Source organism: Loxodonta africana, chromosome X (genome assembly GCF_030014295.1).
Source record: "Loxodonta africana isolate mLoxAfr1 chromosome X, mLoxAfr1.hap2, whole genome shotgun sequence".
NCBI lineage: Eukaryota > Metazoa > Chordata > Mammalia > Proboscidea > Elephantidae > Loxodonta > Loxodonta africana.
Genome location: NC_087369.1, coordinates 97,287,223 through 97,359,311, shown reverse-complemented (window position 1 = coordinate 97,359,311; position 72,089 = coordinate 97,287,223).

Below are 72,089 nucleotides of genomic sequence, written 5' to 3'. Positions count from 1 at the left end.
CAGAGTATCAGGATACAAGATAAACACACAAATCAGTTGGATTCCTCTACACCAACAAAGAGAACGTCTAAGAGGAAATCACCAAATCAATACCATTTACAATAGCCCCTAAGAAGATAAAATACTTAGGAATAAATCTGACCGGAGATGTAAAAGACCTATACAAAGAAAACTACAAGACTCTACTGCAAGAAACCAAAAGAGACCTACATAAGTGGAAAAACATACCTTGCTCATGGATAGGAAAATGCGACATTGTAAAAATGTCTATCCTACCAAAGCCATCTATAGATACAATGCAATTCAGATCCTAATTCCAATGACATTTTTTAAGGAGATGGAAATTTACAGTAAGTTGTCCCTTTTGAAGTTTCTATTATACTAATCAAAACAAGTGATCTATCTTTTTTACTGCACTTTTCAAATAAACTGATTTATATCAAATTTTCTCAGAGTAGCTATTAAAAGCCTAGGCACAAGAAACAGTTTTTCTTGGAAAAGAACTGAGATTTTAGAAAAACAACAACAACAAAAAAGTCATTGATGTTTAGTTGGCTCTGAGTCACAGTGACCCTATATTTTCGTTACGATCTTCCTAGAATATTTTTATCATAAACTTAAGCAAACATAACCACATAGTTGTTCACCCAAAAAGGAAGAGTGTCATGTATTCTGAAAGTAGAAACACGGATCTAGGACTAAGGGGAATTTGATTCAGACCTGTGTCAGCCAACTAAGCCATGCCAAGTGCCTGAGTTTTAAAGTGCTCTTACACAGAAGCCGTCAATTGGTTTTAAGACTGAATTGACTGGATTTGAAATTTGAAATTATGGCTCTGGCTGCTGTATGGAGAGCAAATGTTTTGGAAAACAAGGAGATAGGTTGGGAGGCTATCTTAACTATTCCAATCAAGATACGGTGGCAGTTTTGGATAGTTTGTTGGTAATAGAACTCGTTAAACATGGATATATTTAAGATAGACTTAAGAGCTAAAACTTACAGAATTTGGTAACGGATTGAATATAGAATGTGGGTGGTGGGGAAGACCTGGAGTTAGAAAACCAAAAGGGAAGAATATGCTCCACATTTATCAAGCAGAAAGAACTGAAGAAAAAACTCAAGCCTAAAGTTGCAATTTTGAAGGATTCTCCTTGGAAACTCTATGGGGCGGTTCTACTCTGGCCTATAGGGTCGCTATGAGTCGGAATTGACTCTACGGCATTGGGTTTTTTTTATGGGGAAAATATCGAATGACACAGGAAACATCAAAAGAAGATGGAAGGAATACAAAGAGTCATTGTACCAAAAATAATTGGTCGACATTCCAAAATTTCAGGAGGTAGCATATGATCAAGAATCAGTGTTATTAAAGGAAGAAGTCCAAGCTGCATTGAAGGCATTGGTGAAAAACAAAGCTCCAGGAATACCAGTTGAGATGTTTCAAAAAATGGATGCAGCATTGTAAGGGCTCACCTGTCTATGCCAAGAAATTTGGAAGACAGCTACCTGGCCAACCGACCAGAAGAGATTATTAGTGCTCATTCCAAAGAAGGGTGCTCCAACAGAATGCAGAAAATTATTGAGCAACATCAATAATATACCAAAACCAAACCCACTGCCGTTAAGTTGATTCCGACTAATAGCGACCCTATATCTTACACAAGTGAAATTTTGCTGAACATAAAAAATGGCTGCAGCAGTACTTTGACAGGTAACTTCCAGAAATTCAAGCCAGATTCAGATGAAGACATGGAATAAGGGATATCATTGCTGAGGTCAAATGGATCTTGGCTGAAAGCAGAGAATACCAGGAAGATGTTTACCTGTGTTTTATTGACTATGCATATGCATTCAATTGTGTGGGTCATAACAAAATATGGATAACATTGCAAAGCATGAGGAATGCAGAACTCTTCATTGTGGTCATAAGGAACCTGTACCTAAACCAAGACACAGTCATTCAAACAAAACAAGGGGATACTGTGTGGTTTAAAGTCAGGAAAGATGTGTGTCAAGGCTATATCCTTTAACCATACTTATTCAATCTGTACTCTAAGCAAGTAATCTGAGAAGCTGGGTTATATGAGGAATAACATGGCATCAGAATTGGTGGAAGACTCATTAACTACCTGCAATATACAGAAGACACAATCTTGCTTCCTAGAAGTGAAGAAGACTTGAAGCATTTACTGATAAAGATCAAAGACTACAGCTTTCAGTATGGATTACTCCTCAAAGTAAAGAAAACAAAAATCCTCACAACTGGACCAATAAGCAACATCATGCTAAATGGAAAAAAGAATGAAGTTGTCAAGGATTTTATTTTACTTGGATCCACAATCAACGTCCATGGAAGCAGCAGTCAAGAAATCAAACAACGCATTGCATTAGGCAACTAAGCTGCAAAAGACCCCTTTAAAGTACTGAAAAGCAAAGATGTCACTTTGAGGGCTAAGGTGTGCCTCACCCAAGCCATGACATTTTCAATCACCTCATATGCATGTGAAAACTGGACTACGAATAAGGAAGTCCAAAAAAAATTGATGCCTTTGAATTATGGTGTTGGTGAAGAGTATTGAATATACCATGGAGTGCCAGAAGAGAGAACAGATCTGTCTTGGAAGAAGCACAGCTAGAGTGCTCCTTGGAAGCAAGGATGGTAAGACTTCTTACGGACTCTGAACATGTTATCAAGAGGGACCAGTCCCTGGAACAGGACATCATGCTTGGTAAGGAACAGTGTCAGTGAAAAAGAGGAAGACGCTTGATGTGGGGGATTGACCATAGTGGCTGCAATAATGGGCTCATACATAACAATGGCTGTGAGGATGGCTCAGGACTGGATAGTATTTTGTTCTGTTGTGCATAGCGTTGCTTGACTTGACGGCATCTAACAACAACAACAAGGATGACACATTACTGGCTTGTAGAACTGAATAAAAAAGGCTTAAAATACTGGACACTCTCCCAAGTGTTCTTGTTTGTTTGTTTAGTGGGCGAAGATAAAGAAGACCATGATTTTAGTCTTCAATGTGCTGAGTTGTTGAGTGTCAGGTATATTTGAGATCTTGAGTAAGCACATGGAATATGGATCTGGAACTCAGAAAAGGTCTGGTCTTTATACTAAAATATCAAGTGTCATCTATGTGAGAGTAAAACGGATTTTTCTGCCTCTCAAAATCTGTACATACATTAACAGTAAACAAAAAATTCACTCCTCACTTACTGACATGGTTAGGCTCCAAAGGTCAGGTCGTTATGCAAAAATCGGAGGTATGCAAAAATGGAGGATGACCACATCAGATCACAAAATGGAGGATGACTACATCATTACATAACTGCCAAATTATATCATTACATAACAGCCAAATTAAATCATTACGTAACTGCCAAACCACTAAGAATCATGGCCCCACCAAGTTGACACATAACCTTAGCCATCACAGCCAGCATTACTCTCGCCTCGAACGTTGGCATCTGTAACTGCCAGACTCATGTTGTTAATGTACAAAATACTCAGACAGTATATATTTTTACTATTGTCATAAATTTGAAATTCCTGTTAACGAGATAGTCATAAGTGAGAAGTAGGTGTAATGGTTTTGTGGAAAGGATCAGGGTCAGACAGATTTGGCTTTGAATCCCTACTCTACCATTTACTAGCTGCAAGTCTTAGTCAAAACCCCCTAAACATTCTAAGGCTAAATTTTCTCATACTTAAAATAGGAATGATAATATCTGCTCTGCCTACTTCTGGGTTTTTAGGACCAGGAATTGATATTAGGTAAGGTTGCTATGCGTCAGAATCGTTTCGAAAGCAACGTTTTTTTTTTTTTTTTTTAATATGAAATTGTTAAAAATTATACTGTGATTTCAAAAGTAACGAAAGTTCCAATGCCTGTTGGCTAACTTCTTTAAATTAAAACCATAGATTGTGGAAAATTGAAGGGACTTATATGGACTACTAGTGGCATAGTAGTTGAGAGTTTGGCTGCTAAGCCAAGGTCGGCAGTTTCAATCCACTAGCTAGCTTTTCCATAGAAACCCTATGGGGCAGCTCTACTTTGTTCTGTAGGGTAGCTAAGAGTTGGAATTAACTCAACTGCAATGAGTTCTAAGACATTATCTGGGACCACTGGTGGTTCAGTGGTAGAATTCTCACGTTCCATGCAGGAGACCTGGATTTGATTCCTAGCCAATATACCTCATGCACAAACACTACTCATCTCTCAGGGGAGGCTTATGTGTTATGATGTTGAACAGATTTTAGCAGAGATTCCAGAATCATATGGACAAGGAAGAAAGGCCTGGTGATTTACTTCTCAAAATCAGCCAGTGAAAATCCTATGGATCACAACAGTTGATCTGCAACCAATCATGGGTGTGGCACAGGACCTGGCAGGATTTTGTTGTGTTGTGCATGGGGTCGTCATGAGTCGAGGGCCAACTTGAAGGTAGCCAACAACAACAAAGATATTATTATTTGGTCCAACACCCATATTTAATCTACAGGTGACTGACGCACAGAACAATTTTATGATTATCCTAGATCACACAGCTGGTCTGTGGAAAAGTTGGTTTCTAATACTTCTGACTCACAGTCATAACCCTATTCAGTTTGCTGCATAAATGTGCTTATCTCTTTGGCTAGCTGAATCTTGCTGCAGAGAGTGTCTGGAATGATATTGCTGTTATTGGCATTTCATGGAAGAATATTACATGTCTGAAGGAGAGAGGGCGAGAAACAGGGAGGGAGAGAGGAAGGGAGGGAGGGGGAAGGAAAGAAGGAAGGAAGGAAGAAAGGGAGAGAGAGAAAACTAAACACCGTTATAGAAGCAATGGGGTTATCAAGTATTTTAAGGTCATGGAGAATAATAAAACTTCCAATCTTGTCAAAAACATAATCTCACACAATTTTTTGTCTTAAGAAGCTACATAACACATTTACAACCCAACATTCTAGACCAAAATTTTGTTTCTTCCCGAGTGAATTATAGGACTTGAATACAGACATGAGGCTTTTCTGCTGTATTGCATCTATCATTTCCCTTTCAAAATAATTTTGCTTTTTGTTTCTTGTATCCTTTGTGGATACTTATCAAAAACACCAAAGAATTTCAGAATCATTTTTTTAAAAATAACTGCCCATCAGGATCCTTTTTGTCTTTACATGTATCTGATAATTGCAATATTGAGATGAGTCTTTAGTATCAAAAAGGGGATCAGAATTTCCTGAGAATATTTGAAGGTATTGGTTGATGAAGCTCAGAGAAAGCTATTATACTATGAGCCTTGTCTATTTTGACCTGAAATGAAGGAGCTAAATAGTTGTAATTGATATTATCATCTGTTGGCTCTAAAGTAGAGCTAAGGTGACATTTTCTTACTAATTGCTATCCTTGTCCTTCATAAATATAAAAAAGAAGTATTTTAAATTCTAGGAAGCTGTTATGTGTTTTTCTCTCTCAACATAATGGAAATACTTTGAGGTTAGTGGGAACTTGCTCCTTTCATTCTTGAACAACCAGCCCCCGCGTTCACTCTGTCCACACACACAAGCATACAGTATCAGTACATTGAAGACATTTGATGCAAAATAGTTGACTTGAATTCCGCAAGGTAGCTAACATAGAATTCACTGTTCTGGAAATAATGATTTCTGGATGGGTAAATCAACAAGGGCAGACTCAGTTTGTCCAAAACAATTTGATGGGTTGGGCTGAAGCTGCTATTTGAACAGTCAGATTAGTACTGCTTAGAAGAGCTGTTCTGAACTGGTAGAGAGTGGGACAGCAGCAACTTCATAATTCAAGGTCAGTCTTGGAGGGGAAATGATTGCAAAATGAAAGTATATAGTAAAAAAAAATAAAAATTTTTATTTTTATTTTTTTTTTGGGGGGGAGTGTAAAAGTGGGATTAAGAAGGGCCTCTATCTTAATGAAAGTATATTTATGAACTGGGTTCATAGGTTTGATTTCAAGCTTTTTTTTTTAAACATTAGATACATTTTTTTCCTAGATTAGATTCATTTCCACCTCTGAATCACTTTCTGACACTAGTAAAGAAAGTTCTTCAGGTTTAAGGTAAAGGAAAGTGTGTGTGATAATAGCTCCAATTTACTAAGCACAAGATATAGGTCTCCTTTGGAAGTCTGGCTGTGTGTGTGTGTATATGTGTGTGTGTGTGTGACAGAGAGAGAGAGAGAACTACCCATTTTTCCCCAAACAAATCTAGCTACTGCGTGTGCAAATACACTCACCCTTACTCTGTAGTGGGGTGATCAATCATCAAGTGGACCTGTATGTGAAATTAGTCAAGAAAGGGAATCAGGCGGGTGACCTGGGCCTTGAAGTGAGATGTCGTCTGCTAAAAGGTGAACACTCTAATAAGTTAAATTTGGCAAGCAATAAATCTATAAAGGGTCTTTAACTGACTTTGATAAACCTGGAGTTTTTCTTCTTTCAGGTGCTACAGCAACCTTCTCTCTGCCAGACATAATAATTTGATCCCATCAGAGGAAAGGAATGTTCTGGGGGACTCCCTCTGCATTGTTTCTTTCTTTTTTTTTTTTTTTTGGCACAGGATAGGCACTGTTTCTGGCAATACATGAACTGTACTACAGCAACTGTTTCCATTTTTGTTCTCTGGACACTTCCATTTCTTTTCTTTTTTAAAAAATATTTTATCGTGTTTTAGCTGAAAGTTTACACAGCAGATTAGGTACCCATTTAATAATTTTTATACAAATTGTTCTGTAACATTGGTTACAATTTCCACAATGTGTCAGAGTTCTCATTATTTCTGTTCTGTTTGTTGGAAGCTAGATCCATTGATCTAGCTTCCCTTCCCCTTCTTGCCTTCTCATCTTTGTTTTGGGGTAAATGTTGACCATTTTGGGGGCTCATATATTGGTTGTTTAAGGAATGGACGACATTGTTTATTTTATAAGCCAATCTATTATTTGATTGAAAGGTGACCTCCAGGAGTAGCTTCAGTGCCAAGTTTAAAGTGTATTTTAGGGTGATAATCTCAGGGGTCCCTCTAGTCTCTCCCTCTAGTCTCTATCAGTTCAGTAGATCCGGCCTATTTTAGTAATTTGAATTTTGTTCTACATTTTTCTTCCATTCTATCCCGGACCTTCTATTATGTCTCTGGTCAGAACGGTTGTTAGCAGGAACCAGGCACCATCTAGTTCTTTTGGTCTCAGGTTAGAAAAGGCCATGGTTTGTGTGGGCTATTAGTCCTGTGGCCAGTTTCTTCTTTGAGTCTTAGGTTTCCTTCATTTACTTTTGCTCCAAATGAGTAGGGGCCAATAGTTGTATCTTAGATGGCCACTCATAGGCTTTTAAAACCCCAGATGCTACTCACCAAACTAGAGTGTAGAACATTCTTTATGAACTATGCTAATGTCAATTGATTAAGTTGTCCCACAAGATTATAGTCCTAAGCCTTTAACCCAGTGAACCAATCCTGTGAATTATTTGGCTATGTCTAGGAAGTCTCTGTAACTCTGCCTCCATGTACTTTATTATATTTATGGATATATGTGCAGCACACACAAACACATATACACATATACCTACAGATACACCTATACATGCACACATGAGTGCTTACATATGCCTTCCTATGCACATATATGCAGACATATCTATCTATGTAACCACACACATATTTTTTAGTTATTACTATTGTTGCAAAATTGTATATGTTATAGCATTTACCAAAATTGTCCCTATTTCTTGTGTACTTCTTAGTGTCTTCATTTGCCTTGGTCAGGTTGTGCAGACTTCACCCATATTTGGTATTGTCTTTCTCATCACCAAAAATAACAAGCGTCTACTGTCTAGAAAGGATTCCACCTCCCCCCTCATCAAAGAAACTTGCTTTCTATATGTATATCTCTTCTTGACTTTTTATAATAGTGGGCCCATACAATATTTGTCCTTTTGTGATAGACTAATTTCACTCAGCATAATGCCCTCTACATCAATCCATATTGTAAGATGTTGCGTGGAATCCTCATTATTCTCTATAGTTATGTAGTATTTCATTGTACATAAGTACCACAATTTGCTTATCCATTCATCTATCGATGGGCACTTAGGTTGTTTTCATCTTTTTCCTGTTGTTAATAATGCTGCGATGAACATAGGCGTGCATATGTCCATTCGTGTCACTGCTCTTACATCTCATGGAGTGAGATTGCTGGATCATAAGGTATTTATATTTCTAGCTTTTTGAGGAAGCATCAAACCATTTTCCATAGTGATTGTACCATTTTACAATCCCACCAGCAGTGTATAAGAGTTCCAATCTCCCCACAAACTCACCAGCATTTGTTGTTTTCTGTATTTTTTTTATCATTGCCATTTTTGCAGGGGTGATAAGGTATCTCAATCTCATTGCAGTTTTGATTTGCATCTCTGTAATGGCCAATGATCACAAGCATCTTTTCATATATTTATTGGCCGCCTGAATGTCCTCTTTGGTGAAGTGTCTGTTCATGTTCTTTGCCCATTTTTTTTAATGTGCCTTAGGTGAAGGTTTACAGAACAAATTAGTTTCCCATTCAATAGTTTATATACAAATTGTTCCATGACATTAGTTGCAATCCCCACACCGTGTCAGCACTCTCCCCATTACTACCTTCAGTTCCCCATATCCATTTGTCTGGTTTTCCTGTCCCTTCCTGCCTTCTCATCTTGCTTCCGGGAAGATGTTGCCCTTTTGGCTTCATATAGATGATTCTTCCAAGGAGAAATTTCCTCATGGGTGTTATTGTTTATTTTATAAGCCTGGAATGGCTTCAGTTCAAAGTTAGAAGGGTGTCTAAGGGCCATAGTTTCAGGGGTTCCATCAGTCTCTCTCAGATTAGTAAATCTGGTTTTTTTAATGAATTTGATTTTTGTTCTATATTTTTTTTCCCACTCTAACCAGGACCTCGTATTGTGATACTGGTCAAAGCCATCAGTAGTGGTAGCTGAGCACCACCTAGTTCTTGTCTCAGGCTAGTGGAGGGTTGGTTCCTGTGGGTTATTAGTCCTTTGGACTAATTGCTTCTTTGAATCTTTGGTTTTCTTCACTCTCCTTTGCTCTGGATGGGAAAAGACCAATAGATATATCTTAGATGGCCACACACAAGCTTTTAAGACCCCAGATGCTACTCACCAAAGTAGGATGTCGAACACTGATTTTATGATGTCCCCTGTGACTATGGTCCCCAGGCCTCAAGGCCAGTAACTCAGTCCTGTAAAGTGGTTGGCTATGTCTAAGAAGTTTCCCTGAATGTGCTCCCTGTGTGCTCTATTATATATATGAGTATATATGCAGCACATGCAAATATGTATGTGGAAATGTCCACAGCCAAACCTATATATGCATGTGGGTGTACTCGCATACGCCCTCCCACACCTATTCAACATACATATCTGCCTATGCATCCACTCATAAATTGTTGTTTGTTATTGCTGTTGTGCAGGATTGTATATGTTATAGTATTTACCATCATTACCTTTTATTCTTGCATACTTCTCAGTATCTTCCCTTGACTTGATCATGTTTTGATGACTTCCCTCATATTGTGTACTGCCTTTCCCTTCAGCAAAGTTAACACATGTCTGCTGTCTAGTTGGTGATTTTCCCTCCTTTCCCCTTCTGTTCCTGATAACCATCTTTCTGTGTGGAAACCTTTTCTTAACCATATATAATAGTGGTCTCATACAATATTTTTCCTTTCGCTATTGACTTATTTCACTCAGCATAATATCCTTCAGATTCATCCATGTTGGGTGATGTTTTATGGATTCATAATTAGTCTTTATCATTGTGTAGTATTCCTTTGTGTGTATGCACCACAGCTTGTTTATTCATTCGTCCACTGATGGGCACTTAGGTTGTTTCCATTTTTTTGCTGTAGTGGAAAATGTTGCAATAAACATGGTTGTATCTTTGCCCATTTTTTTTTATTGGATTGTTAGTCTTTTTGTTGTTGCGTTGTTGAACTTTTCAAAATATTTTAGAGATTAGATCCTTGTCAGACATGTCATTGCCAATATTTTTTTCCCAGTCAGCAGGTTCTCTTTTCACTATTTTGGTAAAGCCTTTTGATAAACATAAGTGTTTAATTTTTAGGAGGTCCCAGTTATCTAATTTATCTCTGTTGTTCATGCATTTTTAGTTGTGTTTTTTGATAGGCTATTTATGCCAAAAATTAGGTCCTCTAAGTTTTGTTCCTATATTATCTTCCAGGAACTTTATAATTTTAGTTCTAACCTTTAGTTCATTGCATGGATTGAATTGTGTCTCCCAAAAATATATGTCATAAATCCTAACCCATGTATTTGTGGTTATAATTCCCATTTGGGAATGTTTTTTTGTTATGTTAATGAGACAGAATTATCATACGGTGTGTTTTAAGTCAATCTCTTTTGAGATATAAAAGAGATTAAACAAAACAAATGAGAGGAGCAAAGATAGGGGAAGGTAGATGCCAAGCCACGTGATGGGTAGAAGCTGAAAGAGTTTTAAGGTACTCAATGGTAAAAGCCTAGATTGCCTTGAAGAGACTGCTGGTAGAATTATGGACATCAAAGGCAATTCAGTTGACGGCTCCGAAAGAAGTGAAGAGAGCTATAGAGAAAGTCTCTGTCATCTTGTTGCTGTTGTTGTTAGGTGTCATCGAGTTGTTTGAACTCATACAGACCCTATGCACAACAGAACAAAACACTGCCCATTCCTGAGCCATCCTTAAATCATTGTTATGCTTGAGTTCATTGGTGCAGCCAGTGTGTCAATCCACCTTGTTGAGAGTCTTCCTCTTTTCTACTGACCCTGTACTCTGCCAAGCATGATGTCCTTCTCCAGGGACTGATACCTCCTGACAACATGTCTAAAGTATGTAAGACGCAGTCTCGCCATCCTTGCCTCTAAGGAGCATTCTGGCTGTACTTCTTCCAAGACAGATTTGTTCGTTCTTTTGGCAGACCACGGTATATTCAATACTCTTCGCCAACACCACAATTCAAAGGCATCAATTCTTCTTTGGTCTTTCTTACTCATTGTCCAGCTTTGACATTCATATGATGTGATTGAAAATACCATGGCTTGGGTCAGGCATATCTCAGTCTTCAAGGTGACATCTTTGCTCTTCAACACTTTAAAGAGGTCCTTTGCAGAAGATTTACCCAATGCAATGCATCTTTTGATTTCTTGACTGCTGCTTCCATGGCTGTTAACTGTGGATACAAGTAAAATGAAATCCTTGACAACTTCAATCTTTTCTCCATTTATCATGATGTTGCTCATTGGTCCAGTTGTGAGGGTTTTTGTTTTCTTTATGTTGAGGTATAATCCGTACTGAAGGCTGTGGTCTTTGATTTTCGTTAGTGTTTCAAGTCCCCTACACTTCCAGCTAGCACGGTTGTGTCATCTGCATAACGCAGGTTGTTAATGAGCCTTCCACCAATCCTGATGCCCCATTCTTTTTCATATAGTCCAGCTTCTCTTATTATTTACTTAGCATACAGACTGAATATGTATGGTGAAAGAATACAACCCTGACACACACCTTTCCTGACTTTAAACCAATCAGTATCCCCTTGTTCTGTCTGAACAACTGCCTCTTGAGCTATGTAAAGGTTCCTCATGAGCACCATTAAGTGTTCTGGAATTCCTATTCTTCGCAAGGTTTTTCATAATTTGTTATGATCCACACAGTCGAATGCCTTTGTATAGTCAATAAAACACAGGTAAACATCCTCTGGTATTCTCTGCTTTCAGCCGGGATCCATTTGACATCAGCAATGATATCCCTGGTTCCACATCCTCTTCTGAAAGAGGCCTGAATTTCTGGCAGTTCCCTGTCATTTTTTAATGATCTTCAGCAAAATGTTGCTTGCATGTGATATTAATGATATTGTTCTATAATTTCCACATTCGGTTGGATCACCTTTCTTGGGAATAGGCATAAATATGGATCTCTTCCAGTCAGTTGGCCAGGAAGCTGTCTTCCATATTTCTCGGCATAGACAAATGAGCACCTCCAGCGCTGCATCTGTTTGTTGAAATACCTCAGTTGATATTCCATCGATTCCTGAAGCCTTGTTTTTCACCAATGCCTTCAGAGCAGCTTGGACTTCTTCCTTCAGTACCATCGGTTCCTGGTCATATGCCACATCTTGAAATGGTTGAATATCGACTAATTCTTTTGGTATAATGGCTCTGTGTACTCCTTCCATCTTCTTTCGATGCTTCCGGCGTTGTTTAATATTTTCTCCACGTAATCCTTCAGTATTGCAACTTGAGGCTGGAATTTTTTCTTCAGTTCTTTCAGCTTGAGAAACGCCGAGTGTGTTCTTTCCTTTTGGTTTTCCATCTCCAGTTCTTTGCACATGTCATTACGATACTTTATTTTGTCTCGTCGAGCCTCCCTTTGAAATCTTCTGTTCAGTTCTTTTACTTCATCAATTCTTCCTTTTGCTTTAGCAGCTCGACATCCGAGAGCAAGTTTCAGAGTCTCCTCTGACATCCATCTTGGTCTTTTCTTTCTTTTCTGTCTTTTCAATGACCTCTTGCTTTCTCCATGGATGATGTCCTTGATGTCATTCCACAACTTGTCTGGTCTTCGGTCACTAGTGTTCAATGCGTCAAATCTATTCTTGAGATGGTTTCTAAATTCAGGTGGGATATACTCAAGGTCATATTTTGGCTTTCGTGGACTTGCTCTTATTTTCTTCAGTTTCAGCTTGAACTTGCATATGAGCAATTGATGGTCTGTTCCACAGTCAGCCCCTGGCCTTGTTTTCACTGGTGATATTGAGCTTTTCTATCGTCTCTTTCCACAGATGTAGTCAATTTGATTTCTGTGTGTTCCATCTGGTGAAGTCCATGTGTATAGTCTCCATTTATGTTGGTGAGTGAATGTATTTGCAATGAAGAAGTCGTTGGTCTTGCAAAATTCTATCATTTGATCTCCGGCATTGTTTCTATCACCAAGGCCATATTTTCCAATGACTGATCCTTCTTCTTTGTTTCCAACTTTTGCATTCCAATCACCAGTAATTATCAATGCATCTTGATTGCATGTTTGATCAATTTCAGACTGCAGCAGCTGGTAAAAATTTTCTATTTCTTCATCTTTGGCCCTAGTGGTTGGTGCATAAATTTGAATAATAGTCATATTAACTGGTCTTCTTTGTAGGCATATGGATATTATCCTATCACTGACAGCATCATACTTCAGGATAGATCTTGAAACGTTCTTTTTGACGATGAATGTAACACCATTCCTCTTCAAGTTGTCATTCCCAGCATAGTAGACTATATGATTGTCTGATTCAAAATGGCCAATATCAGTCCATTTCAGCTCACTAATGCCTAGGATATCGATGTTTATGTGCTCTGTTTCATTTTTGATGATTTCCGATTTTCCTAGAATCATACTTCATACATTCCAGGTTCTAATTATTAATGGATGTTTGCAGCTGTTTCTTCTCATTTTGAGTTGGGCCACATCAGCAAATGAAGGTCCTGAAAGCTTTACTCCAACCACGTTATTAAGGTCGGCTCTTCTTTGAGGAGGCAGCTCTTCCCCAGTCATCTTTTGAGTGCCTTCCAACTTGTGGGGCTCATCTTCCAGCACTGTATCAGACAATGTTCTGCTGCTATTCATAAGGTTTTCACTTGCTAATGCTTTTCAGAAGTAGGCTGCTGGGTCCTTTTTCCTAGCCTGTCTTAGTCTGGAAGCTCAGCTGAAACCTGCCCTCCATGGATGACCCTGCTGGTGTCTGAATACCGGTGGCATAGCTTCCAGCATCACAGGAACACTCAAGCCCCCACAGTATGACAAACTGACAGACATGTGGGGGTCTGTCCTCTTAGATAATACAAATGAGACCATCAAGAGAATGTTGCTAGACATGTGGACATTAAATGTGTTTCTGTTCAGGCACTAAAAAGAAAATAATGAGAATGTGATTGGACAATGGGTGTAGGGTGATGCTTTTTATGCAGTGGCAAAAAACTTGTCTGCATTATGTTCAAATGTTTGTTGGAAGGCAGAACTTGCAAGTGAAGAACTTGGGCATTTGGCTGAGGATATTTCTAAGCAAGATCTTAAAGGGGCTGTGTGATATCTCCTTGCTGCTAATAGTAAAATGTGAGAGGAAATAATTGGACTTAAAAATGAACGGTGGAAAAGGAAAACAAAACTTAAAGATTTGGAATCTGTTGTACAAACTAGGGACATGTGTCCTAGAATTTTTACTGAGAAAATGACTACACAATCTTTTGTTAAAGAGATTAAGCTGTGAGTGATGGATGTTACCAGCTATCACAGCAGAAAGCCCATCAGTTTAGGCTGAAAGGCAAAAAGTAAGAATGAAAGGAGAGAACGCCATTTTCCTATTGGAATTCTATAGGCAGGAAACGTACCAAAGAAGCTACATATATTGTCCTCCAAGAAAAGAAAAGGACAATCCCTGGAGGAGCTCAGAGATCAGCAGAACTGTTGGAAGGAGTATGGGAAGCAGGGCTAAATCGGTTTCAAAGGGTGGAGTCAAGTCCTCCCAGTTTTAAAAGAGTCAAATCTTCACCAACTTAGTTCCAGAGTGTGGGGCTGTGATTCACGAGTACCAAGGGGATGGGACCACTATCCAAAGCTGAGGGGCAGGGCTGCCATGCCAAGGGTCAGGAAAATGGGACCTGCCAGAGTCAAGGAACCTCTACCCAGAATCCAGAGTGTATAGCCAACAGCCAGAGTCTGGACAGCAGGACATTGCTTCAATGGTCCCAAAGAATGGAAGATTATTTTCAAGCCTTGAGAGCTAATGTAAATTGTTCTGCTGGGTCTTGGACTTGTTCGGTGCCTCTTATCCCTTTTTTCCCTTTAATTTCTCCCTTTTGTAATGGAAATATCTACCTTATGCCTGTTCCACCATTGTACTTTAGGAACAGATAACATGTAATCTAGATTTCACAGATTGACAGATGAAGAGAAATTTTGCCCCAGGTTGGAATATGCCTAAGTCTCACCCATATTTGATTTAGATGACTCAGAAGATGAGATATTGGACTTGGAGTGATTTAAGACTTTTGGGTGATATGATGGAGTGAATGTGTTTTGCATGTGGGAGGCAGATGAATTTATGAGGGCCAAGGGTGGAATATTATGGATTGACTTGTGTCCCCCACAAAATACATGTTGTAAATCTTAACCCCTATATCTGTAGTTATAATCCCATTTGGGAATGGGTTTCCTTTGTTATGTTGAGATAGGATTAGTGTAGGGTGTGTTTTAAGTCAATCTCTTTTGAGATATAAAAGAGATTATTTACAAGCAAGTGAGAGAAGCAGAGATGGGGAAAGAGAGAGGCCAAGCTACATGAAGATCACCCAGGAGCAGAAACTCGGAAAAGACAAGGACCTTCCTCTACAGCCAACAGAGAAAGAAAGCTTTCCCTTAGACCTGGCACCCTGAATTTGAAATTCTAGACTTAAAACTATGAGAAAATACATTTTTGTTTGTTAAAGCCATCCACTTGTATTTCTATGTCCTATTTTTTGTGTTAGTTTCTGTGTAGGGTGTAAGGTGTGGATCCTGCTTCATATTTCTGCAAATCTACGAACAGTTTTGCCAGTACCATTTGTTAAAGAGACTGTTTCTTCCTCATTGAATGGGCTTCAACCTGTGTGGAAGGTCAGCTGCCTGTAGATAGAGGGAACTACTTCTGGGTTTTCAATTCTATTCCATTAGACTATGTGTCTGTCATTGAACCAGGACAGGTCTGTTTTAATTACTGTGGCTTTATAGTAAGTTTTGTGGTAGGGAAGTATGAGGCCTTTTACTTTGTTTTCTTTTTCCTTCAATATTGCTTTAGCTTTTGGGGGCCTCTTTCCTTTCCGTATAGAGTTGGAGGTTAATTTTTCATTAAAGAATATTTTTGAGAGTTGGCCTAGGATTGCATTATATCTATAGATGGCTTTGGGTAGTACTGACATTTTCACAATGTTAAGTCGTCCAATCCTTGAGTATGAAATATTTTTCCATTTATGTAGCTCTCTTTTTGCTTCTTGCAGCTGTGTTTTATAGTTTTCATTGTATAAGTCTTTTGGGGGCTATTGTAAATGGTATTGTTTTCTTAATTTCTTTTTTGGAGTTCTTCTTGTTAGTGTAGAGGAACTCAGCTAATTTTTGTATGTCAATCTTGCACCCTGCCACTTTTACCGAGTCCTTCTATTAGTTCCAGTAACTTTCTTGTGTCTCTGGAATTTTCTGTGTATAGGATCATGTTATCTGTGAATAAGGATAGTTTTACTTCTTCTTTTCCAATTTGAATACACTTTATTTCCCTTTCTTGTCTTATTGCTCTAGCTAGGACTCCCAGTACAATGTTGACTAAGAGTGGTGATAATGGGCATCCTTGTCCTGTTCCCTTCTCAAGGGCAATGCTCTTGAGAATGTTGGCTGTTGGTTTTGCATATATGCCCTTAATTATGTTGAGGACTTTCCCTTCTATTCCTATTTTTCGGAGAGTTTTTATCAGGATAGGATGTTAGATTTTATCCAATGCCTTTTCTGCGTTGACTGAGATGATTCTTTTCCTTTGTTTTATTTATGTGGTGAATTACATTGACTGGTTTTCTAATGTTGAACCATCCATGCATCCCTGGTATGAAACCCACTTGTCTGAGTGTGGAATATGTAATATTGCAGCCAGGTGGATGTTTGATGTGGGCACTAGGATCTCCTGCTCCAAATTAAAGGTGTCAGCTCCAGGGGAAGGCTTTCTCTCTTTGTCAGCTCTGGAGGAAAGTCCTTGTCCTCAATCTCCCCCTGGTTGAGGCGCTTCTCAGGTGCAGGGACCCTAGGTCCAAAGGACACACTCTGCTCCTGGTGCTGCTTTCTTGGTGGTATGAGATCCCCAACTCCCTGCCCTCCAGCCTCTAGGTACTGGCCATACTCTCCAGATTCTGAGTGGAGGCCCCTTGGGCCTGGGCTTCAGCTCTGCCTTCCAGGCCCACTGGGGCAGCAACTCTGCTCCCTTGGCTTTAGGCACACGATTTTACTAGTCCAACTGGGTGGCAACCACCCTTTGAAACCCCTGAGGTCATGGCCATACCTTTTGAGACTGAGGCAGTTCAGCTTCTTGTGTTCCTTTTCTCTTCAGTTTCTGTATCCTGGTTTCTTGGCCTCTCAGCTCCTCGGGCCTCATGCCCACATCTGCCCTGCTGGGACAAGTGTTCCCAAGCTCAGTAGCTTCACGGATAAGTGCCCAGAGGCAGCCCACTCCTGGTACCTCAGGTCCAAAGGATGCTCTCTGCTCCTAGTGCTGCTTTCTTGGTGGTATGAGGTCCCCAACTGTCTGCTTGCTTCTTTTTCCTTTTGTTTCTTAAGAGATAAAAGGTGGTGCAGGCCACACACCAAGGAAACTGTCTTTACATTGGATCAGCGAGGTGACCTGAGTAAGTGTGGTGTTACAAATCACACTAACCCTCTTAACATAAAATAACAATCACAAAACGGAGGACAACCATACAATACTGGGAATCATGGACCAACCAAGTTGATGCACACATTTTTTGGGGGGGACGTAATTCAACCCATGACAGTCATCTAGTGCTGCTATAACAGAAATATCACAAATGGATGGCTTTAACAAAGATAAATTTATTCTCTCAGAATCTAGTAGGTTACAAGTCCAAATTCAGGATGTTGGCTCCAGCGGGAGGCTTTCTCTCTCTGTCGGCTCTGGAGGAAGGTCCTCGTACTCAATATTTCCTTGATCTGGGTGCATCACAGTGCAGGAACCTCAGGTCCAAAGGATGTGCTCTGCTCCCAGCACTGCTTTCTTGGTAATGTGAGGTCCTCATGTCTCTCTGCTCGCTTCTCTCTTTTATATCTCAAAAGACATTGGCTTAAGACACTATCTAATCTTGTAGATCTCATCAACTTAACTGCCACTAATCCACCTCATTACATCACTGTGATAGGGTTTACAACACATAGGAAAATCACATCGGATAACAAAATGGTAGACAAGCATACAATACTAGGAATCATGATCTAGCCAACTTGACATATTTGGGGCGGACACAATTCAATCCATGACATTCCACCCTTTGGCTCCCCAAAATTCATTTCCTTGACACATTTAAAACATATTCACCCCATCATATCATATCAAAAGTCTTAAATCAACTCCAAGTCCAAAATCCAAAAATTCCTCTTCATCCATGAAATCTAGAATACAAGTTATCTGCTTCCAAAGTACAATGGTGCAACAGCCACAAGGTCGATATTTCCATTACAAATGAGAGAAATTGGAGGGAAAGAAGACATAATAGGCACCAAGCAAGTTAGGAGAGTACATTACATAGCCCTCAGGGCTTGAAAATAATCTTCTGTTCTCTGAGACCATTCACACAATAGCCCTGCTCTCCAGACTCTAGGTATTGGCCACAATCTCCAGATTCAGAGTGGAGGCCTCTTGGCCCTGGGCTTCAGCTCCGCCTTCCAGGCCCACTGGGACAGCAACTCTGCTCCCTCAGCTTTAGGTGCAACATTCTCCTAGTCCATCTGAGTGGTAACTCCACCCTTAGAAACACCAGAGGCCATGGCTCCACCCTTTGAAACCCCAGAGGTCCTGGCCATACCTTTTGAGACTGAGGCAGCTTCACTTCCTGTGTTTCTTGTCTCTCAGCCCCCCTGGCCTCATGCCCACATCTGCCTTGCTGGGGAAAATGTTCCAAAACTCTTTAGCGCTACCGATAAGTGCCTGGAGGCACCCTATTCCACCAGGAAGCCTCCTGGGCAAAGGCAATCACCTCTCTTGCTCCCTGGGTCGGCTCCAGTGCTGTCTGGCATTGGTCTCCTGGTTCTGCTGCTACTGGTTCTCTGCCTCTGAAGCTTCTCTGCTGCTACCAGTTCTCTGCTGCTGCTGGTCCTCTGCTACTGCTTCTCACCATCTGCCCTCTCTGGTGTTAACAGTTCTCACTTCCTTCTGAGTCATTTTTTCATTCACAGCTTCAAAACCAATCCACATTTTGGGTATCTGTTAGAGCAGCACCCCACTCTTGGTACCAAATTCTGTCTTGATCGTCTAGTGCTGCTGTAACAGAAATATCACAAGTGGATGGCTTTAACAAAGGGAAAATTATTCTCTCACAATCTAGTAGGCTACAAATCCAAATTCAGGGTGTCAGCTCCAGGGGGAGGTTTTCTCTCTGTCAGCTCTGGAGGAAGGTCCTTGTCGTCAACCTTCCCTTGGCTCAGGAGCATGTCTGCCCAGGAACCTCAGGTCCAAAGGACGTGCTCTGCTCCCAGCACTGCTTTCTTGGTGGTATGAGGTCCCCATGTCTTTCTGCTCACTTCTTTCTTTTATATCTCAACAGACATTGACTTAAGACACTATCTAATCTTGTAGATCTCATCAGTATAACTGCCATTAATCCATCTCATTACATCATAGTGATAGGAGTTGCAACACAGGAAAATTACATCAGTAACAAAATGGTAGACAATCACACAATACCGGAAATCATGACCTAGCCAAGTTGACAGATATTTGGGGGAAACAATTAAATCCATGACACTGGCCATCCACAAATGAGGAAATGTTGACATCTAAGTGGGGTCTAGTGTGATGTTACATGCATACAACTATAAAATCCAACATCTTTTCCCATTTTTTTTAACCTAAGGTCCAGAAGTCCAAATGTAGCTTAGGGAGTGCTATTTAATTCGATGGGTGGGTGGAGGGGGAATATTAAGTTAAAACTGGTAATATAAAACCAGGAAATATTAAATTTTTGAAGTTTTCTCACAGGAAGAATAGTACATTTTAATTAACATTAGCAAATGTGACACTATTTCACTATGCTTGAGGGGGAGGGGGCCAGTTTAACAGATGAGGATTGTCTTGGTCATCTAGTGCTACAATAACAGAAGTACCAGAAGTGGTTATCTTTAACAAAGAGCAATTTATTTGTTCACAGTCTAGGAGGTAACAAGTCCAAATTCACAGTGTCAGCTCTAGGGGATGGCTTTCTCTCTCTGTCGGCTCTGGAGGAGGATTCCGTGTCTTCAATCTTCCCCTGGTTAGGAGCTTCTCAGATGCATGGACCCCAAGTCCAAAGGACATACTCTGCTACTGGTGCTGCTTTCTTGGTGGTATGAGGTCCCCAACTCTTCGATTGCTCCCCTTTCCCTTTTTATCACTTGAGAGATAAAAAGTGGTGCAGGTCACACTCCATGGAAACTCCCTTTACATTGGATCAGGAATGTGACCTGGGTAAGGGTGTTACAATCCCGCCCTAATCCTCTTTAACATAAAATTACAAACACAAAATGGAGGACAACCACAGAATACTGGGAATCATGGCTTAACCAAGATAATACACACATTTTGGGGGGCACATAATTCAATCCATGACAAGGGTTTTTTTTTTTTTCCCCAAGAGCAGAGATAGTGGTAATCAAAATGGTTGGCCAGGGGGAAAATTATTATAGCTGCTATAGGTGGCCACACGGTGTAGCATCCCATCTACCACTGGTCAAGGACATCCACTGATTACCCTATTGACTTCTGAGTCAAATCAAAACTCTTTAGCTTGATAAATAAGACCTTTCTTTGATAGGTTACTCTATGCCAGTTAACCTCATCACATTCCTCCCTAACATAACTCTGCTCTGGTCAGGTTTGCTTTGTTAGTTCACTGACCGTATTTTGTTTGTTCCTATGTCATGTTTTTGGTAACAGTGTGTGCTCCATTTTTAGAATATTTTCTCTGCTAGCCATGGGCTTCACAACCTTCAAAACCTAGATCTTGACTTTTTACCTTCAAAAAGCATTCCTTAATTCCCCCACACCTTGATTGGTGCATTGATTTCCCTTAACTTGGCATTCTGACTCATTCATTTGATTGAATTTTCTTAAGTAACTTCTCACTGACATTTTTCTTAGGACAAATTTATTGAATATTCACTAAAAAATTGTATAAAATGCAAATATCAAAGCGAAAAAGATTAAGACTAGTCCATGCTCTAAACCCAAAAACCCAGTGTCGTCAAGTCGATTCCGACTCATAGCGACCCTATAGGACAGAGTAGAACTGCCTGATAGAGTTTCCAAGGAGCACTTGGGGGATTCAAACCACTGACCTTTGGTTAGCAGCCATAGCACTTAACCACTATGCCACCTGGGTTTCTGTCCATTCTCTAGAACAGGTTTTTTTTTTTTTTAATATAGTGTGCAGAAGAATATCCTGAGGTTCTTGTTAAAATTTTAGAGTTCCAGATCTTGAAAACATTATGCTGAGTGAAGTAAGTCATTCACAAAAGGACAAATTTTGTATAATTTCATTTATATGAAATATCTAGAATAAGCAAATATATAGAGACCAAAGTTTGCTAGGGACAGGCATAAGGAGCCCTAGTGGTGCAACGCTTAAGTGCTCAGATGCTAATTGAAAGGTTGGCAGTTCTAACTCAACCAGTGAGTCCTAGGGATAAAGACTTGATGATTTGCTCCCATATGGCCTAGAAAACCTTATGGGGCAGTTCTACTCTGTCACATAGGGTACTATGAGTAGAAAGTCAACTCTAAGGCACCTAACAATAACCACACCAAGGGTAGGAGGGAGTGTGAAGGAAGAGTCATTGTTTAGGAAGCACTGAGTTTCTGTTTATGGTGATGCAACCAATGGATATTGGTGATGGTTTCACAACATGATTGATAGTTAATTGATGCCACTAAATTGTACCCATGAGAACCATTAAATTGGCAAATATATGTTATATATATATTTACAACAATTAAAAAACAAACAAACAAAAAAACTTCTTAGTTCCAGACCCAACCAGCAGATTTTCTGATTCAGTAAGTTTATGATGGGACCAGGGAGTAATAATTTAAGTGCTTGCGTGACTCTGAGGCAAGTAGTCTTCAGACCACACTTTGAGAAACATTACTGTAGTAGGTCACGTGTCCTTATTATACTGCCTCAAAGAAAGTTCTCTGGACTTTACTGTTGTAAGGTCCATAAGAGCGAGGGCCACATCCTTCTTGTTAACCACTGTATCCTATAGAAAAGTGCTTGATAAATAGTTCTTGAAGGAATTAATTTGTTTTTGTATTTAATTTATTTTTTTAACTACAGCAGTAACTCACTCTTGTGAGAATAAATTAAAAATATAGAATGCAAAAATGTATAAAAGCAAAGTTTGTCATCTGCTTCACATCTTCCACTTCCCTCCCACGACTCTGAAGTAATAGTAAAATCCTGGTTTGTCTCTACCCCATATTCTCTTAACTGAATATATGTATTTAATTATGAAATAATGGAAGTAATTACACCTCTGTATGTAATAACTGTTAACATTTTCATATATTTTTATGAATCCTAGTGTCATGGATTGAATTATGTCCCCCAAAAATATGAGTACAAATTTGGCTGGGCCATGGTTCCAAGTATTGTGTGACTTTCCTACAAGTTGTAAATCCTGCGTCTATGATGTTAATGAGGGAGGATGGGCAGCAGTTGTGTTACTGAGGCAGGGCTCAGTCTACAAGACTGGATTGTGTCTTGAGGCAATCTCTTGAGATATAAAAGAAAGAAGCTAGCAGAGAGACAGGGGGACCTCATACCACCAAGAAAGCAGCACCAGGAGCAGAGTGCATCCTTTGGACCTGGGGTCCCTGCGCCTGAGGAGCTCCTCAACCAGAGAAGTTTGAGGACATGGAATCTTACTCTAGAGCCAACAGAGAGAGAAAAGCCTTCTACTGGAGCTGACACCCTGAATTTGGACTTCTAGACTACTTTACTGTGAGGAAATAAATTTCTCTCTGTTAAAGCCATCCACTTGTGGTATTTCTGTTATAGCAGCAGTAGATGACTAAGACACCTAGGATGTTAGAATAGTAGGTACTTCAGACAACCTACGTTTGGCCCCCTCATTTTACAGATGAAAAAACAATTGAGGTCCAGAGAGGGAAAATGGTAACCTCGTTATATATGTGGAAGAAGATTCGTCTGGATTGGGATTAAATACAGTGGACAGGAGCAGTGAAGAGGAGAAATAAAAAATAATTTTAAGGCTGTCAGTCTAAAAGAATAGATGAATTATAGTGTCAGTGATGGTAAAAGCCAGAGTGGTGTCTGGGGAATGAACTGAAAATTTATTTTTGAACAGCTTAAATCTCAAGTGTCAAGAATTAATAAAACGGGATTTATTAAAAATTTAGCTGAAGTTAGTATTTCAAAGTGGAGAAAAGGGACTGGTCTGGGGTTATAAATCAAATATTTCAGTTATAGCTTTGCCATTAACTGTATGGTCTGGGAAAGACTTCTCTGAGTCTTAAGTTTCCTCATCTGCAAAATATAAATAATAAAGTCAACTTTGCTTAATTCATATAGTTGTGAGGAGCACAGAAAATGTATGTAAAAGTACCTGTGGTATAATAGTTGCTCATAATTGAATTAGGGGTTCAGCTGAATCTAACTATATGTCAAAGCACTTTGCAAAATTTAAATAAACTCTATAAATATAAAGGATGGTTATGATGATGAAGGTGATGATTACTATAACCTTATGAAATGACCTGAAGAGACATGATAATGGCTTTTTGAGATATTTATAAACAAATATTCGTGCTCCCACCCTAGGCACATAGGCAATTGCTGAGAAGTGTCTACATTAAACACCTGTGCAGACCGTGCCAGTTCTTGTATGTGTGTGTATGTGAGAGTGTGTGTGTGTGTGTGTGTATGTGCTTGTGTACGTATGTCGATGGGACAGGATTTTCCATTAATTCTTGAAGGATTTCAATCCAGACTACCTCAGTTAGTTTTTTTTTCCTTTTTTTTTTATTACACTTTAGATAAAGGTTTACAGAACAAACTAGTTTCTCATTAAACAGTGTACATATTGCTTTATGACATTGGTTAACAACCCCCACGACATGTCAACACTCTCCCTTCTAGAACTTGAGTTTCCTATTACCAGCTTTCCTGACCCCTCCTGCCTTCTAGTCCTTGCCACTGGTTGTTGTGTCCCTTTATTCTCATCCTGTCTTATGGGCCTGTCTAATCTTTGACTGAAGGGTGAACCTTGGGAGTGAATTCATTACTGAGTTAAAAGGGTGTCCAGGGGCCATACTCTCAAGGTTTCTCCAGTCTGTCAGACCAGTAAATGTGGTCTTTTTTGTGAGTTAGAATTTTGTTCTACATTTTTCTCCGGCTCTGTCTAGGACCCTCTATTGTGATCCTTGTCAGAGAAGCTGATGGTGATAGCTGGACACCATCTAGTTGTACTGGACTCAGTCTGGTGGAGGCTGTGGTAGATGTGGTCTTTGCCTTATATCTTGTGTTTTCTTCATTCTCCCTTGCTCCCCAAAGGGTAAGACCAGTGGAGTGTCTTAAATGGCCTCCCACATGCTCTTCAGACCCCAGACGCTACTCATAAAAAGCAGAATGCGGAAAATTTTCTTCATAATCTATGTCATGCCAATTGAGCTAGATGTTCCCTCAGACCATGGTCCCCACAGCCCTCAGCCCAGCAATTCAGTCCCTCAGGGAGTTTGGATGTGTCCATGGAGCTTCCATGAACTTGCCTTGTACACATTGGGCTGACTTCCCCAGTACTGGGTACTGTCTTACCCTTCACCAAATTTGCCACTTGTCTGTTAAGTGTTTTTCCATTCCTACCTCTCCCCTCCCTTGTAACCTTCAAGATTTTGTGTGTAAACCTTTTCATGAGTTTTTACTGTAGTGGTCTCATACAATATTTGTCCTTTTGTGATTGACTTATTTCACTCAGCATAATGCCCTTCAGATTCATCCATGTTATGAGATGCTTCAAAGATTCATCACTGTTCTTTATTGTTGCGTAATACTCCATTGTGTCTCTGTACCGTAGTTTGTTTATCCGTTCATCTGTTGATGGGCATCTAGGTTGTTTCCATCTTTTTGCTATTGTGAACAATACTGCAATGAATGTGGGCATGCATATGTCTATTGGTATGATGAGTCTTCTTTCTCTAGGATATATTCCTAGGAGTTGGATTGCTAGGTCATATGGTATTTCTATTTCTAGCTTTCTAAGGAAGCGCCATAGCGTTTCCCAAAATGGTTGTATCATCTGGCATTCCCACCATCAGTGCCTAAGAGTTCTGATCTCCTGGCAGCCTATCCAACATTTGTTATTTCCTGTTTATTTGCTTTGTGCCAGTAATGCTAGGGTGAGATGGTATCCCATTGCGGTTTTGATTTGCATTTCTCTAATTGCTAGTAATAGCGAACATTTCCTCATGTGTCTGTTTGCCACTTGAATGTCTTCTTTGGTGAAGTGCCTGTTCGTTTCCTTTGCACATTTTTTAATTGGATTTTTTGTCTTTTTGTCGTACAGTGTTGGATTTCCTTGTAGATTTTAGAGATTAGACCTTTGATTTGTAATAGCCAAATTTTTTTTCCCAGTCTGTAGGTTATCTTTTTACTTTTTTGGTGAGGTCTTTTGATGAGCACAGGTGTTTAATTTTTAGAAGATCCCAGTTATCTAGCTTATCTTCTGGAGTTTGTGTGTTGTTGGATATGGTTTGTATCCTGTTAATGGCATGTATTAGGGCTCTGGCATTGATCCTATTTTTTCTTCTATGATCTTTGTTGTTTTTGGTTTTACATTTAGGTCTTTGATCCATTTTGAGTTAGTTTTTCTATATGATGTGAGGTATGGGTCCTGTTTCATTGTTTTGCAGATAGACATCCAGTTTTGCCAGCATCATTTATTAAAAAGACAGTCTTTTCCCCATTTGATGGACTTTGGGCCCTTGTCGAAGATCAGGTGACCTGTAGCAGATGGATTTACATCTGTGTTTTCAATTGTGTTCCATTGGTCAATGTGTCTGTCCTTGTACCAGTACCAGGCTGTTCTGACTACCATAGCTGTATGGCGGGTTCTGAGGTCAGGTAGTGAGAGTCCTCCTACTTTATTCTTCTTCAGTAGTGCTTTACTTACCCAGGGCTTCTTCCCTTTCCATATAAAGTTAACGATTATTCTTTCGATGAGCATTTTTAAAGAATGTTGTTGGTATTTGGATCAGGATTGCATTGTAATTGTAAATTGCTTTGGGTAGAATTGTCATTTTCACTATGTTGAGTCTACCTATCCATGAGCATTGTATGTTTTTCCATTTATGTAGATCTTTTTTGGTTTCTTGCAGTAGCATTTTGTGGTTTTCTTTGTGTCTTTTATGTCTCTGGTTAGATTTATTCCTATGTGTTTTATTTTTTTAGGGGCTATTATAAACGGTATTGTTTTCCTGGTTTTCTTTTCATTATTCTCTTTATTGGTATATAGGATTTTGTATGTTTATCTTGTATCCTGCTACTCTGTGGAGTCTTTCTATTAGTTCCAGTAGTTGTCTCGTGGAGTCTTTTGGATTTTCTATGTATAATATCATATCGTCTACAAAAGGGGACAGTTTCCCTTTTTCACTATCAGTTTGGATGCCCTTTATTTCTTTTTATTGCCTTATTGCTCTAGCTAGTGCTTCCAGCACAATGTTAAATGGGGTGGTAATAAAGGGCACCCTTGCCTTATTCCTGTTCTCAAGGGGAATGTTTTCAGCCTCTCTCTGTTAAGAACGGTATTGACTTTTGGTTTTGCATAAATGCACTTTATTATGTTGAGAAATTTCCCTTGTATACATATTTTATTGAGAATTTTTATCAGGAATGGGTGTTGGACATTGTCAAATGCCTTTTCTGCATCAATTGAGATGATCATGTGATTCTTTTCTTTCCTTTCATTTATGTGGCAGATTGCATTGATTGATTTTCTATTGTTGAACCATCCTTACATACCTGGTATGAATCCTGCTTTGTAGTGGTGTATTATTTTTTGATATGTGGCTGAATTCTGTTGGCTAGAATTTTCTTGAGAATTTTTGCATCTATATTCATGAGCAAAATTTATCTGTAATTTCCTTTTTTCTGGTGTCTTTACCTGGATTTGGTATCACCGTTATGCTAGCTTCATAGAAGGAATTCGGAAGTATCACTTCCTGTTCTATGTTTTGAAATACTTTGCATAGTACTGTTGTAAGCTCTCCTCTAAATGTTTGGTAGGATTCTCGAGGGAAGCCATCTGGGCCCAGGCTTTTTTTGGTTGGAATTTTTTTTAATACTTTTTATTGTGCTTTAAGAGAAAGTTTACAAATCAAGTCAGTCTGTCACATATAAGCTTATATACACCTTACTCCATACTCCCAATTACTCTCCCCCTAATGAGTCAGCCCTTCCAGTCTCTCCTTTCATGACGATTTTGCCAGTTTCTAATCCTCTCTACCCTCCTATCTCCCCTCCAGACAGGAGATGCCAACACAGTCTCAAGTGTCCAACTGACACAAGTAGCTCACTCTTCATCAGCATCTCTCTCCAACCCATTGTCCAGTCCCTTCCATGTCTGATGAGTTGTCTTTGGGAATGGTTCCTGTCCTGGGCCAACAGAAGGTTTGGGGACCATGACCACTGGGATTCTTCTAGTCTCAGTCAGACCATTAAGTCTGGTCTTTTTATGAGAATTTGGGGTCTGCATCCCACTGTTCTCCTGCTCCCTCAGGGGTTCTCTGTTGTGCTCCCTGTCAGGGCAGTCATCGGTTGGGGCCAGGCACCATCTAGTTCTTCTGGTCTCAGGATGATGTAAGCCTCTGGTTCATGTGGTTCTTTCTGTCACTTGGGCTCATCGTGATCGTGTGACCTTGGTGTTCTTCATTCTCCTTTGATCCAGGTGGGTTGAGACCAATTGATGCATCTTAGATGGGCGCTTGTTAGCATTTAAGACCCCAGATGCCTCATTTCAAAGTGGGATGCAGAATGTTTTCATAATAGAATTATTTTGCCAATTGACTTACAAGTCCCCTTAAGCCATAGTCCCCAAACCCCCGCCCTGGCTCTGCTGACCTTCGAAGCATTCAGTTTATCCCGAAAACTGCTTTTGGTCCAGTCCAGTTGAGCTGACCTTCTGTGTATTGAGTTTTGTCCTTCCCTTCACCTAAAGTAGTTCTTATCTACTAAGTAATCAGTAAATAACCCTCTCCTACCCTCCCTCCCTCCCCCCCCTTGTAACCACAAAAGTATGTGTTCTTTTCAGTTTATACTATTTCTCAAGATCTTATAATAGTGGTCTTATGCAATATTTGTCCTTTTGTGTCTAATTTCACTCAGCATAATGCCTTCCAGGTTCTTCCATGTTATGAAATGTTTTACAGATTCGTCACTGTTCTTTATCGATGTGTAGTATTCCATTGTGTGAATATACCATAATTTATTTAGCCATTCATCTGTTGATGGACACCTTGGTTGCTTACAGCTTTTTGCTACTGTAAACAGAGCTGCAATAAACATGGGTGTGCATATATCTGTCATGTGAAGGCTCTTATTTCTCTAGGGTATATTCCGAGGAGTGGGATTTCTGGGTTGTATGGTAGTTCTATTTCTAACTATTTAAGAAAATGCCAGATAGATTTCCAAAGTGGTTGTACCATTTTACATTCCCACCAGCAGTGTATAAGAGTTCCAATCCCTCCGCAGCCTCTCCAACATTTATTATTTTGTGTTTTTTGGATGAACGCCAAACTTGTTGGAGTGAGATGGAATCTCATTGTAGTTTTAATTTGCATTTCTCTAATGGCTACTGATCGAGAGCATTTTCTCATGTATCTGTTAGCTGCCTGAATATCTTCTTTAGTGAAGTGCGTGTTCATATCCTTTGCCCACTTTTTGATTGGGTTGTTTGTCTTTTTGTGGCTGAGTTTTAACAGAATCATATAGATTTTTAGAGATCAGTTGCTTGTCAGAGATGTCATAGCTGAAATTTTTTTCCCACTCTGTAGGTGGTCTTTTTACTCTTTTGGTGAAGTCTTTAGATGAGCATAGGTGTTTGATTTTTAGGAGCTCCCAGTTATCTGGTTTCTCTTCGTCATTTTTGGTAATGTTTTGTATTCTGTTTATGCCTTGTATTAGGGTTCCTAAGGTTGTCCCTATTTTTTCTTCCATGATCTTTATTGTTTTAGTCTTTATGCTTAGGTGTTTGATCCACTTGGAGTTAGTTTTTGTGCATGGTGTGAGGTATGGGTCCTGTTTCATTTTTTTGCAAATGGATATCCAGTTATGCCAGCACCATTTGTTAAAAAGACTATCTTTTCCCCAATTAACTGACACTGGTCCTTTGTCAAATATCAGCTGCTCATACGTGGATGGATTTATATCTGGGTTCTCAATTCTGTTCCATTGTTCTATGTGCCTGTTGTTGTACCAGTGCCAGGCTGTTTTGACTACTGTGGCTGTATAATAGCTTCTGAAATTAGGTAGAGTGAGGCCTCCCACTTTCTTCTTCTTTTTCAGTAATGCTTTGCTTATCCGGGGCTTCTTTCCCTTCCATATGAAGCTGGTGATTTGTTTCTCCATCACATTAAAAAATGTCATTGGAATTTGGATTGGAAGTGCATTGTATGTACAGATGGCTTTTGGTAGAATAGACATTTTTACTATGTTAAGTCTTCCTACCCATGAGCAGGGTATGTTTTTCCACTTATGTAGGTCCTTTTTAGTTTCTTGCACTAGTAGTTTGTAGTTTTCTTTGTATAGGTCTTTTGCATCTTTGGTAAGATTTATTCCTAAGTATTTTATCTTCTTGGGGGCTACTGTGAATGGTATTGATTTGGTTATTTCCTCTTTGATGTTCTTTTTGTTGATGTAGAGGAATCCAAGTGATTTTTGTATGTTTATATTATAACCTGAGACTCTGCCAAAGTCTTCTATTAGTTTCAGTAGTTTTCTGGAGGATTCCATAGGGTTTTCTGTGTATAAGATCATGTCATCTGCAAATAGTGATAATTTTACTTCCTCCTTGCCAATCCGGATACCCTTTATTTCTTTGTCTAGCCTAATTGCTCTGGCTAGGACCTCTAGCACAATGTTGAATAAGAACGGTGATAAAGGGCATCCTTGTCTGGTTCCCGTTCTCAAGGGAAATGCTTTCAGACTCTCTCCATTTAGGGTGATGTTGGCTCTTGGCTTTGTATATTATATATAATAATAAAAAAAATTAAAGATGCCCTTTATTATGTTGAGGAATTTTCCTTCAATTCCTATTTTGCTGAGAGTTTTTATCATGAATGGGTGTTGGACTTTGTCAAATGCCTTTTCTGCATCCATTGATAAGATCATGTGGTTTTTGTCTTTTGTTTTATTTATATGGTGGATTATATTAATGTTTTTTCTAATATTAAACCAGCCTTGCATACCTGGTATAAATCCCACTTGGTCGTGGTGGATTCTTTTTTTGATATGTTGTTGAATTCTATTGGCTAGAATTTTGTTGAGGATTTTGCAGCTATGTTTGTGAGGGATATAGGTCTGTAATTTTCTTTCTTTTTTTTTTTTTTTGGTGTCTTTACCTGGTTTTGGTATCAGGGATATGGTGGCTTCATAGAATGAGTTAGGTAGTATTCCATCATTTTCTATGCTTTGAAATACCTTTAGTAGTAGTGGTGTTAACTCTTCTCTGAAAGTTTGGTAGAACTCTGCAGTGAAGCCGTCGGGCCAGGGCTTTTTTTTGTTGGGAGTTTTTTGATTACCTTTTCAATCTCTTTTTCTGTTATGGGTCTATTTAGTTGTTCTACTTCTGATTGTGTTAGTTTAGGTAGGTAGTGTTTTTCTAGGAATTCATCCATTTCTTCTAGGTTTGCAAATTTGCTAGAGTACAGTTTTTTGTAATAATCTGATATGATTCTTTTAATTTCAGTTGGGTCTGTTGTGATGTGGCCCATCTCGGTTCTTATTTGGGTTATTTGTTTCCTTTCCTGTATTTCTTTAGTCAGTCTGGCCAATGTTTTATCAATTTTGTTAATTTTTTCAAAGAACCAGCTTTTGGCTTTGTTAATTCTTTCAATTGTTTTTCTGTTCTCTAATTCATTTAGTTCAGCTCTAATTTTTATTATTTGTTTTCTTCTGGTGCCTGATGGATTCTTTTGTTGCTTGCTTTCTATTTGTTCAAGTTGTAGGCACAGTTCTCTGATTTGGGCTCTTTCTTCTTTATGTATGTGTGCATTTATCGATATAAATTGGCCTCTGAGCACTGCTTTTGCTGTGTCTCAGAGGTTTTGATAGGAAGTGTCTTAATTCTCGTTGCATTCTATGAATTTCTTTATTCCCTCCTTAATGTCTTCTATAACCCAGTCTTTTTTGAGCAGGGTGTTGTTCAGTTTCCAAGTATTTGATTTCTTTTCCCTGGTTTTTCTGTTATTGATTTCCACTTTTATGGCCTTATGGTCTGAGAAGATGCTTTGTAATATTTCGATGTTTTGGATTCTGCAAAGGTTTGTTTTACGACCTAATATGTGCTATTCGAGAGAATGTTCCATGTGCGCTAGAAAAAAAAAGTATACTTTGCAGCTGTTGGGTGGAGTGTTCTGTATAATTCTATGAGGTCAAGTTGGTTGATTGTAGCAATTAGTTCTTCCGTGTCTCTATTGAGCGGCTTACTGGAAGTCCTGTCCTTCTCCGAAAGTGGTGTGTTGAAGTCTCCTAGTATAATTGTGGAGGTGTCTATCTCACTTTTCAGTTCTGTTAAAGTTTGTTCTATGTATCTTGCAGCCCTGTCATTGGTGCATAAATATTTACTATGGTTGTATCTTCCTGGTCAATTGTCCCTTTAATCATTATGTAGTGTCCTTCTTTATCCTTTGTGGTGGATTTAATTTTAAGGTCTATTTTGTCAGAAATTAATGTTGCTACTCCTGGTCTTTTTTGATTGTTGTTTGCTTGATGTATTTTTTTCAATCCTTTGAGTTTTAGTTTGTTTGTTTCTCTAAGTCTAAGATGTGTCTCTTGTAGCAGCATATAGACGGATCGTGTTTCTTCACCCAGTCTGAGACTCTCTGTCTCTTTATTGGTGTATTTAGTCCATTTACATTCAGTGTAATTATAGATAAGTTTTAGTTTTTTTATGTGTTCAATGCTGTCATTTTGATGCCTTTTTGTGTGTGTTGTTGACAATTTCATTTTTCCAGTTACTTTTTTGTGCTGAGACTTTTTCATTGTAAATTGTGTGTTCCTCATTTTCATAGTAGTTGAATTTATGTTTGCTGAGTCATTATGTTTTTCTTGGTTTTTATTATGAGTTATGGAGTTGTTATACCTCTTTGTGGTTACCTTAATATTTACCCCCATTTTTCTAAGTAAAAACCTATCTTCTATTGTCCTATAGCGCCCTGTTTCCCTCTCCATATAGCAGTTCTATGCCTCCTGTATTTAGTCCCTCTTTTTGATTACTGTGATCTTTTACATATTGACTTCAATGATTCCCTGTTTTGAGCATTTTTTAAAAATTAATCCTAATTTGTTTTTGTGATTTCCCTATTTGAGTTGATATCAGGATGTTCTGTTCTGTGACCTTGTGTTGTGCTGGTCTCTGATATTATTGATTTTCTGACGAAACAATTTCCTTTAGTATTTCTTGTAGCTTTGGTTTGCTTTTTGCAAATTCTGTAACATTGTGTTTATCTGTAAATGTTTTAATTTCACCTTCATATTTGAGAAAGAGTTTTGCTGGATATATGATCCTTGGCTGACAGTTTTTTCCTTCAGTGCTCTATATATGTCATCCCATTGCCTTCTTGACTGCATGGTTTCTGCTGAGTAGTCTGAACTTATTCTTATTGATTCTCCTTTGTAGGAGACCTTTCTTTTATCCCTGGCTGCTTTTAAAAATTTCTCTTTATCTTTGGTTTTGGCAAGTTTGATGATAATATGCCTTGGTGATTTTCTTTTTGGATCAATCTTATATGGGATTCAATGAGCATCTTGGATAGATATCCTTTCGTCTTTCATGATGTTAGGGAAGTTTTCTGCCAATAGATCTTCAACTATTCTCTCTGTATTTTCTGTTATCCCTCCCTGTTCTGGGACTCCAATCACACGGAAGTTATTCTTCTTAATAAAGACCCACATGATTCTAAGGGTTTCTTCATTTTTTTAAATTCTTTTATCTAATTTTTTTTCAGCTATATTGGTGTCAACTCCCTTGTCCTCCAGGTCCCCCACTCTACATTCCAATTGCTCGAGTCTGCTTCTCTGACTTCCTATTGAGTTGTCTAATTCTGTAATTTTACTGTTAATCTTTTCGATTTCTACATGTTGTCTCTCTATGGATTCTTGCAACTTATTAATTTTTCCACTATGTTCTTGAATAATCTTTTTGAGTTCTTCAACAGTTTTATCAGTGTGTTCCTTGGCTTTTTCTGCAGTTAGCCTAATTTCATTTGTGATGTCTTTAAGCATTCTGTAAATTAGTTTTTTATATTCTGTATCTGATAATTCCAGGATTGTATCTTCATTTGGGAAAGATTTTGATTCTTTTGTTTGGGGGGTTGAAGAAGCTGTTATGGTCTGCTTCTTTATTTGGTTTGATATGGACTGCTGTCTCCGAGCCATCACTGGGAAACTAGTTTTTCCAGAAAATCCCCTAAAAAAATGCAGTCAGATCCCTATCAGAGTTCTCCCTCTGGCTCAGGCTATTCGGATGTTAATGGAGCCGCCTGGGGAGGGTGGGGGAGGCATCAGAGAGCTAGGAGTGTAGCACCTCAGAATATAGCCAGAGTTGTTTGTCTTACTTGGAATGACTCTTATATCTGAGATTTCCGCGGGGCGAGTTGCCTATATGTACTGGCTGTGTGGAGATTGCCCCCTGGGGGGTCTGGCCCGCTGGCGTCACAGTCAGATCCTCCGCTGTCAGCCCCACCCCCAAGGTTAAGGCTCCCCTACTGGGACGGTGCACTCCCAACTCCGAAATCAGTCGCTGCCTCCCCCGGACTCCCCGTCCCGCCAGCCGGGTCGCGCGCCACTCCCGCAAAATGGGCGGGCTCCCCCCCCGGGGTCAGCTCAGGAGAGCGGAGCAGCTCCCCGCGCCTGAGCCACGACTGCGCGTCCCGGCTGGGATGCTGCTCTCCCTGCTCCAAGACCAGCCACTGCCTCCCGGGGACTTCTTCCACCGGCTGCACCGCCACGCCACCCGCGCAAACCGGTTGGGATCGCCCCGGGGTCAATTCAGGGGAATGTAGCTGATCCCCGCTCTCACGCCCCGCCCCCACCTGCCAACATCCCGGCGGGACGGCTCCCCGGCTGGGACGCTGCTCTCTCCGCTCCAAGACCAGTCACTGCCTCCCGGGGACTTTTCCCTCTGGCGCGCTGCGCCGCTCGAGCGAACTGGGTGGGCGCCACCCCCGCGAAAGGATGGGCCCCCCCCGGGGTCAATTCAGGGGAATGTAGCTGGTCCCAGCTCTCGCGCCACGCCCGTTCCCCTCCAAAGTCCCGGCGGGGCGGCTCCCTGGCTGGGACGCTGCTCTCCCCACTCCAAGACCAGTCACTGCCTCCCGGGGACTTCTCCCACTGGCTGCGCCGCACTCCGCCCCCGCCAACCGGCTGGGCTCCCTCCTGGGATGAGTTCGGGGGCTAGGGCTGGGCCCCTTGTCTGTGCCGTCTGCCCCCCTGGGCTCTGCCCCAAATCGGGCTCCGAAGGTCACCTGCCTGGTACGCTGGCTCCTGGTTCTGAAAACAATTGCTGTCTCCCCGTATTTGTTTGTTCTCCGTCTCTAAATCTGTGTTTGTTGTTCAGAGTTTGTAGATTGTTATGTATGTGATCGATTTACTTGTTTTTCCGAGTCTTTGTTGCAAGAGGGATCGGTGGTAGCCTCCACCTAGTCTGCCATTTTGGCCCCGCCTCTATTTCTAGCTTTTTAAGGAAGCACCAAATTGATTTCCAAAGTGATTGTACCATTTAGCATTCCCACCAGCAGTGTATAAGTGTTCCAATCTCTCCACAGTCTCTCCGTTTATTGTTTTGTGCTTTCTGGGTTAATGCCAGCCTTGTTGGAGTGAGATGGAGTCTCATTGTAGTTTTGATTTGCATTTCTCTAATGGCTAATGATCGTGAGCACTTCCTCAGGTATCTGTTAGCTACCTGAATGTCTTCTTTAGTGAAGTGTCTGTTCATATTTTTTTGCCCGTTTTTATATTGGGTTATTTGTCTTTTTGTCGTTGAGTTTTCCCAGTATCATGTAGATTTCAGAGATCAGGCACTTATTGGAAATGTCATAGTTAAAAACTTTTTCCCAGTCTGTAGGTAATCTTTTTACTCATTTGGTGAATTATTTGGATGAGCATAGGTGTTTGATTTTTAGGAGCTCCCAGTTATCTACTTTTTCTTCTACATTGTTAGTAATGTTTTGTATACTGTTTATGCCATGTATTAGGGCTCCTAATGTTGTCCCTATTTTTTTCCATGATCTTTATCGTTTTAGATTTTATATTTAGTTCTTTGATTCATTTTGAGCTCATTTTTGTGCATGGTGTGAGGTATGGGTCTTGTTTCACTTTTTTGCAGATGGATATCCAGTTATGCCAGCACCATTTGTTGAGAAGAATGTCTTCTCCCCATTTAACTGCTTTGGGGTCTTTGTCAAATATCAACTGCTCTTTTGTGGGTGGATTTATGTATGGATTCTCAATTTTGTTCCATTGGTCTTTTTATCAGCTGTTGAACCAGTACCAGGCTGTTTTGACTACTGAGGCAGTATAATAGACTCCAAAATCAGTTAGAGTTAGTCCTCCCACTTTGTTCTTCTTTTTCAGTAAAATGCTTTACTTATCTGGGGCCCCTTTCCCTTCCATATGAAGTTGGTGATTTGTTTCTCCATCACATTAAAAATTGTAGTTGGAATTTGGATCGGGATTGCATTAAATCTACAGATCACTTTCAGTAGAATAGACACTTTTATAATGTTAAGCCTTTGTAACCGTGAGCAAGGTATGTTTTTCCACTTATGTAGGTCTCTTTTGGTTTCCTGCAGAAGTATTTTGTAGTTTTCTTTGTATAAGTCTTTTACATCTCTGGTAAGATTTATTCTTAAGTATTTTACCTTCTTGGGGGCCACTGTAAATAGTATTGATATGGTGAATTTTGCTTCGATGTTGTTTTTGTTGGTATAGAGGAATCCAACTGATTTTTGTATGTTTATCTTGTATCCTGATAATCTGCTGAACTATTATTACTTTCAGTAGTTTTCTTGAGGTCCTTACTGCTTTCTGTGTATAAGATCATGTCACCTGCAAATAGAGATACTTTTACTTCTTCCTTGCCAATCTGGATGCCCTTTATTTCTTTACCTAGCCTAATTGCTCTGCCTAGGACCTCGAGGACAATGTTGAATAAAAGCGGTGATAAAGTGCATCCTTGTCTGGTTCCTGATCTCAAGGGGAATGCTTTCAGGCTCTCTCCATTTACAATGATTTTGGCTATTGGCTTTGTTTAAATGCCATTTATTTATTTATTTATTAAATAATTTTATTGTGCTTTAAGTGCAAGTTTACAAATCAAGTCAGTCTCTCACACAAAAACCCATATACACCTTGCTACACACTCCCAATTACTCTCCGTCTAATGAGACAGCCTGCTCTCTCCCCCCACTCTCTCTTTTCATGTCCTTTTTGCCAGCTTCTAATACCCTCCACCCTCTCATCTCCCCTCTGGGCAGGAGATGCCAACATAGTCCCAAGTGTCCACCTGATCCAAGAAACTCACTCCTCACCAGCATCCCTCTTCAACCCATTGTCCAGTCCAACCCATGTCTGAATAGTTGTCTTCGGGAATGGTTCCTGTCCTGGGCCAACAGAAGGTCTGGGGACTGTGACCACGGGGGTCCTTCCAGTCTCAGTCAGACCATTAAGTCTGGTCTTTTTATGAGAATTTGGGGTCTGCATCCCACTGCTCTCCTGCTCCCTCAGGGGTTCCCTCTTGTGTTCCCTGTCAGGGCAGTCATCGGTTGTAGCTGGGCACCATCTAGTTCTTCTGGTCTCAGGATGATGTAAGTCTCTGCTTCATGTTGCCCTTTCTGTCTCGGGCTCGTAATCACCTTGTGTCCTTGATGTTCTTCATTCTCCTTTGATCCAGGTGGGTTGAGACCAATTGATGCATCTTAGATGGCTGCTTGCCAGCGTTTAAGACCCCAGATGCCACTCTTCAAAGTGGGATGCAGAATGTTTTCTTAGTAGATTTTATTATGCCAATTGACTTAGATGTCCCCTGAAATCATGGTCCCCAAAACCCTGCCCCTGCTACACTGGCCTTCGAAGCATTCAGTGTATTCGGGAAACTTCTTTGCTTTTGGTTTAGTCCAATTGTGCTGACCTCCCCTGTATTGTGTGTTGTCTTTCCCTTCATCTAATGTAGTTCTTATCTACCATCTAATTAGAGAATGCCCCTCTCCCAACCTCACTCCCGCCCTCCTCTCTTAACCACAAAAGAATGTTTTCTTCTCAGGTTAAACTATTTATGAAGTTCTTATTATAGCGGCCTTTTACAATATTTGTCCTTTTGCAACTAATTTCACTCAGCATAATGCCTTCCTTGTTCCTCCATGTTCTGAAATATTTCACAGATTTCTCACTGTTCTTTATCGATGCGTAGTATTCAATTGTGTGAATATATCATAATTTATTTATCTATTCATCCATTGATGGGTACCTTGGTTGCTTCCATCTTTTTGCTATTGTAAACAGAGCTGCCATAAACATGGGTGTGCATATATCTGTTTGTTTAAAGGCTCTTATTTCTCTAGGATATATTCCGAGGAGTGGGATTTTTTTTTTTTAATCTTGCTTTTTTTTTTTTTTTTTTTGGATTTTCCTGTCTGGGTTGACTTCTGATTGCTCTTCCCAGTATTCTGGTCTTGCGTTGATACCTGATATTATTGATTTCCTAACCAAAGAAATCCCTTTAGTATTTCTTGTAGTTTTGGTTTGATTTTTACGAATTACCTCAACTTGTGTTTTTCTGGAAATGTCTTAAATTCACCTTCATATTTAAGAGGCAGTTTTTTTTTGATGGATATATGATTCTTGGCAGGCAATTTTTTTCCTTCAATTTTTTAAATATGTCATCTCATTGCCTTCTTGCCTGCATGGTTTCTGCCGAGCAGTCCGGGCTTATTCTTATTGGCTCTCCCTTGTAGGTGACTTTTCTTTTATCCCTCGCTCCTCTTATAATTGTCTCTATCTTTGGTTTTGGCAAGCTTGATTATAATATGTCTTGGTGACTTTCTTTTTTTTTTATGTGGAGTTCTATGAGCATCTTGGATACATACCTTCTCATCTTTCACAGTATTAGGGAAGTTTTCTGCCAACAAATCCTCAACAACTTTCTCTGTATTTTCTGTTATCCCTCCCTGTTCTGGTACTCCAATCGCTCGAAGGTTATTTCTCTTGATAGAGTCCCACATGATTCTTAAGGTTTTTTTCATTTTTTTTAAATTCTTTTATCTCATTTTTCTTCAAATATATTAGTGCCAAGTGATTTATCTTCGAGTTCGGAAATTCTAGCTTCTACTTTTTCAATTCTGCTCCTCTGACTTTCTATTGGGTTATCTAATTCTTTAATTTTATTGTTAATATTCTGAATTTCAGATTGCTGTCTGTCTATGGATTTTTCCAGCTTATTAAACTTTTCATTATGTTCCCGAATAATCTTTCTAATTTCTTCAGTTGCTTTATCTGTGTGTTCTTTGGCTTGTTCTGTGTATTGCCTCATTTCCTTCCTGATGTCTTGAAGGGTTCTGTATATTAAACTTTTGTATTCTGCATCTGGTAATTCCAGGAATGCACTTCCATCTAGAAGATCCCCGGACTCTTTGTTTTGAGAGACTCTTGAAGTGATCATGGCCTGTGTCTTTATGTGACTTGATATTGACTGTTGTCTCTGAGCCATCTATAAGTTACTGTATTAGTTTATGCTTGCTTACTGTGTTGTAGCTTCTTGCTTTGTTTTATTTTGGTATACCCCTATTGGTTGCTTGAGTGAGCTAGCTTGATTATTTTCACCTTTGGAGCTCTGTTGTCCTGTCCCCAACTGGCTAGAGCTGTTATCAGATATATCAAGTCTAGAAGTTCATTCAGTTTTCTTGTATGAATTCAGCTCAGGTTTCAAGGTAGCTGATATCAAGTGTGTGGTACAGGCTCGGTCCTACAGTCTTAGAGGGGCAGGGGTGATTGACGTATATACCTGTATCTGATTGCAGCAGGGGGTCACGCTCTGAACAAGGCAGGGGGCTGAGAACCAATCCCCAAGTGTCTCTGAGGAAAACACGTCTCTGTTCCCTAGAGCGTGCGGGTGGGTGGGCTCTGCAGAGGGACCATGGGCACCCAAAGTTTTTGTTGTACCAGTTATCCCTGGACCCCTGTCACAGGTGGCTGGGTTACCCAAGTGGAGCCACCCGTCCTTAGGTCCCTGTTGTGGGTAGGTAAGGGCCTTGTTTAATATGTAAAGCAAAGTCAAACTTCAAACACCCACCTCTCCACCGCACTGCTGAAATGGTTGGAGGTTGCCAACGAGGGCCTATTCTCCCGAAATAGGCCCACACAGGTCCATGCAGAAGGGAAAGTTGTTCAAGGTCCACGGACAGTTTATGCCTGGACAGGAGCCACTTCTGTCCTGAGCTCCCCTGGTTAATGGAGCTAGCAGATTATCTTTTCCTCCCAGTTGCAATTTTTTTCCTTCCCCAAGGCTGGGAGGACAGCTCCAGGTACTCACCAGGGTCTATCTCAGGCCTCGGGATTCAGCAGCTGAAGCTGGTTTGGGGGTGAGGTGGGTGCTGTAAAATATACACAAGTACTTAGATTTGCCCAGAGCACCGTTCTCCTCAGGTTCTGGAGGTGTGAGTGGGCTGTGTGGCTGACTACTTCTCCCTGAGGAAACTGCGGCCGAACACTAGGACCAGCCCATCACCGCTGCCGCCTCTGCTCCGGGAATGGTGCCTGAGGGCTCCCTGCGGTTCAGGTCCGGGAACTCCTCTCCGCTTCCGAATGGTCTCTTCCTCCCCCTGCCGCTCATTAGGTTGTCTAAGCTTGTCTTTGATGTTCAGGGCTCCCAAAGAAAAACAGGTTGTCACAAATGTACTCGTTTCACTTGTTTTTTGGGGGGTCTTTGTTGTAAAGAGGGCTTGATGGAAGCATCTGTTTCCCCATCTTGGCTCCGCCTCTCTAAATGTCCTCTATTATATTGAGGACTTTTCCTTCTATTCCTATTTTGCTGAGAGTTTTTATTATAAATGGGTGTTGAAATCTCTCAAATGCCTTTTCTGCATGTATTGATAAGATCATGCGATTCTTGTCTTTTATTTTATTAATGTGGTGGATTCCATTAATTGTTTTTCTAATGTTGAACCATCCCTGCGTACCTGGTATGAATCCCCTTTGTTCATGGTGAATTATTTTTTTGATATGTTGTTGAATTCTATTGGCTGGAATTTTGTTGATGATTTTTCCACCTAAGTTCATGAGGGATATAGGTCTGTAACTTTCTTTTTTGTGGTGTCTTTACCTGTTTTTGGTATCAGGGATATGCTGGCTTCATAGAATGAGTTTAGGAGTATTCTGTCCTTTTCTATGCTCTGAAATACCTTTAGTAGTAGTGGTGTTAACTCTTCTATGATCGTTTGGTATAACTCTGCAGTGAAGCCATCGGGCCAGGGCTTTTTTTAGGGGGAGTCTTTTGATTATCTTTTCAATCTCTTGTTTTGGGTCTATTTAGTTGTTCTACTTCTGTTTGTGTTAGTTTAGGTAGGTAGTGTTTTTCTAGGAATTCATCCATTTCTTCTAGGTTTTCAAATTTGTTAGAGTACAATTTTTCATAATAATATGATATGATATTTAAATTTCAGTTGAGTCTGTTGTGATATCGCCTATCTTATTTCTTGTTCGGTTTATTTGCTCCTTCTGTTTTTCTTCTGGCCAATGGTTTATCAATTTTGTTAATTTTTCTTAAAGAATTAGCTTTTGGTCTTGTTAACTCTTTCAATTGTTTTCTTTGTTCTCTATTTCATTTAAATTCTGCTCTAGTTTTTATTACTTGCTTTCCTCTAATGCCTGAGGTTTTCTTTTGTTGCTCTCTTTCTGTTTGTTCAAGTTTTAGGGATACTTCTTTGATTTTGGCCCTTTCTTCTTTTTTGTGTGTGCATTTATTGCTGTAAATTGACCTCCAAACAGTGCTTTAGCTTTTTCCAAACGTCCTGATAGGAAGTGTTTTCATTGTCATTCGATTCTATGAATATTTTTACTCCATCCTTAATTTCTTCTGTAACCCAGTCGTGTTGAGCAGGGCATTGTTCAGTTTCCATGTGTTTGATTTCTTTTCCCTGCTTTTTCTGTTATTGATTCTTACTTTAATGGCTTTATTGTCAGAGAAGATGCTTTGCAGTATTTTGATGTTTTGGAGTCCGTTAAGGTTTGCTTTATGACCTGATATTTGGCCTATTCTAGAGAATGTTCCATGTGTGTTGGAAAAGAAAGTATAGTTAGTTGCTGTTGGGTGAAGTGTTCTGTATATGTTTATGATGTTAAGTGGATTGATTGTGGCATTTAGATCTTCCATGTCTTTATTGAGCTTCTTTCTGGATGTTCTGTCGTTCACCAAAAGAGGCGTTTTGAAGTCTCCTGATATTATTGTGGAGCTTTGTATCTCATTTTTCAATGCTGTTAGAGTTTGTTTTATTTGTCCTGACGTCCTGTCGTTGGGTGCAGAAATATTTAATATGGTTATATCCTACTGGTATATTTTCCCTTTAATCATTATGTAGTGTCCTTCCTTACCCTTTGTAGTGGATTTGACTTTTAAGCCTATTGTGTCAGAAATTAATATTGCTACTTCTGCTTTTTTTTGATTCTTGTTTCCTTGATATATTTTTTTCCATCCGTTGAGTTTTTGTTTGTGTCTTTAACTCTAATGTGTGTCTCTTGTAGGCAGCATATAGACGGATTGTGTTTTTTTAATCCACTCTTCTACTCTCTGTCTCTTTATTGGCGCATTTATTCTGTTTACATTCAGTGTAATTATGGATAGGTATTTTTTTTTATGAGTTTAGTGATGCCATATCGATGTCTTATTGTGTGTGGTTCACAGTTTCTTTTTCCCACTTAATTTTTGTGGTGAGTAGTTTATTTTTATATATTGTCTTTTCCTCTTATTCACTGTTTTTGATTTTGTTTTTGCTGATTTTTTATATTTTTCTTGTATTTTATTTTGATTTGCTGGATTGTTAGTTTCCTTAATATTACCCCCATTTTCCTAAGTTTAAATCTAGGTTTTATTTCTGTATATTGCCTTGACTTCCTGTCCATAAGAAAGATCTATGACTGCATTTTTCAATCACTCTTTATTGTTTTAATGTTGTCATCTTTTACATAGTGACATTGCTCTTTCCCTGTTTTGAGTGTTTTTTTTTTCTTGATTTATTTTTGTGATTTCCCTGTTCTGGTTGATATCTGGTTACTCTGTTCTGTTTTCTAGTCTTTGGTTGATATCTGATTTTCTAACCAGAGAATTCCCTTTAGTATTTTTTGTAGTTTTGGTTTGGTTGTTACAAATTTCCTAAAGTTCTGTCTATCTGGAAATGTCCTAATTTTACCTTCATATTTGAGAGACAGTTTTACTGGCTATATGATTCTTGGCTGGCAATTTTTTTCCTTCAATACTTTCCATAAGTCATCTCATTGCCTTCTTGCCTGCACGGTTTCTGCTGAGTAGCCTGAGCTTATTCTTATCCACTCTTTTTTGTAGGTGACTTTTCGTGTATCCCTAGCTGCTCTTAAAATTCTCTCTTTGTCTTTGGTTTTGGCAATTTTGATTATAATATGTCTTGGTGATTTTCTTTTGCCATCTACCTTATGTGGGGTTCAAGGAACATCTTGGATAGATATCTTCTCATCTTTTACAATATCAGAGAAGTTTCCTGCCAACAACTCTTCAACAATTCTCTCTGTATTTTCTGTTATCCCTCCCTGTTCTGGTACTCTAATCACTTGTAGGTTATTTCTCTTCATGGAGTCCCACACGAGTCTTAGGGTTTCTTCATTTTTTTTTAATTCTTTTACCTGATTTTTCCACGAATGTATTAATGCCAAGTGTTTTATCTTCAGTCTCACTAACTCTGCCTTCCATGTCCTCAATTCTGGTCCTCTGTCTTTCTATTAAGTTTTCTAATTGTGTAATTTTATTGTTAACCTGAATTTCTGATTGCTCTCTCTCTATGGATTCTTGCAACCTATTAAAATTTTCATTATATTCTTGAATAACCTTTTTAATTTCTTCAACTGCTTTATCTGTGTGTTCCTTGTGTTATTGTGTGTTTTGTCTGATCTCCTTTCTGATCTCTTGAAGAGTTCTTTATGTTAGCCTTTTGTATTCTACATCTGGGAATTCCAGGATACATCTTCATCCAGGAGATTCTTTGGTTCTTTTTTTTTTTTTTGAGAGCTTGTTGAGACGATCATGGTCTGCTTCTTCATGTGATTTGATATTGAGTCTTGTCTCTGAGCCATCTATAAGTTATTGTAATTTATTTTACGTTTACTTACTGTATCCTAACTTCTTGCTTTGCTTTGCTTTGTTCTGATATGTCCAAATAGGGTGCTAGAATGAGGTAGCTTGATTATTTGTGCCTTTTAAGCTCTAACGTCCTTTCACCAGAAGGCTAGAGCTGTTACCAGGTATATAAGCCTAGGAGTCCTTTCACTTTTCTTATATGGATTCAGCTCAGGTGCCCAGGTATTTGGTCATCAATTGTGTGGTACAAGCCCTGTCCTACCGTCTTAGAGGGGCACAGGTTATTGGTGTAGGTACTGGTATCTGGTTGCAGCAGGAGGTCATGCTCTGAGCAAGGCAGGGGGCTGAGAACCATCCCCTGAGTGTCTCTGTGGGAAGTGTATCTCTGTTCGCTAGAGTGCATAGGTGGATGGGTTCTGCAGCCAGGCCATGGACACCCAATGCTTTTGGTCATTAAAACCGGAAGGCACCATTTATCCTTGGACCATTGTCAAGGGTGGGTAGGTGATGTGAGTGGAGCCACCAGTCCTCAGTCTCCTCATGTGTGTAGGTGAGGACCCTGTTTAATAGGCAAAGTGGTGTGAAACATCAAAAACCTACCTCTCCACCACACAGCTGAAACAGTTGAAGTCAGATCTCAAGCAGATACCCTGTTGCATTAACAGGGGCCTTATCTCTTGAAATGTGCCCACAGAAGTCCATGCATGTGTGAAAGCTATTCAAAGTTCACAGACCGTTTGTGCCTGGACAGGAGCCTCTTCTGTCCTGAGTTCCTCAGCATACTAGAGCTGACAGATTATCTTTTCCCCTTGTTGTTAATTTATACCTTCTCCAAGGTCAGGGGAATGGCTCAGGGTGAGCAGCAGGACCTATTTCAGGCACAGGGAAATAGACAGCTGCTGAAGTCAGCTTGGGGGCAGGGGGCAAGGGGTGTGGTAAAATCAACACAAGCACTTAACTTTTGCAGAGAGTACTGTTCTTCTCTGGTTCCGGAGGTGTTAGTAGACTGTGCAGCTCACTGCCTTTCCCTGAGGAAACCGCATCCCGAATGCTACACACAGTCCTTTTGCAATTACTCCAGGTGATCATGCCAGAGGAGTGCTGGTTCCTGCCGAGCTAGGTCCAGCATCTCCTCACCATTTCGGAACCGTCTCTACCTCCCCCTGCCACTCAGTCTGATTTCCTAACTTTGCTTTGATGTTCAGTTCTCCTAGCTTGTCATATATATAATGATTTCACTTTTTTTTCAGGTCTTTAATGTAAGAGGGATCACCAGAAGCTTCTGAGTACTCCGTCATGTTGGCCCCGCTTCCCCAGGCCATTAATCCTAAAGGTCTGCATCACCAATCATCTGTAAAGAGTGATTATCTGCTGAAGGTTTTACAATATGGTGCATGTAATTAATGCCACTAAATTTTACACATAAAAATGGTTTAATGGCAAATGTTTTGCCATATATATTTTATCACAATTAAAAAAAAAGTGACTACGACTGTCATTCACATACCTCTGCAATGTTTTCTAGTGAGAATGATTCCAGCATCTTTTTTTTCTTTTAATAATATTTTATTGTGTTTTCAGTGAAAGTTTATGTAGCAGTTAAAAAAAAAATTAAACCAAAACCAAACCCAGTGCTGTCAAGTCGATTCCGACTCATAGCGGCCCTATAAGACAGCGTAAAACTGCCACATAGAGTTTCCAAGAAGCACCTGGCAGATTCGAACTGCTGACCCTTTGGTTTGCAGCCATAGGACTTAACCACTACACCACCCGGGTTTTTGCCATTCAATAATTTCTACACAAGTTGTTCACTGATATTGGTTATGTTTTTCACAATGCTCTAGAGGAGCAAAACCAGTGAAAGATATATAAATATATATACAGAGATTTACTTCAAGGAAATGGCTCACACAATTCTGGGGGCTGGAAAGTTCCACATCATTGGATTGGATGACAGGTCGATGACCTCCATTGGCTCATGTAGTTGCAGGGACTGTTGAAGTTATTAAGTGCCATTGAGTTGGTTCTGACTCACAGCAACCCCATGGACAACAGAACGAAACAATGCCCAGTCCTGCACCATTCTCACAATTGTTGCTATGCTTGAGCCCATTGTTGTAGCCACTGTGTCAATCCATATCATTGACGGTCTTCCTTTTTTTTTGCTGGCTCTCCATTTTGCCAAGCATGATGTCCTTCTCCAGGAATTGATCCCTCCTGATAACATGTCCAAAGTATGTGAGATATAGTCTCTCCATCCTTGCTTCTAAGGAGCATTCTGGTTGTACTTCTACCAAGACAGAATTTTTCGTTCTTTTGTTAGTCCATGATATATTTCATATTCTGCTCCAACACCACAGTCCAAAGACATCAATTCTTCTGTCTTCCTTATTCATTGTCCAGTTTTTGAATGCATATTAGGTAATTGGAAAACACTATGGCTTGGGTAGGTGCAACTTAGTTTTCAAGGTGACATCTTTGCTTTCCAACACTTTAAGGAGGTCTCTTGCAGCCAATTTGCCCAATGCAATGCATCTTTTGATTTCTCGACTGCTGCTTCTAAGGCTGTTGATTGTGGATCCAAGTAAAATGAAATCCTTGCCAACCTCAATCTTTTCTCCATTTATCATGTTCTTGCTTATTGGTCCAGTTGTGAGAATTTTTTTTTTTTTTATGTTGAAGGCTGTGGTCTTTGATCTTCATTAGTAAGTGCTTCAAGTCCTCTTCACTTTTAGCAAGAAAGCTTGTGTCATCTGCATAACGTAGGTTGTTGATAAGCCTTCCTCCAATCCTGATGCCCTGTTTTTCTTCAAATAGTCCAGCTTCTCAGATTATTTGCTCAGCATACAAATTGAATAGGTATGGTGAAAGGAACGACCCTGACACACACCTTTCTTGACTTTAAATGATGCAACATCCCCTTGTTCCGTTTGAAAGACTGCCTCTTTATCTATGTACAGTGTCCTTATGAACACAATTAAGTGTTCTGGAATTCCCATTCTTTGCAATGTTATCCGTAATTTGTTACGATCCACACAGTCGAGTGCCTTTTCATAGTCAATAAAACACAGGTAAACATCTTTGTGGTATTCTTTGCTTTCAACCAGGATCCATCTGACATCAGTAATAATATCCCTGGTTCCACATCTTCTTCTAAATCCTGATTGAATTTCTGGCAGTTCCCCGTGGATATACTGCTGCAGTTGCTTTTGAATGATCTTCGGCAAGATTTTACTTGTGTGTGATATTAATGATATTGTTTGATAATTTCCGCATTCAGTGCGATCACCTTTCTTGGGAACAGGCATAAATATGGATCTCTCCCAGTTCTTTGACCAGGTAGCTGTCTTGCAAATTTCTTGGCATGGACAAGTGAGCACTTCCAGCACTGCATCTATTTGTTGAAACATCTCAATTGGTGTTCAGGGTATACAGGGACTGATGAACCCAAAATCTGAAGGTCAGATGACAGGCTGGAGACCCCTGCTGGTTTATAGCCCATGAACATGGCTCAGATGCCAAGAAGGTTGCAGGATTGGAAAGAGGGCATGCTTTGCCAGAGCATTTGTTTCTATCATGGATGCAGGTCACACCCCAAGGGAACTCCTCTTCCAAATCACTGGCTGCTTACTTCAAATCACAAAATGCGAAGTAATACGTAATGTCCGCCAAACCACTGAGAATTAAAGCCTAGCCAAGTTAACACATAACATTAACCATCACAGTAAACATTCTTATTATCTGATCTGGTTATTCTGGTTTCATTAATTTAGTTTCCATGTCCTCTTACGTTCTCGTCTTTGTTTTAAAGTAATTGTTGACTTTTTGGTCTCATAAAGGTGATTTTTAAAAGGAGTGCAGTACTTACAGGTGGTACTCATTATTCTCTGAGCCTACCTTGTAATTTAGCTACAAGGTGACCCCAGGGATTAGTTTCAGCGAAATAGACCCAGAAGTCCCCCAGTCCCAGCCAGTCCAGCTGGTCTGGTTTTGTGTTTGTTTCAGGAATTTGAGGTGCTGGTCCACGTTTTTCTTCCATTCTATAAGGATCCATCTATTGCGGCCCTGATTAGAACTGTCAGTAAATGTAGCCAGGCACCATCTAGTTCTTATGGTCTCGTGATAGATAAGGCTGTGGTATGTGTAGACTATTTGTCCTATAAACCAGTTTCATCTTCAAATATTTGGTTTCCTTTTTTGTCTTTTGCTCCGGATGATTAGAGAGCAATAATTATATCTTATATGGCTGCTTGCAAGCTTTTAAGACCCCAAACACTACTCAGCAAACTAGGATTGGAATATATACTTCATGATATATATTATGCCAATTGATAGAGATGTTCCACAGGAGTGTGGTCCTAATCCTTCAGACCCAGAAATCCAATCCCATGAGGTGCTTGGTTATGTCTAAGAATTATCTGTAACTGTGACCCCTATGTGCTTTATTATATATGTGAATATGTGTGCATACAGTCACATAGACGCATATACATATATATATGCATACACCTATTTGTGCACCCACCACGTGTCTGTCAGTCTGTCAAATGTATACTCACAGACACACACCTATGCACATATATGCCTACATGCATACATATATACAAGAATATATATTTTTTGGTTGTTTTTGCTGTTGTCTCAAAATTTTATATGCCATAGCAATCACCAAAATGTCTTTTTTTTCTTGTGTACATTTTATTGACATCATTTACTTTCCTCAAGCTTTGTACACTTCATCCTCATTTGGCATTACTTTTCCCATCACCAAAAATAGCAAGTGTCTACTATCTAGAGAGTGAATTCCCTCTCCTACCCCCATCCCTGGTAACCACTAATGAACATTAGTTTTTGTATATTTACTTCTTTATGTCATTTCACAAAAGTGAGAACATACAACATTTCTTTTTTTGTGATTGACTTATTTCACTCAACGTAATGTCCTCCAGGTTCATCAGTGCTCCAAGATGTCTTGAGAACTCATTTTTTTATTGCTGAGTTGTATTCCATTCCATATATGTACCATATTTTACTTATCCATCCATCGATGGGCACTTAGGTTGTTTCCATCTTTTTGCTATTGTGAATAGTGCTGCAATGAACATAGATGTGCATATGTCTGTTCATGTCACTTCTATTGGATTCCTAGAGTATATACATAGGAGTGGAATGCTGGGTCATATGGCAGTGCTACCTCTAGCTTTTTGAGATTCTCCACAACAGCTGTACCATTTTTCATTCCCACCTGCAGTGGATGAGGGTTCCAATTCATACACACCCTATCCAACACTTGTTGTTTTCTGGGTTTTTTGTTTTGTCTTGTTTTGTTTTTTTATCTTGGCCATCCTAGTGGGAGTGAAATGGCATATCTTTGTGGTTTTAACTTGCATCTCTCTGATGGCTAACAAGGAGACCTGGCGGCACAGTGGTTAAGCGCTTGGCTGCTAACAGAAAGGTCGACAGTTTGAAACCACCAGCTGCTCTAGATGAGAAAGATTTGGCAGTCTGCTTACATACAGCTTTATATAGCCTTGGAAACCCTATGGGGGCAGTTCTACTCTATCCTATAGGGTGGCTGTGAGTCGGATTTGATGGCAATGGGTTGATGGCTAATGATATTGAACATCTTTTCACGTGTTTGTTGGCTGTCTGGGTATCCTCTTTGGTGAAGTGTCTAATCACATTCTTTACTCAGCTTTCAATTAGGCCCAATGACTTTTGAGCAGAGGTCTCTTGACTTAGCCTTAGCACTATCAGGATTCAGCTGCAGGAAACTGCAGCTTCATTCTGCAGTTCATGTTTATTTATCACTGATCCTTCTCTCCCTTCTCTCTTACCCATACACCAAGGTACAATTGATTCAAGTACACAAAAGAGAACATTACGTTCACATTCATGCATCATGTTTCCTTTATAAAAATATCTACACTATGTCTCAGTGCATAACTGATGATTTAGATTACAATTCACTATATGATTTTTATGTGTTTTAGTAACTAGGGTACATCACACACTTTATGAGGCAAAATGTTGAACAATTATTGGTAATAAGATTTCAACACCAAGCCTTTGCTGTCTATAACTAAAAATTTAAGTTTTCTACTGTTGGCAAAGATAGAGTCCTGCAATCTCATCATGAAGAGTAATTTCTTACTTTATTCTAGAGAGGAGGTAACATGGTGTAGTAGAAAGAGCACTGGTGAAAACTCCAGATATCTGATATCTATACCCTGGTTTGCTATTAAACATATCTAGAACTATGAAGAACATTCTTTCTCACCAAAAAAGCATATTATATGATCACTTCCAGCTCTAACATTTTGCAATTAAGTGAAAATGATTTCTGAAGAATACTTTCAGTTCACTGCAGTGTGTTTGTCTATTTGAGAAGATTAGAATTTTAAACAGCATTCAGTACTGTAGATTTCAATGATTTCTACTATACTACATCTAGATTGCTTTCATAGATGCACATATAATGCTGTTAGCTTAATTTTACCAAAGGGGTCAACTAGTTCAATCACTTGTTATTCTAACTAATTAAACAGATGTGCTGTGGGAATAGGACCCAGTGTCTTTTACATAGTTATCTTCTATTTGCTAGAGACCCTAGGTGGCATATATGGTTGGTATGCTCATCTACTACATTCAATGGTTTGAATCCACTCAGAGGTGCATCAGAAGAAAGGCAATCTATTTCTAAAAGACTGTGAAAACACTGTTGAATGCACTTTTACTCTGAAACATATGGGATCATCATGAGTCAGAATTGACTCAATGGCAACTCATATTTTCTACTTGTACATGGGAATAAAAAGTTATGAAAAACCTGACTATATTATCAAAAATTTTTTCACAGTTGGGATTTTTTTTTCCCTTGACATTATATACCTAAGTTAAAGGACTAGAAATATCCATTTCTAAGTTGACTGATAAAATCTGTCATTGGAGAAGGAAATAAAAGAAACATTAATTTGTGACAATTTTATCCAATCTCAGTAATACGGGCATATTATTGGATGGTAGTGTGGATGGTAGCCTACTTCCAGTGCACATTGGGAATTTATTGCCCATCTTAACATCTAATTCATTTTATATGGACCAAATGAGAATGCATGCATAAAGTAGGAAGCATTAGAAAGATTTTCATGTTATAGAGTTCTTAGTAATTATTAAGCCCAGAAAATTAAAATAATGCCGTTGTCCCCAAGCAAGTCCAGCAATCAAGAGACTTAGTGGGAGGCAGGACCAAGATGGCAGAATAGTTAGAACCTTCCTGTGGTCCTTCTCAAAACAAAGACCCCCCCTCCCAAAACAAGTGAATCTATTATATATGACAATCTAGGAGCCCTGAATATCAAAGACAAAGTGAGAAGTCAGACTGAGTGGCAGGAGGAAGGAGAGACAGTTCAGAAGCAGCAGAGAAATACCAGATTTGAGCTATCTGGCACCCTGCAGGCTGGATCAGCTGGTGCACAAGAACTGAGGCAAGCAGTAACACTCAGGACACGTTTTACCACGTTGGGAGAGACTGGGCAGTGGAGAGTCTACACAAGCCTCTAGAGCCAGGGAGAGGTAGCACTGGATCTGTGAAAGGTAAGTGCAAGCATCTAACCTACCTTGTAGGATCAAAATAACCTCTCTCCCTCTGGAACTTTCTTAGTGGAGAAGTGCCTCTTTTTCCCTCACCTAACCACCTCCCTGCTCTGCTCCAATACCAGTTCTGCAGTATTCAACAGCTGCCACACCACCTAATCTGGAAATAGGAGCTATTGAACTCAAACCAGTCTCTCAGCTTTTGGGGAAAAAACAAACAAACAAAGAAAACAAACCATCAACTCCCCTAAGCCAGGAACCCATGGCAGGCATTGCCCCTTTGCCTAGGGATAAGCATAAGGGGTCCACAGATTTTGAATGGCCTTCACTCTTTTTTTTTACACCTGTGTGGCGCAATTCAACAGTGTAGGCCCTTATTAGCATTGAACAATAGGGCATACACCTGAAGCCTGCTTTCTACTGCAACAGCCAAGGGAGAGTGGCACATTTGTGACATTTAACACTGCCCTGCCCATAAAGCAGGATCCTCACCTACCCACATCAGGAGCCTGAGGACTGGTGGTTTTAGCCATTCCACAAAACCACCCACCACAGGGGTCCAAGAATAAGTGGTGTCTCCCAGTCCTTACAGCCAACAGCAATGGGTGCCCAAAGTCTGGCTGTAAAAACCGCCCACCTATGTGCTCTAGAGACAGCGAAATGCCTTCCACCTACGCACTTAGGGGCAGCCATTGGCCCCCCAATTTGCTTAGCACATAGCCCCCTATTGTAGCCAGATGCCTGTGCCTGCTCCAATTACCCCTACATAGCCCTGCCTATCTAAGACTGTAGGGGAGAGTCTGCACCACACACTAAGTGACCAATGATCAGGACACCTGAGCCAAATCCACACAACAAAAGTAAACCGACTCCTGGGTTCACACATCTAGTAGCAGCTCTCACAATCTGGTGACAGGATGTGAGAGCTTCGAAGACAACAATAACCAAAGTAGCTCACATGTCCAACCTCTTTGGGCATATCAACTCAAAACAAAACAAAAAGTAGGGCACAATAAATAAATATAAAAACTTATCGATGGCTTGGAGACAACAGACAGTAGCAAATCATATACAGAAGCAGATCAAGATGACTCCAGCAAGCCACCAAAACAAAGAACTAGAAGACCATCTGGAGGAAGAGAAGGTCTAGGAATTACCAGAGGTAGAATTCAAAAGATTAATACACAGAGCTCTTCAAGAGATCAGGAAGGAGATCAGGCAAAACTGAGACCAACCAAGAAACACAAAGACAAAACAACAGAGGAATTCAGGAAATCTATACAAGACCAAACGACAAATTTAACAAGCTGCTAGAATCCATTGTAGGCATATGGATATTATCCTATCACTGACAGTGTTGTACTTCAGGATAGATCTTGCAGTGTTCTTTTTGATGATGAATGCAACATCATTCCTCTTCAAGTTGTCATTCCCAGCATAGCAGACTATATGATTGTCCAGTTCAAAATGGGCAATACCTGTCCATTTCAGCTCACTAATGCCTAGGAAATCGATGTTTATGCATTAAAAACCAAACCTGTTGCGGTCGAGTGGATCCCAGCTCATAGTGACCCTATAGGACAGGGTAGAGCTGCCCCATAAAGATTCCATATAGCCCCTGGTGGATTTGAACTGCAAACCTTTTGGTTAGCAGCCATAGTTCTTAACCACTAAATCACCAGAGCTTAAAGTCAGGAAAGGTGTGCATCAGGGTTGTATTTTTCACCATACCTGTTTAATCTGTATGCTGAGCAAATACTAGGAGAAGCTGAACCATATGAAGAAGAACGGGGCATCAGGATTGGAGGAAGACTTATTAACAACCTGCGTTATGCAGATGACACAACCTTGCTTGCTGAAAGTGAAGAGGACTTGAAGCACTTATTAATGAAGATCAAAGACCACAGCCTTCAGTATGGATTGCACCTCAACATAAAGAAAACAAAAACCCTCACAACTGGACCAATGAGCAACATCATGATAAACGGAGAAAAGTTTGAAGTTGTCAAGGATTTCATTTTACTTGGATCCACCATCAACAGCCATGGAAGCAGCAGTCAAGAAATCAAAAGATGCATTGCATTGGGTAAATCTTCTGCAAAGGACCTCTTTAAAGTGTTGAAGAGCAAAGATGTCACCTTGAAGACTAAGGTGCACCTGACCCAAGCCATGGTATTTTCAATCACATCATATGCATGTGAAAGCTGGACAATGAGCAAGGAAGACTGAAGAAGAGTTAACGCCTTTGAATTGTGGTGTTGGCGAAGAATATTGAATATACGATGTACTGCCAAAAGAACGGACAAATCTGTCTTGGAAGAAGTGCAGCCAGAATGCTCCTTAGAAGCAAGGATGGCGAGACTGCATCTTACCTACTTTGGACATGTTATCTGGTGGGATCAGTCCCTGGAGAAGGACATTGTGCTTGGCAAAGTACAGGGTCAGTGGAAAAGAGGAAGACCCTTAACGAGTTGGATTGACATAGTGGCTGCCACAATGAGCTCAAACATAACAATGATTGTAAGGATGGCACAGGGCCAGGCAATGTTTCATTCTGTTGTGTATAGGGTTGTTATGAGTCGGAACCAACTCGACGGCACCTAACAACAACAACAGAATCCATAGAGAGACAGTAAACAGAAACCCAATAGATTAACAATAAAATTTCAGAATTATACAACTCAATAGACAATCCCAGGGGCAGAATTGAGGCAATGGAAGCCAGAATTAGTGAGATTGAAGACAAAGCACTAGACACCAATTTATTTGAGGAAAAATCATATAAAAGAATTTAAAAAAATGAAGAACCCTTAGAATTATGTGTAATAGTATCAAGAGGAATAAGCTACAACGGACTGGAGTACCAGAAGGGGAAGGGGGGATAACAGAAAATACAGAGAGAATTGTTGAACATTAGTCAACAGAAAACATCCCTGACATCTTGAAAAATGAGAAGATATCTATCCAAGAAGCTGGTCGAACCCCACACAGAGTAGATCCCAAAAGAAAATCAAGAAGACATAGTATAATCAATCTTGCCAAAACCAGAGAGACAGAGAGAATTTTAAGAGCAGCTAGGGATAAATAAAAAGTCACCTACAAAAGAGCATCAATAAGACTAAGCTCTGACTACTCTGAAGAAACCATGCAGGCAAGAAGGCAATGGGATGACATATACAAAGCCTTGAAGGGAAAAAAAAATGCCAGTGAAGAAATATATATCCAGCAAAATCGTCTTCAAATATGAAGGTGAAATTAATCCATTTCCAGATAAACAGAAGTTAAGGGAACTTGTGAAAATGAAACCAAAAATTACAAAAAATTTTAACTGAGTCCTGTGGCTAGAGAACAAATGATATCATATAACAACATAAGACTAGAACACAGGACAAAACAATCAGATAGCAACCCAGATAGAGAAGTCACAAAAATAAGTCAAAGCTAAAACCCTGAAAATAGGAAAACAGAAAGGTCAATATGCAAAGGAGGACAACATTAAAACAAAAAAGACAGACTAAATAGTGTAGTCATAGAACTTTCCATACGGCGAAGAATTTAAGGTGATATCAGGAAATAAAAGATTGGTTTAAACTTAGAAAAATAAAGGTAAATTATAAGGTAACCACAAAGGAAATTAAAAAATTGACCATCAAAATAAAAAAGAAAAGAAACACAAAGACTCAGCAAATACAATAGCAACAATAATGAAAAAGAAATACAGAAGGAAAAATGACTCAGCACAGAAAATTAAGTGGAACAAAGAAACTGTCAACAATGCACACACACACACAAATACATCAAAATGACAGCACTAAACTCATACCTATCAATAATTACACTAAATGTAAATGGACTAACTGCACCAATGAAGAGATAGAGAGTGGCAAAATGGATTAAAAAACACGATCTGTCTATGTGCTGCCCACAAGAGACACACCTTAGACTCAAAGACACAAACAAACTAAAACTCAAAGGACAGAAAAAAGTGTATAAAGCAAACAACAACCCAAAAGAGCAGGAGTGGCAGTATTAATCTCTGACAAAATGGACTTTAAAGCAAAATCCACCTGGTTAAGAAACTACACTATATAATGATTGAAGGGTCAACACACCAGGAAGACATAACCATAATATATATGCACCCAACAACAGGGCTCCAAAATACATAAAACAAACTCTACCAGAATTGAAAAAAGAAATATACAGTGCCACAATAATAGTAGGGGACTTCAACATACCACTGTCGGTGACGGACAGAACACCTAGAAAGAAGCTCAGTGAAAACATGGAAGATCTAAATGCCACAACCAACAAACTTGACCTCATAGACATATACAGAACACTCCACCCAACAGCAGCCAAGTATACTTTCTTTTCCAAGGTACATGGAATGTTCTCCAGAATAGACCACATATTAGACCACAAAGCAAGCCTTAACAGAATCCAAAGCATCGAAATATTACAAAGTATCGTTTCCAAACATAAAGCCATAAAAGTAGAAATCGGTAACAGAAAAAGAAAGGAAAAAAATCAAACACATGGAAACTGAACAACACCTTGCTCAAAAACTACTCAGTTATAAACGAAATCAAGCACAAAATAAAGGAATTCATAGAATCAAATGAGAATGAGAACACATCATAACAGAACCTTTGGGACACAGTAAAATCAGTGCTCAGAGGACAATTTACAGCAATAGATGCACATATTCAAAAAGAAGAAAGGGCCAAAATCAAAACATGAACCTTACAACTGGAGCAAATAGCAGCAAAAGAAGCCCTCAGGCACCAGAAGAAAGGAAATAATAAAGATTAGAGCATAAATAATTGAAATAGAGAATAGAAAAAGAAATGAAAGAGTTAAGCCAAACTGATAAACCACTGATCAATCTGACAAAAGAAAAACAGTACAGGAAGTAAATAACCAGAATAAGAAATGAGATGGGCAATATCACAACAGACCCAACTGAAATTAAATGGATCATAACAGAATACTATGAAAAATTGTACTCTAACAAATTTGAAAACCTAGAGGAAATGGTCAAATTTCTGGAAATGCACTACCTACTTAAACTAACACAAACCGAGGCAGAAAAACTAAATAAACCTACAACAAAGCAGAGACTGAAGAGGTAATAAAATAAATAAATAAAAACACCCAACACAAAGAAGCCCTGGCCTTGACGGCTTCACTGGAGAATTCTATCAAACTTTCAGAGAAGAGTTAACATGGCTACTACTGAAGTTATTTCAGAGAATAAAAAAGATGGACTATTTCTGAAATCTTTCTATGAACCCAGCATAACCCTGGTACAAAAGCCAGGTAAAGACACTACAAAAAAGAAAATTACAGACCAATATCCCTCATGGACATAAACACAAAAATCCTCAACAAAATTCTAGCCGAAAGAATTCAACACTGTAACAAAAAATTATTTATCATGACCAAGTGGGATTATATTAGGTATGCAGGGATGGTTCGACACTAGAAAAACAATCAATATAATCCATCACACAAATAAAACCAAAGGTAAGAACCACATGATCTTATCGATTGATGCAGAAAAGGCATTTGACAAAGTCCAACACCCATTCATGATAAAAACTCGCAGCAAAATAAGAATAGAAGGGAAATTTCTCATCATAATAAAGGGCATTTATACAAAGCCAACAGACAACATCATCCTAAATGGAGAGAGCCTGGAAGTACTAGCCAGAGCAATTAGGTTAGAAAAAGAAATAAAGGGCATCCTAATTGGTAAGGAAGAAGTAAAAGTATCTCTATTTGCAGATGATATGATCTTATACACAGAAAACACCAAAGAATTCACAAGAAAACTACTGGAACTAACAGAAGATTTTAGCAAAGTATTAGTTTACAAGATAAACATACAAAAAATCAGTTGGACTCCTCTACACCAACAAAAAGATCTTTGAAAAAGAAATTGCCAAATCAATACCATTTACAATAGCCCCCAAGACAATAAAATACTTAGGAATAAAACTAACCAGAGACTTAAAAGGCCTATTGAAAGAAAACTACAAGACACTACTGCAAGAAACCAAAAAAGACCTACATAAGTGGAAAAACATTCCATGCTCATCAATAGGAAGACTCAACATTGTGAAAATATCGGTTCTACCCAAAGCGATCTACAGATACAATGTAATCCCAATCCAAATTCCAAGGGTAGTTTTTAACTAGATGGAGAAACAAATCACCAACTTCATATGGAAATGGAAGAGGCCCTGGATAAGTGCAGCATCACTGAAGAAGAAGAACAAAGTGGGAGGTCTCACACTACCTGATTTTAGAACAAATTATACCACCACAGTAGTCAAAACAGCCTGGTACTGGTACAGTAACAGATACACAGATCAATGGAACAGTATTGAGAATCCAGGCATAAATTCACCCACCTATGAGCAGCTGACACTTGACAAAGGCCCAAAATTCATTAAATGGGGAAAAGACAGTCTAATAAATGCTGCTGGCATAACAGAATATTCATCAGCAAAAAAATGAAACAAGACCCATATCTCACAACAAAAAAAAAACTTACTCAAAATGGATCAAAGACTTAAACATAAAAGCTAAAATGATAAAGGCCGTGAAAGAAAAAATAGAGACAACTCTAGGAGCCCTAATACAGGACATAAAGAGAATACAAACCATAACTAACAATGCACAGACACCAGAAGAGAAACTAGATAACTGCAGATTCCTAAAAATCAAACAGGCTCATCAAAAAAAACTTTGCCAAAAGAATAAAAAGAGAACCTACAGACTGGGTAAAAATTTTGGCTACTGACAGGTCCAATCAGGGTCTATTCTCTAAAATCTAAAAGACAGATAACCCAATTAAAAAATGGGCAAAGGATGTGAACAGGCACTGCACCAAGAAGACATTCAGGCAGCTAACAGATACATGAGGAAATCCTCACGATCATTAGCCATTAGAGAAATGCAAATCGAAACTATAATGAGATACCACCTCACCCCAACAAGGCTAGCATTAATCCAAAAAACACAAAATAATAAATGTTGGAGAGGTTGTGGGGAGACTGGAACACTTACACACTGCTGGTGGGAATGTAAAGTGGTACAACCGGTTTGGAAATCAATTTGGCACTTCTTTAAAAAGCTAGAAACAGAACTACCGTATGATTCAGCAATCCCACTCCTTGGAATATATCCTAGAGAAATAAGAGCCCTCATATGAACAGATATATGCACACCCATGTTTATTGCAACACTCTTTACATTAGCAAAAAGATAGAAGCAACGAAGAGGCCTGTCAACAAATGAATGGATAAACAAATTATGGCATGTACACACAATGGAATACTACTCAATGATAAAGAATAATGATGAATCTGCTAATCATTTCACAATGTGGTTGAATCTGGAGGGCCTTATGCTGAGTGAAATTAGTCAGTCTCAAAAGGACAAATGTTGTATGAAACCACTATTATAAGAACTCATGAAGAGGTTTAAACACAGAAGAAAACATTCTTTGATGGTTATGAGGGTGGGAAGGGAGAGGGGAATTCACTAACTAGGTGGTAGATAAGAATCATCTTAGGTGAAGAGAAGGACAACACACAATACAGGGTAAGTCAGCACAACTGGACTAAATCAAAAACTAAGAAGTTTCCTGAACACAACCAAACACTTTGAGGGTCAGAGTAGCTGGAGCTGGAGCCTGGGGATCATAGTTTTGGGGGTTATCTAGGTCATTTGGCATAACGAAGTTTATTAAAATAATATTCTGCATCCCACTTTGGTGAATGGCATCTGGTGTCTTAAAAGCTTTCAAGCAACCATCTAAAATACATCAATTTGTCCCAATCCACCTGGAGCAAAGGAGAATGAAGAACACCAAAGACACAAGGAAGATATTAGCCCAAGAGACAAAAAGTTCACGTAAACCAGAGACTCCATCACACTGAGACCAGAAGAACTAGATGGTGCCCAGCTACTATCAATGACCACCCTGACAGGAAACACAACAGAGAGTCCCTGATAGAGCTGGAGAAGACTGTGGAGCAGAACTCAAATTCACCTAAAAAGACGAGACTTAATCATCTGATTGAGACTGGAGGAACTCCCAAAGCTATGGCCCCCTCCCAAAGCCTACTCTTCAGACAATGTTTAGACTGGACTATACAACATAAAATAATACTCGTGAAGAGTGTGCTTCTTAGTTAAAATCGACACATGAGACCAAATGGGTGGCTCCTGTCCAGAGGCAGGATGAGAAGGCAGAAAGTGATAGCAACTGATTAAATGGACACAAGAAACCTGGGGTGGAAAGAGGGAATGTGCTGTCGCATTACAGGGACTGAAACTGATGTCACATAACAATATGCATATAAATTTTTGTGTGAGAATTTAACTTGAGCTGTAAACTTTCACCTAAAGCACAATAAAAATAAAATAAACAGGCTTAGTGGAAGATGTAGCTGACTATTGCCATAGCCTTGCATTTCATTCATTAATGCTTTTATTCAACAAATATTTATTGAACATCTACTGGAATATGGTAGTGGGGAAAATACATTCAAATATCCCTGTTTTTTGGTGTGTACATTCTAGCAGGAGAAGACAGACAATAAACAATAAATAAATAGATTATATAATGCGTTAATGCCCTGGAGAAAAATCACACAGGAAAGGGGGATGATGAATGCTGAAGCTCTGAGACTGTAATTTAAAAGAGGGTGGTCAGGCAATGCCTAGTGAAGCGATGAATTTGAGCAAAGATTAAAAATCTGAAGAAAGAACCTGAGAGGAACAGTAATTTAAAAACCTTGCAACCAAATTACTTTGGCTGCTGTGATAAGAACAGTGGCCTCCTTACTATCCCTTGGGCACTCCAGGAATTCTTCTTCCCTCAGGGTTTTCGAACTCCCTTTCCCCAGGAGTAGTAAGATGAGATCAGAGGAGTCACAAGAAGCCAGATCTTACAGACCAGTGCAATGGAAGCGATGAGAAAGATTTGGATCCTGGATATATTTTGAAATTAGAGCCAATAGGACTTGCTGGATGATTAGACGTGGGGTGTCAGAGAAGGCGGGGAGTCAAGGATGACTCAAAAGTTTCTGGCCTAGCAACAGGAAGGATGGAGTTGCTTTTAACTGAGATAGGGAAGCCTTTGGGTAAAATAGATTGGGTGGGCAGAGGAGAAATCAGAATTTCAGTTTGGAACATAGTATGTTTGAGATGCCTAATAAATATTTAAGTGTATTTAACATTCAGATATTTAGAGAGAGGCAATTTACAATCATCACTGCCCCTCTTAGCCAACCAACTCATTGCAGAAGAGAAAACCATGCCAATATCAGAAATTGTTTTCTTTCGTGGGGCTTTCAACATTTTATTTCTGTAGCTCGATGCTATAAGCAAAAGGTGGTGTCCATATACATGTTGATGTTGGAAGTATGTAGCTAGAGTGTATCACTCTGGAACTGCTCTCCTTTCCACAGTGCATTATTGTTTTTTTTTTTTTGTTGTTGTTCTAAGTCTGTCTAAGTCAAAGATCAACACCGATTTTTTTTAAAAGAAGAGATATCATTAACTGAAGAGTGAACTTGAGCAGACGAGCATGACATAGAGGAAAGTGTGCTGGGTATGGAGTCAGAAGGCTTGGGAACTGTGATGGTTAAGGTTGCGTGTCAACTTAGCTAGGCCATGATTCTCAGTGGTTTGGCAGTTATGCTGTAGTTTGCCTGTCATATGATGATGAGATCACCTCTGCGATGGGATCTGCTGTGAGTCAGTTGAAAGGGAGTTTTCTTGGGGGTGTGGCCTGCATCCAATATAGGTGGACTTTCTGGCAAGGCTCGTGGGCTTTTGCTCTCTCTGAATCCTGCTGCTGACCTCCAGTTCTTGGGCCTTGAGCTAGCAGCTTACCTGCCATCTTGCCTGCAGATCTTGGGATTCATCGGTCTTTGCAGCCTGTGAGCAGGAGCTCTGCTGTCTGAAACCTGCTGATCTTGGGTTCGCCAGCCCCTGTGGCTATGTGAATCAGGAGAAACCTCCAGCCGGACTTATGGACTTGGAATGTCCCAGCCTCTACAGCTGCATGAGCCATTTCTTTGATATACCCAAAAACCCAGCTCCGTCGAATAAGTCTCTCTATATATAGGGTCTACATGTGAGTCAGAATTGACTCGACAGCAATGGGTTTTTGGTTTTACGTGTATGTTTATACACTTTACTGATTTTGCTTCTCTAGAGAACCCATCCTAAGACTTGAGTTAATATAATTAAGCAAATATCAAATCAAAGCTAGTCTTAGTTTCCTTACTTGTTAATATGGCTTCCTTCTACCTACCCCTTTAAGGATAAAATTTTGGAATAAACTTTTTTTTTTTAACCAGGAAATGTCTATACAAATGATATATAAGGAGACGTTATTTCTGTATTATTTTTTCAAAACTGAGGGAATACCGTCAATGCAAAATGACAAATCATTAATCATGGCATGTTTTGTTTCCTTATAGAGAAAATTAAATCCTGATGCTTTCAAATCCTTCCTTTCTGGATACACCTTTCTGAACACATCTTAATCCTAGTAAGTCATTCTTGTGAACAATTTCAAAGTATATTCCAACATAGTGATAATTATGGCATATTGCCAAGCTCATCACTGCCAGTGAAAAGGTAGATTAATAGATTAATTTTTAAATTTCTGTATTTTTTCTTATGTTTATTATGACCCTTTCTCAAAAGTAAGTAAGGTAAGAATTGATGCTGATTCAGCAATGAGTAAATCAAAGCACAGAATAGCATCCAAACAAATTATTATGAAATGAAAGCACTAGGCAGATTTTTCAGGTAGCCAGAGCCCTGGGTAGGGTACAAGAAAGGCTGCATTTCAAATGAGCATGAGAAAGAGGCCACTATTTCCCTGGTTGCTACAGTATCAAAATCAAGCACTTTGTGACATAGTAAAGAGATTAAGAAAGTTAACTCTATTTTCTTGAAACACTCTAGAGTTAGCCCATGCATTTAAATTCAAATAACCATTTCGCTTTGTGTATCAGAAATCCTATTGTAGAACTCATAGAGCTAGCTCTAAATGCAAGAAAGGTAGCTGGGAGAAAGAATATCATCCAAAGTTGGTAATAAGCATAAGAGTCAGCCAAAAACTCAGTGCTCCATTAGGTAGGTCTGTGTGAGCCAGAATTCAAAGTAGCAGCCTCAGGGCAATGAAAAAATTTGGAGAAAGTAAGTTTGGTGTCCAGGTGTGAGGCAGAGGAATTTTGAAGTTGGTAAGCCAGAAACCAACAGGTTATAAATTTTGCGAAAAGCAAGGCAGTAACAACTGAAGTATCAGAATAAAATGACACTTGATAAATGTCTCCAACTCTACCCTCTATTGGTAATCTCATTCAGTCCCACGGCTTTAATATCACTTGTACTCTGATGACTACCAAGTAAACATCTCCAGCCTCCCCCTCTCTTCTAATTTACAAACTCATACAGGCATAATTTGTTTATCGTGCTTTGCTTTATTACACTTCACAGATACTGCATTTTTTACAATTGAAAGTTTGTGGCAAGCCTATCTGCACCATTTTTCCAACAGCATGTGCTCACTTTGCATCTCTGTGTCACATTTTGGTAATTCTAGCAATATTTCAAACTTTTTTTTATTATTTTTGTATCTGTTTATGGTGATCTGTTATCAGTGATCTTTGACGTTACTATTGTAATAGTTTTGGGGCTCCACGAACCGTGCCCATTTAAGACTTAGAACTCAATCGATGCATGTTGTGTGTGTTCTGACTTCTCCACTGACTGGCTGTTCCCCTGTCTCTCTCCCCCTCCTTGGGCCTCTCTATTCCCTGAGGTATGGCAATACTGAAATTAGGCCAATTAATTACCCTACAACGGCCTCTAAGTTTTCAAGTGGGAGGAAAATACAAAAGTTTCTCACTTTAAATCAAAAGCTACAAATGATTAAGCTTAGTAAAAAAGGCATGTTGAAAGCTGAGGTAGGTTGAAAGCTAGGTCTCTTGTGCCAAACAGTGATCCAAGTTGTGACTGTAAAGGAAAAAGTTCTTGAAGGAAATTAAAAGTGCTGCTCCAGTGAACACAAGGATGATAAGAAAGTGAAACAGTTTTATTGCTGATAAGGAGAAAGCGTTAGCGGTCTGCATAGAAGATGAAAGCAGCCACAACGTTCCCTTAAGCCAAAGCCGAATCCAGAGCAAGGCCCTGACTCTCTTCAATTCTATGAAGGCTGAGAGAGGTGAGGAGGCTGCAGAAGAAAAGTTTGAAATTAGCAGAGGTTGGCTCATGAGGTTTGTCTTAGTTATCTAATGTTGCTGTAACAGAAATACCACAAGTAGATGGCTGAAAGTCCGAATTCAGGGTGTCAGCTCCAGGGGAAGGCTTTCTCTCTCTGTTGGTTCTAGGGGGAGGTCCCTGTCTTCAATCTTCCCCTGGTCTAGGAGCTTCTGAATGCAGGGGCCCTGGGTCCAAAGGATGGACTATGCTCCCGGCTTTGCTTTCTTGGTGGTAGGAGGTTCCCCTGTCTCTCTGCTCCCTTCTCTCTTTTATATCTGAAAAAAGATTGACTCAAGATAGAGTCTAATCTTGTAGATTGAGTCCTGCCTCATTAACATAACTGTCTCTAATCCTGCCTCATTAACATCAGAGATGGTAGGATTTACAACACATAGGAAAATCGCACCAGATTACAAAATGGTGGGCTATCGCGGTACTGTGAATTCTGGCCTAGCCAAGTTGCCATGTATTTTTGCAGGACACAATTCAAACCATGACAAGGTTTAAAGAAAGAAGCTGTGTCCATAACATAAAAGTGCAAGGTGAAGCGGCAAGTGCCGATGGCGAAGCTGCAGCAAGTCCTCTAGGAGCTCTAGCTGAGGGCACTGATGAGGGCGGCCACGCTCCACACCAGGTTTTCAGTGTGGATGAAACAGCCTTATATGGGAAGGAGACGCCACCTAGGACTTTCATAGCTGGAGAGGAGAAGCCAATGCCTGCTTTCAGGACTTCAAAGGACAGAGTGACTCTCTTCTTAGGGGCTAATGCAGCTGGTGACTTTAAGTTGAAGCCAATACTCATTTACCATCCTGAAAATCCTAGGGCCCTCAAGAATTATGCTATATCTACTTCGTCTGTGCTCTATAAATGGACAAAAAAGCCTGGATGACAGCACAGCTGTTGACAACATGGTTTACTGAATATTTTAAGCCCGCCATTAAGGCCTACTGCTCAGAAAAAAAAGTTTCCTTTAAAATATTACTGCTCATTGACAATGCACCTGGTAACTCAAAAGCTCTGATGGAGATGTACAAGGAGATTAATATTGTTTTCATGCCTGCTAACACAGCATCCATTCTGCGGCCCATGGATCAAGAAATAATTTTGACCTCCAAGTGTTACTACTTCAGAAACGCATTTCATAAGGCTATAGCTGCCTTATATAGTGATTCCTCTGATGGATCTGGGTAAGGTAAATTGGAAATCTTGTGCAAAGGATTCACCGTTCTAGACGCCCTTAATAATATTCATGATTCATGGAAGGAGGTCCAAATGTCAACATTAACAGGAGTTTGGAAGAAGTTGATTCCAACTCTCATGGATGACTTTAAGGGGTTCAAGACTTCAGTGGAGGAAGTAACTGCAGATGTGGCAGAAATAGCAAAAGAACTAGAATTAGAAGTGGAGCCTGAAGATGTGACTGAATTACTGTAATCTCATGATAAAACTTGAACGGATGAGGAGTTGCTTCTTATGGATGAGCGAAGAAAGTGGTTTTTTGAGATGGGATCTACTGGTGAAGATTCTGTGAACATTGTTGAAATGTCAACAAAGGATTTAGAATACTACATAAACTTAGTTGGTAAGGCAGCAGCAGGGCGTGAAAGGATTGACTCCAGTTTTGAAAGTTCTACTGTGAGTAAATTGCTATCAAACAGCATCATATGCTACAGAGAAATCTTTCATGAAAGAGTTAATCGATCCTGCAAACTTCATTGTCTTATTTTAAGAAATTGCTACAGCCACTGCAACCTTCAGCAACCACCACTCTAATCAGTCAACAGCCATCAACTTTGAGGCAAGTCCCTCCGCCAGCTAAAAGATTACCACTCTTTGATGTTTCAGATGATGACGGTTAGCGTTTTTTAGCAATAAAGTATTTTTTTTAATTAAGGTATATGCATTGTTTCTTTAGACATAATGCTATTACACACTTAATAAACAACAGTATAGTGTAAACATACGAGTTGGAATCGACTCGATGGCACTGGGTTTGGTTTTGGTTGGTTTAGTGTAAACATAACTTTTATATGCACTGGGAAACCAAAAACTTTGTGTGACTCACTTTACTGCAATATTCGTTTTATTGCAGTGGTCTGGAACCCAACCCACAATATCTTCGAGGTATGCCTGTATATCCAACTGCCCAACTAACATCTCTACTTGATATATAATTGGTATCTCAAACCTAACATGGACAAAACGGAAATCTTGATTTCCACCCCTCCATTCTGCTTCCTCGATCTTCTCTGTCTCATTAAATGGCACTACCACATGCCTGGTTCTTCAAGCAAAAATTTAGCAGGCATTCCTGATTCCTATCTTTACCTTGTTGCTAGCTGCCTCCCCACCCAGATAACTAGGCCGTTAGCAAGTTCTATCAGCTCTACCTCATTCTAAATATGTTTTCTTTATTTCCACCTTTATCAGTTAGTCCAACTAAGAATCAACTCTCACCAGGACTGCAGGAATAATCTCCTATGTGGTTTCCCTGATTCTATATTGCTTCCCTACAATTCCCCATACAGCAGCCAGAGTGATCTTAAAGTGTAAATTGGATCAAGTCATTGACCAATTTAAAACCCTTCAATGGATTTCCATTACTTAGAATAAAATTCATACTCCCTTTCCATGGCTTAGAATGTCTGATGCCTCCTTACCTCTACGACCTTATTACTTAACACTCTTACCTTCACTCACTATGATCTGTACACGCCGGTCTTTTTTTTTACTATTCTTTGAGCATACCAAGCTTTCTATTCATACTTCATGAAATTATTTGCTCCCAGATCTTCACATGGCTAGCACCTTCTTGTCATTCATGTCTCAATGCAAAATGAAACTCCCTCAGACAGGTATTCCTTGCCTACTCTATCTAAAGTAGACCCCACAGTCAGTATTTATCACTTTACTGTTTTGTTTACATCATAATACTTGATAATATACCAAAAATTATCATATTCTTTTGTTTACTTGTTAACTTTTTTCTCCCCAACTTGAATGTAATCTCTATATGGGCAGAGTTGTTGCCTGTTTTGTACATCACTATTTAGCACCTAGAATAATGCCTACGAAGTAATAGGTGCTCAATAACTACTCATTGACTAGCTGAATGAAAGAATGAATGTGTGAACCAGAAAAATTTGCTCCCTCAGCTCTAGCTGCCCCTATTATCTCCTGTTCCAAGGAAAGAAAATCCTTGACAGGTATTAGCTTAGAGGGTTAAGGAACTGATTTTTTTTTCTAATAAGAAGAAAATGAAGATACCACAATTCTTATTATTACCTATTCAAAAGCTTAATTAGAGGGAATGTGAGGACCACCATGTCAAATCTAAGAAATCTATAAATTTCGGACTTGCAACTATGCTAGGTTTCTACCCAGACATCAATTCCAGGGCATACAGAGCTGTGTGAGGTACATGAAGAATGCCATTCTAAAATATTTAGGCTAAAAATCTGTACTCTTCTCTGATGGAAGTTAGGGTGGCAGTAAAATCTAGAAATCAGCAATTGTTATTCAAGATATTTGAATTTTCTCCAGATCTCCGTGTAGCAGCTGTGCTTTTGGCTTAGCTGCCTGAACTCAGTTGGCAAAGATGCAGAAATGACAGTTTGCTAATTGGCTATCCTAAGGTTCTAGGAATGATTTAGCTGAAGAACCAGCTATTCTAAAAGCTATGATGAGGTACTTCACTCAAATCACAATAAATCACCATTCTTGTTAAACTCCCATAAGATTTAAACAACCCTGAAAATGTACAAGAAAATGTTTGATACTGTGTCAAGAATTTATGTTGGTACCTTCTTGTCACTCATGTCTCAATGCAAATGAAATTTGTTTTCAATATCCACCCAGCTTACTTTATAAATATGGCATACTCATTTTCATTCTTATTAGCAATGAGAACTGCAAACACAGCTATCGCACTATACTTCCCTAATAATTAGTATGGGCTTTTTAAGTAATTTGGGGCTGATCTAGCTTTTTTGATAAAACAAAAATGAAAAGACATCCATACTGTATCAAACTAGTTACATATATGCTAAAACAGCTCCTATAACTCTATGGCTTTCTATACTTCTTTTTCTTATATCTTATTCTTCATCCAAATATTTTAGTGTCTATTTTCTTTTCTCTAATTATAGTTAGATTTACCACTGCATGTATAGTATTACAAAACAAAAATTAGAGGGATACGTTAAGGATTTAAGATGTTTAAAGTATTTGCTGTAGTCTAGATTCATATATATTTCAAATTTTTGGCAGCTTTAGTCTCACTAATTATTTTCTGCCTTGGCTGTAACCACGTTAATTTTCAAGTGGCTTACAGTTGGCATCTCAGTCTAATAGCTTCAACCTTTTTCAAGGGAAAAACAAGAATTTATGACTACTTGGTTTTTCTTGTATTGGGCAATATAATGGGCAATCAAACAATGGGCAATCAAAACATATGATCATTTGGAAATTCTTTAGAATCAGAGAAACTAGTTACTGTGAAAGTTTTGGTTTACAGCTAAAGATAATTTCATCAATTATACTGAAATATCCTTTCACAGTGGCCAAATTTTCTCAGTAATTGATTAGCACTTTTATCTCAAGGTAGGAGGGCGGAGTAATATTACCACTGATTTATTTTATTACTTCAAGACTGTTTCCATAATTTCTTTTTGTCATGGTGTCTAAACAAAAAAAACCCACTGCCATCGAGTCGATTCCTACTCATAGCTATCCTATAGGAGAGAATAGAACTGCCCAGTAGAGTTTCCGAGGAGTGCCTGGTGGATTCCAACTCCGGACCTTTTGGTTAGCAGTGGTAGCACTTAACCACTACGCCACCAGGGTTTTCTCTTGGTATCTAGAGAGAACCATTTCTTGTGGTACTGAAGGAAAATGAGAAATGTGAGTGTTTTCCTCTTTAAAGATGGCTATAATGTTTACCTCTCTTATTGACAAAGTGCATCACAAAACAACCCATTAGTGTGCTAACCCTGTGGAGAAGAATTAAAACTTTTAAAAGGAAAATAATGCCTCAGATAAATCATTCTGATGACTTTACCTTTGGGGAATTCTGAGTCAGTACACTTTACATAACCTACTTATTTAAACAGAACTCAGTTTGGTTCAGGCATTACTGCAATGGGGCAGTCAAAGGTGCTTATGCAGCTGGCCTTTTCCTATCCTGCTCTAAATATGCAAAACACCAAAAAATACTGTCTCCAAAAACCAAATTGTGGTATGGACCTTATTGAAACCAAACAGTACCCCACAATTTTTTTTCAATGTCCTCACAGTCTACTTTATAAGTATGATGTGCCCATTTTCATTCCCATTTACAATGACAACTGCAAACAGAGCTATCACACTATGCTTCCCTAGTAATTCATATGGTCACCAATTAACCAATAATATAAAATATTACAATATCACAAAAGCATTCTTTTCTCTCCCACCTCCCCTTGTATCCTCTGGATATCGACATGAGTCAGGTTATTCTGGCATCATTGACAATCCCCACAAGTTTGCAGAGAAGTTATTTACACTGATATTTATCCTTAGCCTAAATTAGCCACTTCACATCTTGTCCATAGTGAAAAGATCAGCACAGACCAATGGCTGCCACAGCTCCCCCAAACATTAAACATTACAGACACATTAACTTGATGTTCATATGAATCCTCAACAAATGTGTTAGAAAAGTTTCCATCTTGAAGTAAATATTTATTAAGCACCTATTCAAAATGTAATTGATACTATACTGAGAGCTATAGGCAGCTCAAAGAAGTATAATAAAACTCTTGCCATCAAAGAGATTGTGGTCTATCTATGCAGTGACACGCACTAGTGAAAAAAAAATAAAAAATACAAAACAACCATATGTAAGAGATCATTAAAAAAACATTAGGTAGTAAATAAGTAGTACACACAGTGAGGGTTGCAGCAGCTCATTGGAGGCAGTAATCGCCATAGCCTGAAGTCAGAGAAGGCTTTTTGGAGCAGGTACGACTAGAATTCAGTAGGGGACCAGTAGGACTTATTCTCTCCATCAGTGCTAAACAATGTTCAGATTTCAGATTTACTATGCTATTTTGCTCAACTGCATTAAAAAAAGAATAAATCTCTTGAGATATATGTGTTCAATATTATATTATTTTCCACTTTTTGACATATTGCTATGCAGTTGTTTTCAAGTTTCATGTATGTGGTTAGTTACCCAGGCCCACACTCTCCCTGAGTCAAGATTGTCAAAGTTTCAGTAGCTATAACTGTCAATAGCAGCCTTTTTTATTTCTTCCCTTTCCCCTCAACAACCAGGTAAACTTTAGAGAATACTTAGGAAGTATATTAGGAAAAGTCATATTCGAAATGTAGCAGGTAAAATATACAGGACATAATTTAGTGTGCAATTTATTTATTCTTATGTGAATCAAAGTTAACTTTATACACATCTTGCCCCTCCCAGTATGCTGCAATCTCCTTGAAAAATGGGACCATTTTTAATTCATGTTTATATAACTGCTTCCCTACTGTGCACATTTTGCATGGTAGCCAATCAATAAATGTTTATTAAATTGAAGCCAGTGCTAATGGTATGGATGTGGAAGAGAGTAATGGCAAAATTCATGAGAGATGAACAATAAAGCCATTTAAATTCAGATATCTTGTTTGGAAATATTTCTATCTGCTGATCGTATTTTTTATTACATCCCTATTTGTATTCTTGGTGTCCAACCAGATAATGTGGTATGCATAAAACAATAGAGTTTTCTTGGAAAAATATATTTGCTTCCCTTACTAGTGTTTGTTTGCTGCTGGATTAGCAATCAAAAGACAGGTCTTCATCCTTAATTTAAATCAATTCTATTTCTCACCATCATCACTTTGCAAGTTTAGTAAGATGATGCACAAAGAACCTATTGGGTGTTTTCAGAACCCATCGATACCTATTTGCATGAAAATTTCCAATACTATAAATTTCACTTATTCATACTATGTGTCCCATATGTCAGAATATCTTAGTTATCTAGTGCTGCTATAACAGATATACCAGAAGTGGATGGCTTTAATGAACAGAAATTTGTCTTCTCACAGTTTAGGGGACCAAAAGTTTGAATTCAGGGCACAGGCTCTAGAAGAAGGCTCTTTCTTTCTGTTCCCCCTGGGGAATTTCCTTGTCTCTTTTCAGCTTCTACTCCTAGGCTCCTTGGTGATAATGTGGCATGTATTTCAGCCTCCATTTGGGCTTGTGTACTTAATTTGCTCTTTTATATCTCAAAAGAGATAGTTTTAAAACACACCCTACACTAATACTGCCTCATTAACATAACAAAGAAAATTCATTCCCAAATGGGATTATAACCATAAGTATAGGGGTTAGGCTTTACAACACATATTTTGGGAAGGCACAATTCAATCCATAATTACCAAGTAAGTAATGAATTTGAGGCTTTTTGGAGATAATTAAATGAAGAATCAGTTTCTTCTGCCAAATCTCTTTAATCTAGGATTAACAAACTTTTGAAAGAAGAAAAGTAGAGGCAGATCTCATAATGACTTCTAATGTAAATTGATCTTGGGGTGTTCTAATTATCTTTGCCTTACAACATCAAGCTTCAAAAGTAATGTTTCAATTATAGAAAATTCTCAAATTAAGAAGAAAGCTACTTGGGCCCTCAAAATATATTGCTAGGTAGACTGAGAACCACATGCCCTATGTTATCTAACTGAGTCACATAAAAGTTAAATGTCTACAAATAATGTTGCATGTGTCACATTTCTGACGATGCAAACCTGACAAATTCATTAGGAAATTCCCTCATTAATTGTAACACTAATATTGCGGACTCACATTGATTTTGTTATCTTTTCCACAATTATAGCTATAACAGACCAGCCAGAATTATGTACATGTAAGAGTGCTTATTCAAGTTTCAAGATGATTTTAAGTTGATTCCACTAACTAGATAATAGCTCTCTCCAGATAGTAAAAGAGAAAATTGCTCATGTCTGTATTTAAAGCATGTCCAGATTGTAAAAGAGAAAACATGTATATGAGATGTGAGTCATGCCCAATAGTTTTTCCAAAACATTCTATTGAATTAAATTTAAAAAATTACAGTTGTATAAGGTTTTCTAATTCTTATCTTAATTATCATTTAAGTATTTCGATACCTTAAAACTTCAAATGTCTTTTTTGGAGTCTAATAACATAAAATAGATCTGATGCTCTTTTTAAATGTATTCTTGAATGTTGTATGATGGTTGTCCGTAACTCTATTACACCAGATTTAAATCCAGTACTCTTGTCTCAGAATATATACTTGATAAATCGTTCTTCTCAGCTCCTGGGAAAGCTACCAATTGTCCCGTTTCTGTTCCAAAATTCTATTCAGAGCAAAATTCTATTACATTTAGAGCAACTCTATTCAGAGTCAAACTCTCTATATCACCTATACCCTCTATAATATCTGGAGGAGTAACTTCTTGATGATAGAGAATAATCTCTAGTTGCTTGGGATACAGATTTAGGAACTTTTAAAAATAATTACTTGAGCTCATCCAATTAGTCAGGAACGTTATTGCCCAGCCTGTATCTTCTTGGAAAGCCTTTTCTCCTCTTCTCTACTTTCCACTCTTCTGTTCATCATTCAGTACTTAATTCAAATCTCAGAGCACTTATTTACCCAATTATTCAGTAAATATTTATTTGGTTCATATTATGTGCCAGGAACTGTGTTAGTTAGTAGAGACACAATGGTGAGCA